This window comes from Chenopodium quinoa, unplaced genomic scaffold (genome assembly GCF_001683475.1).
Source record: "Chenopodium quinoa cultivar QQ74 unplaced genomic scaffold, ASM168347v1, whole genome shotgun sequence".
Taxonomy (NCBI): Eukaryota; Viridiplantae; Streptophyta; class Magnoliopsida; order Caryophyllales; family Amaranthaceae; genus Chenopodium; species Chenopodium quinoa.
This window is the reverse complement of record NW_018745533.1, coordinates 1,111,908-1,173,166: the sequence shown is the minus strand read 5'-3', so window position 1 is coordinate 1,173,166 and position 61,259 is coordinate 1,111,908. Positions and strand designations below refer to the sequence as shown.

Sequence of the window (61,259 nt, the reverse complement as noted above, 5' to 3'; positions counted from 1 at the left end):
TCACATTCATATAATTTATGGCCCATCAGATTCATATTTTTCAAAATAAAAAAAAAAGTATAATATTGATAAAGGACCCATATTCTTTGTCAATTGAGACTCTAAGTTGAATATCTAAACTTAGCAACTTTCTTTTGGAGTTTCTAAGTTTAAATACCAACTTACGTATTATTATTGGTATTTTTTTGCAAAAAATACACTCTCTCCTAAATAACCCCTTCAAATCTGACCACTGGAGATGGTCTTATGCTTAGGAAAACCTCCCTTCATTTTTTTTTTTTAAAAAAAAATAAAAAAAAAATTGCATATCACTTTCCCTTTAATTTGCATCACTTTTATATATGGTGATTTATACTATATTTTATTATTTTTCTCTCTTACTTAAATTCCACACAAATTAATTTATCACTTCTTTCTCTCATGGTCCCCTCTACTCTATTTTACATACTTTTACTTTTATGGTTTTCATATTACTCTTACCATAATAAATATTCATCCACTCAAATTATTATATTATACCAAATTAATTCTTTTAAAACTCCGTGCATTTACAAGTGATGCAAATAACAAAAACGAAGGGAGTATTACTTAATAACTTTGTGGAAGTATTTTATTTGTAGATTTTATTAAACCTTTTTGTAATAAAAAGAATTGAAGAAGGAGGAAAAATTGCTAGCAAAGTAGCAATTGTCATTTAGCAGACCACATCAACCACTCTAATTTGGTTGGAGCTACTTCATTTATATTTATAAGAGGTTTGAGAAAACAAAAATTATATAAGAGGAAGCCATTTTTTTTATGAAGAAGAGGTAGCCATTTTTTTTATGAAGAAGAGGTAGCCATTTTTTGGCTAATAGCTAACTCTTAGCAGCTTCACTATTCTTATACAAGTAACAAAGATAAATGTGATTAGGTATTAGTTCCCTAAGTTTAGCTTGGTAAAGGTAAATTGGCATTGGGCTATGTTGTCGATCCCAATTGATTGGTGAGATGAATGTGCTCCAATCATGTACACTATTATTATTAAAACTAAAAAAAAAAAAAAAAAATTACACTCTACAATATACTTTTTTTGTTCCAAAGAATAATTAAATTGCTTAAGCATTTTTTGATTCGTATATTTATAAACTATTATGCTTGACTATTGAGTTACATATCAAAAGAAACTTTTATATTTCAAATAAAATTAATTTTAAAAACTGAGCATGGCTTAGGAAGTATAAAGTGCAATTCTAATTGTTAGTTATTTACCATAGTATAATTATATATCGAAATATTGTGCAATAAAAATAATTCATAATCTAATTATATATATAAAGGGGAGTTTTTTCCCGAGTTTTTAGAGAGCCACGTAGGATCTAATTTTTTCAGCGCGCCATGTAGGATTATAAATCTTAGTAGTAGCCAATTAAATAAGAGATTATTAATTTCTTGTAGAATTAAATAATTTAAATGCCATGTAAGAAAAATTGTCGAATGAGATTTTTAAGTTTAAATTAATTAAATATTATATATTATCTTTTAATATTAGGAATTTTATCTAAATATATAACAAATTTTAGGCTCATAAATACAAAAAAAAAACATTATTTAAAAAAAAAAAAACTAACCGTGCATCGCACGGGATTCATCTAGTTATAATATAATAAGATCTCCTAAAACTATTATTGTTAACTTGCTAGCTAGTTTATTATTTTTTTTTAATACAGGATAGTTTAATTATTTAACTACAAAGTATTTAGATAAAACACCTACGTATCGATACGGAATCCTATATATTTTGTAGAATTTGATATATATATATATACTCCGGTGTACCGTATACCCGAAGTCATTTGCTTATTTAATCAACAAATGTGCAAATAATATTTTTACACATTTGTTGATTAAAAGGGCAAATAATAATCCCGAGGATACGATACACATAGGTATACATAATAGACTCTCTACATTTTGTTTCATAGCCGGCCACCCTTTCTAACTCTCTATAACCCAAAATAAGTCATCATGCAATTTGGTAGTCTGGTCAACCTTGACTTGATCTTATATACAAGTAATTATTAAGAAATAAAATGCGAAATGCAGGCAAGATTTCCGGAGCCCTAGAAGCTTCAATAATGTGGTACTTGAAGATAATATCTAAATTCCTAATAACACCATGAAAAAATTAATTGAATTGGAAATAATATTATATTATTAAACTCATACATACCATTTGGAGAAAGTTGAATTGAAGAAGTATTCAAGTCAATAAAACAACAATGCTGACAAAAATTAACTAAAAAAAATAAAAACAGATTTTCAGCCGCATCGAGTCACTTCTTAATTAAATGCAAAACTGGTAGTATTTCTTTGACTTTCATATCAAATAAAGAATATCACACCCTTAACGAATTGAACAAAACAAGGCAAAGTGCCATACTAACCAAATGTGTTTTCTATATAAAGGGTTCCAATTGCCTCTCAGAATATACAACAAACCAATCTACAACATTATTATATCTAGACTTCAATACTTACATTGGTATTAAGTTTACGATCAAACACCACCTTACAAGTTACAACACCTTCTAGCTATTCAAACCTTACGCGATGAACAATCTTTCATTTTTCTTCGTCTTTTGTCTCCTAGCCACTCTGTCTCATGCCATAGAGCTCGACTTTTGTGTTGGGGATCCTAGTCTTCCTAGAGGACCTCAAGGGTATGCTTGTAAAGATCCTGCTAAAGTCACAACTGATGATTTTGTTTACACAGGTTTCCGTGGTGAAAAAAACTCCTAACAATGTTTTTGGGAACAATGTGACATTAGCATTTTCAGATGTCTTCCCAGCGTTTAACGGTTTAGGCATATCTATGGCTAGGTTAGACTTCGCCGTAGGAGGAGTAATTCCAGTACACTCCCATCGTACATCAGAAGTTCTTATTTTGGTGAAAGGTTCAATTATTGCTGGATTTATTGATACTACCAACACTGCATACTATAAAAGATTAGAGGTTGGTGATGTCATGGTATTTCCACAAGCCATGCTTCACTTCCAAATCAACGTTGGCAAAACTCCGGCTACCGCGTTTGTTAGTTTGAACGGAGCAAACCCTGCACTACAGCTCACTCCTACTGCCTTATTTGCTGGGAACTTACCTGCTGACATTGCCCAGAAAATTACACTTTTGAGTAAAAATGAAGTTATGCGGATGAAGCGAATATTCGGCACAGCTTAACAAAATTCCTTTCCTGAATTATTCTTTTTTTCGACATAATAAATTATGATAATTTGTAATAAAAAAAAATGTATAATTGTTTTATTTCATTTGTATTCTTTCATCTTTTTGTATTCTCCATACTTGTATTTTTGTTATTTATTTTAAGTTGAATAATGATACATACTTTTCGTCAATAAATTCCCCCTTTCTCTCAATGTTCATCATTTCCTTGGATAATAACACTAATGCTCTCTAATTACACACTACGTATTTGGCATAATGTTATTCAATCACTAATTTCCAATACCACATTTTCATATTATTAAGTCATTATGTATCATAACATGGCGTACTATAAGAGGGAGCAGCCTGAGAGACGGCTCACGGCCCCTTTTTTGGTCGGCCCTGCGTTGATAATAGAAGTTGAAGATGACCAAACTCCATTGATGAAGCTAAACGTTGAGCTTGTTCGAAGGGAAAGAACATAGAAAGAGAAAGAGAAGGAAAAGACTAGGGGAACTTTAATGCAAAGCCCATAATTCCACCAAATTAGTGAATTCTTATCTATAATATTATTAAAATATTAAATCACTAATCACACACTAATGGTTGTTGATATTTTGGATGCTAATAATCTAGATTCAATATCAATTAAGCAATTATACAAATTACTCCATAAATTTTATTTTATTTTATTTTTTGACAAAAAGGTACTATTATAAAGTAAAGTGAAAAAAACTAATACCCATTAATCTTAAATTTATTATTATTTTTTAATTCTTTTATAAATATTGTTGAACATTAACCTTTTAATTTTTTTTTTATCAAACTCACAAATTTATAGTAATTGGGGCGTCGTCTGAGCCAATAACTAGTTATGCATGCTCCAATAAATTCTTTTTTTGAAAATTTAAAAGTTGTGGAAAATTTTTATTATTCATCATTTGCAATAATATTACCTGTAGCTATATATTTATACAAATAAATTTATAAAAACTATATACTAAAGGCGAATCTAAAATGACACGTGCCACCTCATGATTAAATATTTCCCGTTTTTTTTTCTTTCTTTTTTGACTTTTCTTTTGATCAAACCTCAATAACTATAATATTTCCTTTTCATATGAAGGTACTATATTATCAGAATAGTATTTTTATCCAATAACTATATATGTATAATCATTCTTTTTTTTCCCTCCATTTTTATTTATTGTAAGCGGATGAAAAGAATGTTTGACACATCAGCTTAATAGTCCATACGTCATACACTTAGGGTTTGTTTGGTTGAATATTAGTGAAAGAAAAGAAGAGAAAGGAATGAAATGGAAGGGAAAAGAAGCGAAACGAAGGTGTTTTTATTTTCCAATATTTTGTTAATGAAAGGAAATGAATAGAGCTAAAAATTCAGGAGGAAAATTTTAGTCAACGCCGGGATTTGGTCAACGGACTCTCCACACAATCCAAATGAGATATAAGGATCTTTTGTGCCACTTTCTTTTTATCAAATGACCTTTCTCACAAGGTTGACCACTTAAAAGGACCTTCCTCAAAAAATTTCCTATTTTTTATTACTCTAACAAGATCCCCAGTGTAATATGTTTACTGTAATCCTATAACATAAAAGCCTCATATTTATCCTCAAGGTCAACTAGGGCTCCCTCTTTCTTCTCCTTTTGTTGACCTTATGTTTTGATGATGACTCAAGGAACCTAAACAAGCTCATATTGGTTTAACTTTCGTTTTTAGCTATGATTGATGCCAGGTTTATGCTACGAAATTCTGGAGTAAGAATGGAGAATGGGACAAGGTCTAGGTCTGCTATGGAAGGATATAGAAGACAATCAGAAGTCATGTTCCTTTAGTGAGGAACTGAAGTTCCAGAGTTGAAGCTTCAAAGGCAAGTTCCTTAAGTGAGGAACTGAAGCTCCAGAGTCAAAGCTTCTCAAAGTTTCAAGGAGTCTATTTTTATTTTATATTTAATTTTAAGCTTCTTGTATTTATGCTAAGTACAATGATAATTGATAGGATTTAAGTGGATTTAATTTTATGTGATAAAGATTTTATTTTCCATATTTTTACTTATTTATTTTCGAAAATATTCTTTAGTTAAAATATCTTTTTGATGAAAATATTTTCTGTTTTATTCATGCCTATCTTTTTGGTAAATCAGTTTTGGAAAGTCTTTATTTCAACGTGCGTTTACTTTGTCAAAAGTATTTTGAGAAAATTAAGGAAGCAATAAAACCACTTCCTTCAGTTACGGTTTTACTTGCTGCCCAAGATCCCACTCCTTACACTTCCTAATTCTAAGGGAGTTGTGATTAAGGCAACGACAATTTTAACTTCCTAATTCTTCTATAATTAGACTCGGTTTTCTGTTGAGAAAAACACACTTGAGCATTAGAATCTTTTAGCTTTTAAAAAGAGTCATAATCCACTTAAGTCCTTGAGTGTCTTACTACTTAGCATTTAGAGTTTAATCTTGAATTGTTTTGGGATAGAGTTTGGGGAAACTCTAAAAGTGTTTATTGTTTTGAGTGAAGCAAGGAGAAAGAGAGAGTTAGAGCGTTCAACCGGTTGAGGGATCAGTTGAAGGGGAACTTGAGTTCGTTGAGTAACTTAAGTTAGAGTCTTAATTTGTAATAGGTTGTTTGCCCTATTATTATTAAGAGTTGAGTTTAAAATCCCTTGTGGTCGTGGTTTTTCTTCTTGATTAGGGCCAAGAAGTTTCCACGTAAAATCTCTCTTTGCACTTTCAGTTTTTGTTTGAGTCTCTTTATTAATTCCGCAAAATTACCCTGTTTCCTCTACAATACAATTCACCCCCCTTTTGTATTGTTCATTCGAGTCAACAACTGGTATCAGAGCTAGTTACTCGAAGAAATCAGAAAACTCTGACGAGTTAAGTTCCTGGAAGCAAGATGAACAATCACGAGAAACTGGAAGAAGGTTACTCTACGCAGCGTCCTCCTATGTTCAATGGGAAGTTCTACACCTATTGGAAGAACAGGATGAAGATTTTTATCAAAGCTGACAACTACCAAGTTTGGAGAGTTATTGAAGTTGGTGATTTCAAAATCACCAAAACTACTAGTGAAAATGAGGTAGTACCTAAACCCATGTCAGAATTTGATAAGGAAGATTATTAAAAACTAATAAACCTAAAAACGAGCCTAGTTATCCCCTAAAAGTGATGTAAAAGTCACTTTTCAGTATCATCTAACCAATGGATCGGATGATATAATTGAAACAGTGAATGGTATCATCCATACAATTAATTATATATCATCCAAACAATAAATGATCACACCTAACCAACTAATCATATCATCGATATTAAAACAATGTGTTGTATCATCAAGCCCTATATATATATAGACATACTATCATCCATGATTATTAATAATATCTAATAAACAATTAATCATATTATCAAAACAATTAATATATCATTCAATAAACGAAATAATCAAAATTTTCAAAACCTTTTTACTTCAACTTTTTTCCGCTAAAGTGAGTGAAAGTAGAAATTTTTTAAATTGTTCAACAATCTAACAATAATTTTAAATTTTTGGAAAAAATAACAGCAATAAGTTGAAATTTGGGAACTCTTTCAATATTAAGTTTAACTTTAATCAATTCAAAAATAACACAACTTTATGGTCACTCTTCCAATAAAGTCATAACCTGTTGCATGGGTTATATATAATCGGTTGATGTGTCACGTGTTAAAACGTTATTGTTGATACTTGTTTTAAATATTTTTTTTAAAAAAAGTTTAACTAAATCCCTGTTAACAGCTTATAAACTCAATTAACTAATCTAACCACTTTATAATAAAAAAAATAATACGGAGTAATAAAAACTCTTAAAAATAATTAAGAAAAATAAAATAACATTCCTAAAAAAGAAATAAAAATAAAGAGAAAACACAGCCAACTCCAATTGTCGGACAAACCCCACCAACCCCCCTTTCCCTGTGAACCTCTCCTAGTCTTAACCCTACCGGCAACAAACCCCACCTCCTCCCTTACTCATGAGTCATGAAACCCCTTACCTGATGCGGCCTCTCCCACGAAACCCCACCTAATCCACCAACCCAGCCCCTACCCTATTCGCCAACCCAGACCCAAACATTAACAACAACCTCTCCTAGTCCCACCTCAGACCCTCGCAAACGCCCACCCTCTTGCGAACCCTATCAACCCTGCTCGCGAACCCCAACCAGCCCTACCTTGCCCCTCGCCGGTGAACCACCACCCTGCCCCTACCTTAGCCGATCGAACCTACAACCTCCCTAGCTGGTGCTTACCGCTACCCATCCCTCCACCCAACTAGTAACTCAATTTTTTAAAAATAATTTTTGTATTCAAAGTTATTATTAAATAATTTTTTCAACTTTTTTTTTTTTTGTTTTCTGTTTTTTATATTTAAATTTTTTTAAGTCAATTAGAATTTATTAGATGGATGGACAAGATTGGTGCATAAAGTAAAAGGTTGAGATTGAAATTAATTAGAATAGCAACAATTTTTTGAGAGTCATTGAATTGTCTTTTACATCTTAAAGATTGCTTAAATAAATATAGAAATTGCTTCAAAAAAAAAAATATAGAAATTATAATATAAAATGGAGGGAGTTATTTATTTATTTTTTTTTGATAGAGCACCGTATGACTGACATATTTTTTCCTCTTTTTTTTTATTACAATAATTGATTACTACCGAATAATTGTCGAGGGAGCCTTGTTTCTGTTTTTGATGAACAAACTTCGTTTATAAAAGGGTGAAACTTATAATATCACAAGCTAAGGGTCTGTTCTCTTACGTTGAAATTCAGCTTAGTTCAGTTCAGTTCAGTTCAGCTACTAATTTCCTTCTCTTATAAAATATTCAGTTCAGTTCAGTTTAGCTACTAATTTCCTTCTCTTATAAAATATTCAATCCAGTTCAGTTCAGTTAAGTTCAGTTCAGCTCAGTTCAGTTCAGTCAATGAGAATAGGCCCTAAATCACTTGAAATAGCAATTATATTTATAAACTATGGAAAAAAAGATGCATTAATTAACAAATTTTTCTATTGAGAAACATATTTAGTTTATGAATCCATAATCAACCCGATCCGAGCAATTAAATGTTATAGACTAGACAAACTATTTTTGACTGGATATTAATCATATTATTTCTAATATACTCCCTTTGTTTTACTTTGTTAGTCCCATATAGAATTAATCACAAAAAAAAATTAAGAGAATGAATAATATTTGGAATAGATAAAATGGAATATAAAAATCTAACCTTTTCGAGGTCTGACAAAAAAAATCCAACCTTTAATTAATCTCACAAAAATCCAACCTTTGCACCCCACCTTCTCCTACAGATCCATTTGACCTTTAACCTATTAAACAGGTAAAAAAGTTTTTTTTTTTTAATTCTCTTTAATTTCCCTTCTCACTCCTCTTTCTCTCTCCTCTCTCCAACAACCCACCAAGACACCACCACCAATTCGCCACCCTAACACCAACCACCCTAAACGGCCGAACACCCCAGAACGCAACCCTAACACTAACCACCCTAAACGGCTAAACCCCGACCACCCCAGAACCCCAGCCACCCACGAAACTCGACCCACAAAACCGGGGGTTGTTGGATTTGGGTGGAAGCTAAGGGGGCTAATTTGGGTCGGGTTTAGGGTGGGGAGGGGTGGAAATGGGTCGGGGAGGGTCAGGGCGGTGGTGGGGAGGTTCGGGGAGGGGTTGGGCTGGTTAGGGGGGTCGAATAGGGTGTTTGGTGTGGTGGTTAGGGTTTAGATCGTAGGGGGTTTTGGTGGTTGGGAGGTTGCGACAAGGGGTGGGGGGTGGGGGAGATCGTCGGAATCCGACGACCCCAATGGTGGGGCTGGTTGGGGGTGGGGGGAAGTTTCCGGGGAGTGGGGGAGGTGGCTGGGGTGGTGCGAGGGATGGGGGAGGTGGCTGGTGTTGGTTGGGGGGAAGTTTCGGTGGGGTGAGGGAGGTGGGTGGGTGGCTGGTGTTGGGTTTTTTTTTTTTTATCTGTTTTTTTTTCTTTAATTTTTTTTTTGTTTTTTAATAATTAAAAAAATAATTGACCAATTAATGACTGACATATAACACACAACTTACAAAAATCGGTCATCAACAGGTAATGGATCTGTGAAAGAAGGTGGGATGCAAAGGTTGGATTTTTGTGAGATTAATTAAAGGTTGGATTTTTTTTGTCAGACCTTGCAAAGGTTGGATTTTTAGATTCCATTTTTCCTTTGGAATATTACATTTTAGTACAAAAATTGGTTAATTAAATCTATCTTATTAAATGTTGTGATTTTTTTATTTGGAAAGCATCAATTACAATGCTTGTTTAATGGGATTGATGACCAATCATAATATTTAATTACTGTCATGTCATCAATCCACTAATGGGATTAGAAATTATAAGACGAAATTAGGAAAATAAAATAAAATTTAAAAAGGAATAGATTCAATAAGGGTAGATTATTTTGAAACGCCCAAAATAGTATATGGGACTAACATTATGAAACGGAGGGAGTATAAAGTATAAGTCAATTTCTAAGGAGTTTTTCGTCCATATACAACACAACAAATGTGTTATCCTTGATATCAATACGTTTATATTGAACTTTATAAGTTTATATGACAAGTTGACGACTACGTGAATACTACACAAAAATAGTCTAGTCTCATGCATTTAGTCAAGGTTGTGAGGAGATATTAAATTTCCATAATACAAAAAATAAACTATCTTTGTTTTGAAGATCGAGGAAAGCCAAGCTTTAAGCAATAACTGTACTACAAATATATAATTTAAGCACATACGAACAATACAAGAAATAACATAGTGCCAAAGAAAATTTTTGGCCATTAAAATTGTCAACGAAAATTGAAAGAGTATATATATATGTTATTAAACCACAGTTTGCAACTTAATATTTTAAGTAATTAAATAAATTTTATTCAAAATTCAACGAAATACATTCAATATCCTCTCTAGAATACATAAATACTCGTATACATAAATTCAATATTGTATAATGTTAAAAATTCAATCATCGAGTCAATAAAATCACACCCAAAAATTATTGAATATTTGAATCGGTAATACCGACGGCGGATCTAAAAAATTTCTCATTTGTCAATTTGTAAACAAGTCTTAATCATTTAGAAAGAGAATTATATTATCTTCTTGCTAGCTGTGCAAAATTCTATATAAAGGGTGTCAATTGCCGCAAAGATAATACAATTATTCTACAATACAAACCCTACTTCAATTATCCATTGCACCTTCTCTCCTACGTGCCTATTTCTATCTTACACCATGAACAATCTTTCAATTTTCACCATCTTTTGTCTCTTAGCCTCCATGTCACAGGCCATAGAGCTCGACTTATGTGTCGGAGATCCTAGTCTTCCTAGAGGGTCTCAAGGATATGCCTGCAAAGACCCTGCTAAAGTCACTACTGATGATTTTGTTTACACAGGTTTTCGTGGTAAAAAAACTCCCAATAATGTTTTTGGGAACAATGTGACATTAGCATTTTCAGATGTATTCCCAGCCTTTAATGGTTTGGGCATGTCTGTAAGAGTGTGTAATTCTCCTTGAGAGGAGATGATCCATTAACCAAAATATATAGGTGATTACAACCTAGGGTTACAATAATTACACAAAATAAATATGAGAACCTTTACACATTCTCTAGGAAGAGAACCCTTACATATTCTCTAACACTCCCCCGCAGTCGTAGCGGGAGGTGGACGAACGCTTAGACTGTGTCTAAACTCAAAAAACAATTGTCGTGGAAGGCCCTTAGTGAAAATATCCGCATATTGGTAAGATGAGGGAACGTGGTGGACACGAACATGACCCAAAGCAACCTTTTCCCGAACAAAATGTATATCCATCTCTATATGTTTTGTTCGTTGGTGTTGAACCGGATTGCTAGAGAGGTAGACCGCGGATACATTATCACAATAAACCAAGGTAGCCTTGCGAATAGGACAATGTAGATCAAGAAGAAGATTTCGGAGCCAACATGATTCGGCAACCACATTTGCAACTCCCCTATACTCAGCTTCGGCACTTGAACGGGACAATGTGGCTTGTCGTTTGGCCGACCAAGAAATGAGGTTATCATCCAAGTACACGCAATACCCCGAGGTGGAGCATCGCGTATCAGGACAGCCGCCCCAATCGGCGTCCGTGTACGCAACCAGTTGCGTTGGAGCGGAGCGATAAAGGTGCAAGCCGAGGGTGAGAGTACCCTTTACATATCTGATTATTCGCTTGAGTGCATTAAAATGTGGCTCCCTCGGATCATGCATAAAGAGGCATATTTGTTGAACGGCGTAAGAAATATCTGGCCTCGTGAATGTTAGGTATTGCAAAGAACCAGCCAAGCTCCTATACAAGGACGGATCAGCGACAGGGGAACCATCTTCAGCCCCTAATTTCGACTTGGAGTCGACTGGAGTAGCCACGGCTTTGCAATTGGACATTTGGGCATGTTGTACAATTTCAGCAGCATATTTGCGTTGGCAAAGGAACATACTCTTTGGAGTGCGAGTGACAGAGACCCCGAGAAAATAGCTCAAACTACCCAAATCGGACATTGCAAATTCGGACTTGAGGGCAGCAATGATGGCAGATTTTAATTGATCAAAAGAAGCGGTGAGGACTATGTCATCTACATAGAGAAGGAGATATGCCGTGTCCTTCCCATGATGAAAAATAAATAAAGAGTTGTCGCTTTTACTACAAACAAACCCAAACCGCAATGTGAAATTGGCAAACCTGTGGTACCATGCCCTTGGGGCTTGTTTCAAACCATACAACGATTTCCGGAGGCGACATACATGAGTAGGGGCATCTTTGTTCACAAACCCGGGAGGTTGATGCATATATACCGTTTACTCGAGATCACCGATCAAAAAAGAATTTTTAACATCCAATTGATGAATAAGCCAATCCTTCCCCATAGCAATACTCAAAACAGTACGAATAGTAGCCGGTTTTACGACGGGACTAAACGTCTCATCACAATCCACCCCAATCTGTTGGGATTTCCCGTTCACAACAAGGCGAGCTTTGTGTCTCTCCAAGTCACCATTCTCCCTATATTTTTGTTTATATAACCACATGCATCGGATTATATTCACTCCCTCTGGCCGAGGCACAAGATCCCAAGTGTGTTGGCTAGTGAGAGCATTAAACTCCTCATTCATGGCGGCATTCCAATTCGGGTCAAGCATGACAGATTTGGGATTTTTGGGTAGAGGGGAGATAGATTGGATCGAGAGAACAAAGTCATCAAACTTCGGGTTCGGTTTTAAAATCCCATTTTTTGCACGGGTTTGCATGACATGTGAAGGAGTGCGATTAGGCCGAAGGGGAAGAGTGATGGGTGTGGGGTTAGGTATTGATCCGAATTGGATCGAGAAATAGATTGGGCTGCTGTAAGGGGGTGGCAGAGGTGTCCGCGGGTGGCCTGTGGTGGGCTGCTGGTAGCCGCGGCCTGCCTGCGGACTGATCTGGGAAGCAGCGTGAGAGGGAGAGTTAAGGGTGGAATTGGTAGGAGAATGGGGTGGGCTGGTTTGTGGGGTCGTGGGCATGACCAAGGGAGTTGGGCCAGCAGGTAAATGGGCTTGCACAAGGAGGGGTGTAAGGGAGGCAGAAGAGTCATAGTCCATAAAATCGTAATCCTCAAGTTTGAATTGTTGGAGATTGGAAAATGGGAATATATCTTCAACAAAGGTAACATGCCTAGAGGTGGTGATTTTATTAGAGGAAAGATCATAACATAAGTACCCCCTATGATTTGATGGAAACCCCAAAAAAACACAAGGTTTGGAGCGAGGTGCAAGCTTATGAGGTGCAGTGGCACTTAGATTTGGGTAGCATAGACAACCAAAAACGCAAAGATGATCATAAGTAGGCACTCTACGATAAAGAATCTCAGTTGGCGTTTTGTTGTGTATGGTTTTGGAATGGGTTCGGGTGGTGGGTGGTGGTGGGTTAAGTCGTGGCAGAAATTTTTTTATTTCTGGGTTTGGGTGGTGGGTGGTGGTGGGTTAAGTCGTGGTAAGGGTAATGGGTTGTGGTGGTTAGAGGCGGTGATATATACGCCGTGCCGGTGGTGGCGCGCCGTTTTTTTTTTTTTAATTTCTTAAAATAATTTTCCGACGGAAATTCCGTCATAACTTTCCAAGGAAAGTGAACCCGTCGGAATTTGCGACGGATTTTTCCGGCACCTGAAAACCTCTTTTCGAGGGAAAAATCCGTCGGAAAAGTGTTTCCGACGGAATTTCCGACGAAAATAGTGGTTTTTCCTACAACCCCGTTTCCGACAACCATTTCCGACGGATTTTAGGGTGTTTCCGACGAAAAAGTTCCGTCGGAAATGGCCTGTTTTCTAGTAGTGCGTTATCAATGATGTGAATGGCCTTCTTTGTAGCAATGGCAACATTCTGATTAGGCATGTTCCTAGAGAAAACAATGTGTTGGCTCATAATTTGGCTGCATACGGAATGGAGATGAGTATTAGGCACAAGGATCATTTTTTTGTTCCTCCATTTGCTAAACCCATCTAAGATGTTGATCTTGGTGCTTCTTGTTCTTCAGGATGAAGTGTTTTTCCTATGTTCTCGCTGGTTTGGATGTTTTATCAACACCTTGGATCTTCACTGCTTTCTTAGTTTCAGCTCTATCTCTAGGTTGTATTATATCCTCTGTTTTAGCTCTTGTATTTTCGGATGTATTAGTACTTCCTCTGTTCTTTTTTATTTGACCTGTTTCTTTTATCACGTTTTCCAACGCAAAATTTTAACGATAAATAACTTTAATTCTCGATAAGTAAAAATTATAAAAGTTATATATTATGATATTACTTGTTGAGACGAATTTAAAAATATCTTTCATGAATATGTTTTTCTTTAAATGTTATTCACAAAACACGGTCAAATGAGGAGTGGTGAATAATGTAAAACTCAAAGCGGGTCAAGTAAAAAAGAACGGAGGAAATATGTTTTAGCAGGTTTCTATTATTACCAATATTTTCATTAGTTTTGGTAATTTTAGATTCCCTTGCTCTTTTGTTGTAATGAACCTTTATAGCCTTATAGGCTAATATAATATATCTTCGTTTTGGGGAACAAAAAAAAAACCTACAGAAGCAATCAAATTACAAGAAATTAATTGGGAGCCGGGATACAATTTGGGCCCCTACCCCTCTACCTATAGCAAAACCGATCCTTTTGAAGATGTGAGCAGCTGCACGAGCACCAATATCTTGAGTCTTTGGCAACACACCTCTTCAGCATGGAATTTAAGAAAAAGATGATTAGAAGAGGTAAATGGATAAATTCAATAGAGGTAGTAGACAATTCGTTTTCTAAGTAAACTCTATTAACAAACAACGGAATATAAATTCAATAGAATTCGTGATTTGATATTTTGATGAAACTAATTTCTCTTAACGCCGCGTACTACAACAATTTAGTTGGTAAACGATGTCATCTCATGTAATTGAACAAGTCTCAAGTATATTTAATTAAGAGGGCTACAACGTAAGGATGCAAGCTCGCAAAAATTCTACATAAAGGGTGTCCTTTATTTGCCACAAAGAAAATACAACCCAGTGAACCAACCCATCTACTACAAAATCCTATCTCTTAGTAATTACATCTTTTATCGACCATTTGTACCACCTAAATAAAGCTTAAACAATGAACAATCTTTCAGCCTTCTCCATCTTTTTATCTCTTAGCCTTTGTCTCACAAGCCATAGAACTCAACTTTTGTGTCGGGGGTTCTAGCCTTCCTAGAGGACATGAACCTTTCCAGTTTCCAATGATAGGTTGTGCTACTATACTATGTGCAACTGCTTTAGATTGTGCTGTTCTATACATCCCGGGCCCATCTATTGTTCATGTTGTTGAGGTCAATTTTACATGAAAAAAAAAAATAAAGTCAAATATAACGGGCTTGTTAATTGCCATTTGTCGCATTGATTATCAATCAGCTTCTTAGCCTCGTCAATCTCTTCTACAGTTCTAATTTAATCTTTGCCTGAAAAGACTTCCCACCTAAAAATAAAGAAGACAAAAACTGGATCAATTTACGTTTCAAAAAAAAAAAATTAAAAGGATCAATTTACTTTATAAAATAAGGACATTTTGTGAGAAACTATCTTATAAAAAAAATGTTGTAAAAAACTACCTTATAAAAGCTAAATGTTGTAAGATACTACCCTTGGTCGGAAAGTGAGAGTTGACTTAATTTTTTCGGCGTTGACCTAGTCAGGTGCCAGTCACGTGACGTTTAATTCATCTTTCCCCATTTTTCCCCTAATTTTCCCCGAGCCTATCCATATAATACCCAAGATGAATTAAATGTCATGTGAACAACACATGACTTGGTCAACGCCGGAAAAATTTAGTCAACTCTCACTTTCTGACCAAGGGTAGTATCTTACAACATTAAGCTTTTATAAAGTAGTTTATTACCACATTTTTTTATAAGGTAGTTTCTTACAAAATGTCCATAAAATAATGATTACTAAAATGATGTCTAATTTGTGTATGTATACGATGGACCTTTATGGTTTCTTAGCAAACATAAGTAGTGGCTCACAATGAAAAACGTGTAACATCTTTGATCTAATTTATCATCAATCATTTTGACCGATATATAGCATCACAGTAGATTAAATTGCATATAATTACTCTAGTTATATTGTGTCAATCTTTGCCAAAGAATCTAAGAGCTATATTATTGGTAAATGGTTTCCAAATATGATCTCTAAACTGTATCTATAACATATAAGGCTCTATATTTTTTTCATTTTTTTTTCTCTTAAACTAGATTGAAATGAACTAACAAATTACAAGTATATTATAATGAAGAATGTAATTGACAAGACTTCATTTAAATAAATCAGACTGAACTAAACTGGAATTAAATCCAAGAACAAAAGGTAAGTGACCAAAGCTTGCTATCGAATGCGTGCAACTAAGAAAAAAAAATGACTTCATTAATTAAAACACGCTATATATATATTGATAAAATGATAAGCACTATAATATACTTCGTATAATATCAATAAGCTCTATAATTAATATCAATGAAGTCTTAGCGTATTGGTTATGATTGAGATCGGCTCACATGCAACAACAACAACAATAACAAAAAAAAAAGACACAAAAAAACAAAAACAAATAAAAAAATTATTATATTGAAAAATACACTTTAATATCTCAACTTTATCCAATTTATTTTAAATAATCCCAAATATCAATTAAGCTGCAAAAATTCCAACTTTCACATTCATTTTCTTTTATCAATCCCAATTATCGGTAACTTGAAGGGGAGGTAAATTTTTTTTTCATAGAAAATCAAAATTGCCACGTGTCACTTAGCTAGTTAGCTTGTTTATTGCTTCAAAAATTTAATAACCTTTTTCTTAAAATGAAGATAAAAAAATCAAAACACCAAGCCTAGATCACCATCATTGGCCACGGCCTCCTAGCCAGTTTGATTTGCAACCATAATTTCTGGCAGTGGCCACCAATTTCTTCTCCCTTCCCCTTCTCATAAACCTACACCCACCGCCACCTATCTAGCCCCCTAATCGTAGTCGTTGACTCATTAGCTAGCACCGATTTGAAGTTGGGGGAAGGGAAGGGGTCGATTTCTGGGTTGGGGCAAGTAGACCTGGTTATTGGGCGGGTCGGGTTAAAGTGGGTCACATTTTATATGGTCAATATAGGGTCGGGTCAATGCGGGTCGATAATGGGCGGGCCTACAAAATATCAATTAAAATAAATATTGGACAAAGCCATTATTATATACATATGAATACAAATTTATCTATATAATTATTTTTACATTATATATTTTCTTTATTAATTAAATTGGAAAAACATGTTGGCCCTGCCCAATAAGGACCCTGTCCATTAAAAGCCCTATAAGCTTGACCCTGACCCTATTATCATTGGGTTACCCTACCCAAATAACCACCTCTAGGGGCAAGGGAGGGAGGGCCGGTATTGGTGGTGTGGGAAAGGAGGAGATGGTTTCTGAGGTGATGTTGGGGTGGAGGACCGGTTTACAGTGTTAGGGGCAAAGTGATGGTGGTGCAATGTGAGAATTGGTAAGGTTGCTGCAATGTGAGGTTCAGTGGTGTTGTTTGGTGTGATTGGGTGTTGTGGTGGCGAGCAATTGCGAGGCTGCTCTATTTGTGTGACAGGTGGAGATGGAGGTTAATGTGGCTAGAGGTATAAATGTATAATGATTGCGAGTTGGGCAGCGATATGAAGGTTTAAGATGGAGGTTGGTGGTGACTGCGATTGGATAGCAATATAGAGGTTGAAGGTGGTTGTTGGAGATGGGTAGGGCTGGTTGTGACAGCTGATTGGTGCGTTTAAGAAGTTGCCAAGTTAGTGGTTGTTCGGTGGCGAAATCCAATGGTAGGGGTTTGCTGGGAGGGGGTGGTTCGGGGGTTAGCTAGGAGAAGGGCCAATGTGTTGATACGTGTAAGGTAACCTAGAGTAAAGAGTGGTTGATCTTTGTTTGGGATTGATAAAAGAAAATGCATGTGAAAGTTGGGATTATAGCAGAATAATCGATAATTGAGATTATTGAAAGTAAATTGGGCAAATTTGGGATTATTAAACTGTATTTTTCCTATTATATAATTATTGCACAAATAGTCAAATACATACCAAGTAGTGGTCGCAAACGTGGTACACGACTATTTATGAAGCAACTTATTCCATGCAACAATTATAGCTGCAATAAAAAGCAAACACGCGTGTAATATGGAAGAACAAATATTATAATACACTGTAGTAATAATAATAATAGTGTATTATGCTGATATTATATAGGAAAATTAGAAATAATAATCCCAACTTTCATCAATTTTACTAGAATAATCCTAACTTTGAATTATTCTAGTAAAATTGATGAAAGTTGGGATTATTATTTCTAATAATAATCCTAACTTTGAGGCTTCCTCTTTTTCTCCAATCCCAAAAACCGGTAACTGGTAGAACGGGTTAATTTTTTTTTTTTTTAAAAAGTGACATATGTCACAAGTTAATTTGTTTAAAAAAGTTAAAAACAAAATATAAAAATAAAAAAAAAATCAGAAAAGCTTGACGCCAGCCACCAGCCAAGAAACCGGCCAACCAACCCATGACGCCCGTCCGGCAGCCCAAATGCACCGGTTTTCCTCAAGAAAATTTATCTCCTCCATCGCCAACCATTTCCCCAACTCCAGCCGGCTAATTCGCCACAAAACCCCTTTTCATTTTCTCTCTCCTCTCAATTGACGCCAGCCATGAAAACCGACCACTTGTATGCTAGCCGATCGTGAACCTCCGTTGAAACCCTTCCCTATTCTCCAAAAACAAGTACACCTTACCCTCCTCTGAAACCTCCGTTTTCGTGGTTGGTGGCTGCAATTTTGGAGATTCGTGGCTGTGATTGTGGTCGTACAGTGGTTGCGATTTTGGGGTTTCGATAGTTGCGTGGAAGGAATATAAGGGGGTTTCGGGGAGGGGGGAAAACGGCGACGCAAGGTTGGGGGCGGAGATGCGGCGTTTTGGCGAGGGAAAGGGCAGCGGGCTTGGCTGTGTTGGTGGACGTTAAGGTGGGAATGTGGGATGGTGGAGGTTGGTTTGGTTTTTCAGATTTTTTGGTTTTTTTTACCAATCAGGGCTTGACACATGTCAAGTGACCTGATATAGTAGGTCATTAAATTTTGTTGACCGATTAGGGATTGAGGAAAAAAAAACAGACTCCCTAAAGTTCAGATTATTCCAGTATAATCCAAAGTTGGGATTATTCTACCAAAATTGATAAAGATTGAGACTATTATTTTTACTTTTTCCTATTATATATTATAGGTCTTATTGTGAGTAACTAGCTAGTAAAACCTAAATTTTATAAGAAACTACCTAATAAAAAAAAGTTGTATGAAACCTATTAATGTGGTAACATAATTATATGTTCCTCGTTTTGGTTATCATGATAGGTGGGAGTGAAAATTTTAAGGTGCAGGCGGCTATACCTTGCTTGGTATAGCCAAAAAACCCAAAAAGAACATGTAACTATTTTGTAACGAACATACAGTTAATTTGTAAAGAACATATAGTTGTTTTGTAATGAACGTCCAATTTTATATATTTTTTTCATATTTAAAGAGCATCAGTAATATTAATAAATGATATGATAATATTATGTAATAAACATTATCTAACCACCATAATTTGAAGACAAAATTCAATAAATATTTCACAATAAGCAATGAAAATTATGTCGCAAATAAAAGTACATTACACTGACAATCAATGAACAAAAACATGTGTTCTATTCATTTTTTTTTATTTTGGTGCAAATATGTTCTTTTCACTCTATGTATATGTTCATTACATTTCAATGGTATGTTATTTTCACTCAAGGTATATGTTCGTTATATTTTAATAGTATGTTCTTTTCACTATAACTATATGTTCATTACTTTTATATATCATGTTCAATTCTTTCCTACAAAACGACTGTACGTTGCACCGTACAGGCGCCTGTAGGAACCAGCTATTGAGGTGGGAGGCCTCTTGTAGCAAAAATTTTAGTTGAAGAAATTGGCAAGGAGAAGAAATTAGTGAAGCATAAATGTATTGAAGATGAAATGGTGCATGATTACAAGACCATTTCCGGAACAGGCCAGGTGATACCTAAGGGTGGCTGCGAAACGAGTATAGTGAGATGGACACTCGAGTACGAAAAATCTCAATCTTGTTGCCCCGGAACCAACTGCTTTTTTATCACATACTCTCCTCCTTTCCCTAATACGGAGATGGGGGATAGTTTATTCCTCCATTACAGATGAGATATGAGGAAATGGGGGGATAGTTAGTTCCTCCATCTCCCCCCGTATGATTGGAGGTTTGATTCCTCATTCAACCCCTCATTCTTGTGATAGGGTGGGGGGCCCTCCCCATAGCTTACCATATAAAATAAATGTTTACATACATTTTTATCCAACCATCTTATCGTTAATGGCCAAGTCAAAATACTAGTTAAAATTTATATGAGTAACATTTTTACTAACTCCAATTTTTATTATATGCAATTTTTGGGTACTATTTGTGAGATATAAAATATTTCAAAGTTATAAATAATAAAGATCGGAGGTTGTAAGCAAAATTTGTGACTAACAAGGTTCGACTAGCGTTAATAAAGTTTGGTGAAATGCGAGTGACATGATTGGCCTTATACTCGCAGCCCTAAAAATGTGAACGTTGAGATTCCTCTTACATTTGGTAAGCGTCACCAGGTGACGATGATACAATTATTGGATTAGATTCAAAACATTCGAGATGTTAACAGCTTGATCATGCATTTTGGTCCTCCTTCGAATTAAATGTAACTTTCATGGAATCTTAAAGGCTAAACAATATATTTCATTATTCCCTCAATCCCACAATGACTGAGACATTGAACTTTTTTTTCACCATTCATACATTAACTTTGAATATAAATTTTTTATAAACATGCATAATAAAACATACTTCGATAGATATTAACATAAAATTTCATAATATAATTTTTTAAAGCATTTTTTTATTACTCATAATATTTAATTATATAAAAATAAGGTCAAACTATTACACTGTCATATGTATAAACTTTGACTATGTCAGTTATTCTAAGACAGATCGAGAGGGTATTTTAAAGAAGTCTAGCCAACAATACACCATATTTTGTTTAGGGGTAATGATTTTGACACACCATAAGTTGATTTTGGCACACTCTATATGAGAGCACAATTTTTTAATTATGCTCTTCTCACATGAAGGTGTGCCAATATCAATTAATGGTGTGCTAAAATCAATTCCCTTTGCTAAGATAAAGAGAGTTGGCAAAACCTAACAGGATATGAGTCAAAGATGTAAAAAATGGGTAATTGTTAAGGGTTTTTTACGCTCTTAATTAAACGGGTCAATATGACACAACATATTTAATTAAATAGGTGGAGTTAGTGTTGAGATCAATTCTCAATCACACGAAATTATAATGCAACTTAAACTACCTAAGGAAAAAAAAAAAACCAATAATTTATAGAATTATTGATAAACATGTTGAACAAATCAAATATTTTTCACATAATTCACATATTGTATTGCTTCATATGAAGATTTTTAATTAAGGTGATTGTTAATTGAATCTATGATATAGTTAGTTATAAGGTGTTATTTACTTGTGTTGGAATTTTAGATTTCATTGGAATTGTTTGTAAGTGTTGTTTGACTATTTTTTTTTTGTAAAATAATTTTTTCTTTAGGTCAAAGAAAAAAAAGTAGCGATTATAACTAAGAACAGTGGAAAAATATGTATTTAATAACAAGTTTATCATTTGAGAAACATATTTCATTTATAAATCAATAATCCAACAGAGCAATTAATTGTTATAGACTGGACAAAACTGTTTATGACATGATATTAACTCTAATATATAGATCGACCAGATGATGTGGTTAGCTGCATACAAAATGCATTGTTATTTAATTTATTTTAAAAAAATATTAGAGAATAATTCAAATAAATTTTAATTAGTAAAAAGAATTTTAGTTTGGTAAAAAGACTTAGGTCCTGGGTTTGATTCCAACCGCCCTCATTTTTTGTTTTTTTTTTCAAGTTCTTCCGTTTTTCGTGAGTTTGTGAGTCCTTTTATTCCTCTACTCCTCTTAATTCTTAAATCTTTATTTGTTTGTTTAATTTTGTTTAAATTAGTGATAATTAGATTAATTATTGATTTGTTTAATTGGTTTTGATATATTGTTGAATACTTGAATTGTTGACAAATTGAATTGTAGAAACTTAGAATTTTAAATATTTACTTGGTCTATTTGATAATTAGAAGAAGTTTACATTGTCAAATTTGTGTTTATTGGGAACTTGGGATTTTTGTTTTATGTGTAATATTTGTAATTTATTACATACCACCACGCTTTCAAAGTATGAAAACTCGAAAAATGCTTTTTTTTAAAAAAAAAAATGTGTAATCCATCTATTTGTAATTAAAAAAATTTGAACTTATGTATTGAATATTTAATTAATATATGATCATCTTTTTTTTAAGATTCCGAATCCACAATTCGAAATTCCTGACTACGCCACTGTCGTACAGCCTTTCATCTAGTACATTTATTTTGTTAGACGAATTGACAACTACATGAATATTACGAAAAATAATCTTGTCTCATGCATTTAGTCAAGGTTGAATCGGTTATGCCGGCGGCCAATGTAAAATATTTCTTCTTTCTCAATTGGTAAGCAAGTCTAAAATCATTTAGAAAGAGAGTTATATTATCTTCTTGCTAGCCCAACAAAATCCTATATAATGGGTGTCAATTGCCGCACGAATATACAATTATTCTACAATACAAAACTTATCTCATTTATCAACCATCTCCTTAAAAACAATAAATAAATAAAAAAATATATCAACCATCTCAAGTTCTCAACTACGTACCTATTTTGTACGCAATGAACAACCTTTCAATTTTCATCATCTTTTGTGTCTTAGCCTCCCTGTCACATGCCATAGAGCTCGACTTTTGTGTTGGTGACCCTAGCCTTCCTAGAGGGCCTCAAGGATATGCTTGTAAGGATCCTGATAAAGTCACAACTGATGATTTTGTTTTCACAGGTTTTCGTGGTGAAAAAACTCCCAATAATGTTTTCGGAAACAATGTGACGTCAGTATTTTCAGATAAGTTCCCAGCCTTTAATGGTTTAGGCATATCTATGGCTAGGTTAGACTTTGGCGTAGGAGGAGTGATCCCAATACATTCCCATCGTACCTCTGAAGTTCTTATTTTGGTAAAAGGTTCAATTATTGCAGGATTTATTGATACAAACAATACTGCTTACTACAAAATATTAGAGGTTGGTGATGTAATGGTGTTTCCACAAGCCATGCTTCACTTCCAAATCAACGTTGGCAAAACTCCGGCTACTGCCTTTGTTAGTTTGAATGGTGCTAACCCAGCAATACAACTCACTCCTACCACTTTATTTGCTGGGAATTTACCTGCTGATATTGCCCAAAAAATCACACTCTTAAGTCATAAGGAAGTTATACGGATGAAGCGAATTTTTGGCACAGCTTAATTTCCATCTATCTTAAGCTAATCCTATATTCTAAGCTCCGAATTGATTTCAATGTCCAATATAATTATTTTTAAGTTTAATGTGATAATAAAAAAAGGGTATATATGGCCCTTGATGTATTGCTTGTAGCATATATCTCTCTATTACATGTTTTGCAGCAAATTGTTGAATTCAATGATTGTATGCATCTTAATTTTTATTTTCGCATGATCATTAGCACATACTTTGTACAATTGTTTTGGTATTGATAAAAAAGGAAAGATAAATATAAATACAAAAGTGTCTATATGATTATTGGGAACATAATCTAAACCTTAAATATCCCTAGAGTAATTTGGTATTTGTAGTGTGAACATAATTAAATACTCTATTACGCCATTTTTATTTTCCTCAAACAAACATGGTGTAAATACTCTAGCCGGAACCGGTGTTGGTGGTCCCTATCCGCCGGCAAGGCCAACCCCCCCCCCACCCTCGACACCCCCCCACCCTACCACCAACCCCTTCTCCCTCCGTTTCCCCTCCCCTTAAACCCCTCCCCATCCCTCGAAAAATCACCCTCCTTCGCGGCCGGCGTCTAAACCCCCCCTGGCGCCAGCAAACCTTTTTCACCCCACCCCCCGCCATCCCCACCCCCTTTCAATTCCTCCCTAAACCACCACCCAAAAAAAACCAAAAAACCCCTTAATCGAAAGAACCCTAGATCTTTTTTTCGATTAAGAAGGTTTTCGGTTTTTTTGGGTGGGGGTTTAGGGAGGAAAGGGGGTGGGGGTGGGGGTGGGGATGGCGGGGGGTGGGGCGAAAAAGGTTCGCTGGCGCCGGGGAGGGGGGTTTGGACGCCGGCCGCAAAGGAGGGGGGATTTTTCGAGGGATGGGGAGGGGTTTAAGGGGAGGGGAAACGGAGGGAGAAGGGGCTGGGGGTAGGGGAGGGGTGTTGAGGGTGGGGGGCTGGCCTCGCCGGCGAATAGAGACCACTAGCGCAGGGGGAGGGGTGGGATCTGGCGGCCGTCGCTGTCTGGCAGGGGCTGGTGGTGGGGCGTTGGGGTGGGTCTTGGGTATTTTTTTTTTATTTTTGAATGTTTTTTTAATAATTAATTAACTAATATTACAACAACCAATTAGAGGTTGCCACATGGCATATTAGTTATTAATGACTAATGGTGTTAACCGTTATTAGTCATTAAAGACATTTGGTGACATTTTTCTTAAACTCAGGAGTATTTGGTTAATTTAGAATTTTTGATGGGTATTTGGTGAATAAAAAAATAACTCAGGGGTATTTGGTGAAATTTCCGTTAAATAAATTGGACTGAACTAAACTAGAATTAAGTCCAAGAATGAAAGTTGACAAATTTGGGAAACGATCAAATGGAATGGTTTTTTCATTATTCTTCAATAGGTAGTGTATTTATACAAAACATATGCTCATAAGATAGGAAATAATCTTCCTAAATGATGTACTAACATAACCATAAACCTAAAGATATATTTAAAACATAAATATTAGGAAATTTTGTGTGGTTACACCTTTTCAAGCTACTTTTTTGTTGGGAAAATACCTTTAAAAAAATCTTGGCAACTAGAAACCAAATTGTAAATTTTTTTTATTCAAGACAACCAAGGCTCACATTCCGGCATTGACTTGGTTATTTCCAGTATTGACCCCCATGTGTAGGTCACATGACCTTTTTGTTTTTTTACTAACCCCGCCCCTTTTCTTCTAATTCCCCCCTAATTTCACTCTAACCTCAATTGTTTTTAATATTTCCCCTTTTCTCTAATTGTCCCCCATCTTCTCTCTATTCTATTCAAAACCGAGATAATAAATCATCTTCAACCCATTCTCTTCCATGGCTTCACCCTAAACATGCAAATTAATCAATGAAGATATGAAGTGAAGTTAATTTACACCTACCCTAAATAGTAAGCAAGTGTAATTAATTTATTGTATTTAAATGATGTTTTTTTTTCTTTTTTGGGTGTTGTTTTCTGAAATTTTGCTACAATTGCTCTGCCATGGGTAAGAACAAAAAGAAGGAAGCTAAGAAGGAAAGGAGTTGCATCATGTTCTATGAAGCTAAGGGCAACCTACAAAGTTATACATAAACCCAGATATTTGAATGGAGCCATGAATGCTACACAATTGAGTTAAATAGATGTTGTTAGTGCAAATTAAAAAGGGTCAAAAAATCCCTAAATATTCAAATAGCTCCAAAATTGATGAAGTGGGTAACAATTACAGAATAATTTAAGTGTATCCTTGGTTCAAATTAATTTCCAAAAACAATTACTACAATTTATTTAAATTACCATGCTTAAGAAAACAACCTAGCTAGTAAGACAGGAGAGAAAAGATGGGGGGAAATTAGAAGAAAAAGGGGAAGATTAAAAAAATAGAGGTTAGAGGGAAATTGGGGGAAAATTAAAAAAAGGATGGGATTAGTAAAAAATAGGTTATGTGACCTGCACATAGGGGGTCAACACCGGAAATGATCAAGTCAATGTCAGAATGTGAATCTTCGTTATTTTGAACTAAAAAAAAAATTTAGTTTCTAGTTGCCAAAAAAATTTAAAAGGTTTTTCCCAACAAAAATGTTGTTTTAAAAGGTTTTTTCTAACAAAATTTCCTAAATATTATTCTCTAAATGATATCCACGGAAAATATATTACACATATCTCATATCTTTAACAAAAGGTAAGTGACCAAAGTTGGCTTGCTTGGACCAATGTGCACAACTAAGAAAAAAATTTGACGTCATTATAACACACATACATATAATGTCTATCTTGGCCTAACGGTTAAAATTGAGGTCATGTAAATGATAGGTCACTGGATGGAATCCCTCATCCCAATTGTAATGTATTTAGTACTTTCCATTGGGGCCTTGTGGCTCACTTACAAAAAATAAAATATATATATATATATATATAAAAAAGGGTATTATTATATAATTATTGCACAAATAAAAACTCTCATATGTGGTTAGTCACATCGTGTAGCCAACCACAATTTTTTTTAAAGAATAGTCAAGATTACTTGGTCATGGGTTGGTCAGTCAGGCAGGGGTTATTCACTTGGCGAGGGGTTACTCACTCGGTCAGAGGTTACTCACTCAGTCAAAGGTTACTCGGTCAGTCAGAAAATATTTGATCATGAGGTAGCTAATCAGGGGTTACTCATGTGTTACTTGGCCGCATGGTCTGACTTAGACACACACAAAACACATTGTTGTATAAATACACACCAAGTAGTGGCCGCGGTACATGATTTATGAAGCAAATTATTCCAAGCAACAATAATTATAGCATACATCTTGGTACCACAAGGCAAACACGTTTACATAACGGATGACTTATGACGTAAAAGCCTTATTATGCACAAAATATACTTTACTTTAAGACATGTATGTATTACAAATCAACTGTATAGTTTACTTCTTAATTCCATGGTGATGATCATCGATGTCTTTGGCAGCATTAAGCATGTGATCAAGCAAAGCAGTTGGTTCAGGGGCACCGGGATGGAGTTTTTCGTATTCGAGTGTCCACCTCACGATGCTCGTTACGCTGTCCTTAGGTATCACCTGGCCTGTTCCGGAAATGGTCTTGTAATCATCTAGCATATCACCTTCAATACATTTATGCTTCACTAATTTCTTCTCCTTGTCAATTTCTTCAACTAAAATTTTTGCTACAAGAGGTTTTCCACCTATCATGATAACCAAAACGAGAAACATAAGCGTGTTAGCGGGCTAATAAGTTTAATGCCTCTCTATATCTAAAAATTCTATAGTAGTCGTTTGAAATATGACTATCATAATAAATTATTGTTTTTTTTATTGTTTATACAGAGTATAAGGAGTTAAAATATATTTTGGTAATATTAGTATTATTTACTCCCTAAGAGGTAAAATATTCAATTGTTGCAAGTATTGTGATATACAAGTATATCTTTTGGCATAACTTTACTAGTGATAACTTCATAATAACAGAGGTTTTTCAGTGCGGCAAGCCACATGGTACGGCGCAGTTACTTGTATTTTAGGGTTACTTGTATTCTGGGGTTACTTGTAGGGTGTTACTTGTATTATGAAGTTACTTGTATGGGTTACTTGTATCGTGGGTTACTTCTATGTATTACTTGTATTATAAGTAACTCCAAACCAAAATCCCATACCAAACAAGTAACATTCTACAAGTAACCCCCGATCAAAACTAATAACAGACATACAAGTAACCCTAAAATACAAGTAACACCTGGCAAAACCAGTAACACCCTAGAAGTAACCCCGACCAAAACCAGTAACACCCATACAAGTAACTCCAGAATACAAGTAACACCTACAAGTAACCCCTAACAAAACTAGTAACACCGTACCCTATAAGTAACTCCGACCAAAACCAGTAACACCCATACAAGTAACCCCAATATACAAGTAACGCCTACAAGTAACCCCTGACAAAACCAGTAACACCCTACAAGTAACCCTTGCCGCACCATGTGGCTAGCCACATACAAAAAATTGTAATAACCAAATATAAATATGAAAAATTTGTGAGGAAGGTGATTTTAAGTAGACCTTTTTGTGACAAAGATCCTTTTATAAAAAATGTGGCACAAAAGGTCCTTATATCATGTTTAGGTTGTGAGAAGGGTCCTTTGACCATTTTCCGGCGTTGATTTTTTTATTTTCTGGCAAAAAAAGTCAGATCTAAATTCCCTTTTTTCTCCCTCCTTTTTTCCCTCGTTTTCCCTTTTTTCCCCCTATTAAACCCTGATTTCTGAAAACAATAATTAACATTAAAACTTCAATTGTAATCCAATAAATTAAAATTGAAGGCTATTCAAAGTAATTCAAGGCTAATCCTCCCCACAATGAGAGAAAATAGGGGGAAAAAAAAAGAAACTTAATAAGTCACGTGCTTTACACGTGGCTTTTTTTGGCCGGAAAATAAAAAAGTCAATGTCGGAAAAATGATCAAAGGACCCTCCTCACGACCCAAACATGATATAAGGACCTTTTATGCCACTTTTTTTTTATAAGAGACCTTTGTCACAAAAAGATCTACTTAAAAGACGTTCTTCACAATTTTTCCTATAAATAATTAAGAGTATAACGAAAAGTAGTCAATTTAGTAGTTATACCTGTTTTGTACTTCCAAAGGATGATAGAGCCAGGCTTACCAAATTCACCCTCAACCACATCACAACTTTCAACGAAATGAGGAGCAGCATGAGATACATGGTGAGGTCTACTCTCATATATTTCATGGTACACATCTCCTGCGCCTGCTCTTATCTCTACTTCGCCCTCTAGCTTACGCTTAAGACTCATCTTTTTAGTTGAATAATTCTTACTTGATTATGATTTGCAATTTATACTAACAAATTTATATATTCGTTCACATATTAATTAGTATACCGTTCTAGATCTTTTTATAGTAAAGTTGAGGATGAAATTAGGATTATTATGTGATGGTTAATCAATTTACATAAAGTAGCCACTATATAATAACTTTAAATATGGACCATTTAATAATAATGATTGATCTTGTTCTATGTATTTAACAATTAAGCCCCCAATAAAGAAAAGAAAGAAAAGAAAAAAAGATGATGTTTTTTTGGATATTCTTGATTTTGTTTTTTTAAAATATATATATATATATATATATATATATATATATATTTCTTGATTTTTTTTTTTTAAAAAAAAATAAAAATTATTTTCATGACCCCTTGAATTGGAATTGAAAACAAATTAATTACTGGCCAGAAATTATCAAAGCACACCTGTTTTTGAAATTTTTTTGTTAAGTCTCACCACTCCCTATAACTGGTTGAAGCAGAGGAGTTACGAAGAGGGGAATGAATAGAGGGAAAAGGGGGGAAAATAAAACAAAAGTGGAGTTAAGTAGGTCACGTGAGGTACACATGCTAGCCAACGCCGAAAATGTAAATCATTAGTCGGAAATTCGAAGAGTGGTGGGACTTAACCAAAAAAATATTCAACGAGGATTGGAATTGCATGCAACGCTAGCATTTCAATATGTCATTATTAGGTGTTACAGTAGATGTTTAATGCATAACACATGGAAAAGTAAAGCCATTATTTTTTTTATTATTTTTTTTTTTTACTTTTTGAAAAATTTAGAAACCCCTCCTCACGAGGAGAATAATGTATCATGACCAAAATAATAATTTATGAGGATAACCATGTAACAATTCAGATGTGCCTACACAAATATTACATAAATAATAAGATGTGCCCATACAAATATTACATAAATACTTCGTACTAAGATGTGCTCATACATCTTACTACGAAGTTTTCTAAGATGTGCTCATGCATCTTAGAATACATACATACATATATATACATATATATATATATACATACATACATATATATATATATATACATATATATATATACATATATATATATATATATATATAAACATATATATATATATATTATATTTACGATAATATTTGTCGTAGATTAGGATAATTTTGTATATATTTTGTTATACCTCGTATCCTTATCATAATAGGATTACGACTCTTGTAAACCTCTATATATTATAATCAATGGTGCACACTCCAATCTGAGGAGTTTTCCCGAAATCTAACATGGTATCAGAGCTTAGGTTTTCGATCTCAAATTAATTTTTTTTATATATATCATCTTAGAATACATACACATCATGTATTCTAAGATGTGCTCATACATCTTTTACATAGATACATACTCATTCATGCAGATAATACAAGCCTTATTTAGTTTAGCTACTCAATGAAACAACATATATTAGAAGCAATAAATAGCACACGAAAGCTAGGGGTGAATTATAACATAACAACACCCTAAATCATATACATTTTTTTACTTCTTTATGCCGTGATGATGATCATCGATGTCTTTGGCAGCGGCAAGCAAGTTATCGAGCAAAGCTGTTGGTTCAGGGACACCAGGATGGAGTTTCTCGTACTCGAAAATCCACTTCACTATGCAGGTTTCACTGTCTTTAGGTATCACTTGACATGTTCCAGTGATGGTCTTATACTCGTTCATCAAATCACCTTCGAAACATCTTTGCCTCACCAACTTCTTCTCCTTGTCTATCTCTTCAATTATATTCTTTGCTCTAAGGGGTTTTCCATCTACATATGAACATAACAAAATGGAAAGATATAGGTAAATGTATAATCATCAATACAGAGTTACTATATGACCATACTTTTTTTATTACAAAATGTAAGGAAGGTCTTTTTTATGAAAAAAGAAAGTTTCAAAGTTATACTTTCTCCGTTCTGTTAATATTGCAATAATGGACTTTTTGCACTATTCATCACTCTAGTTTGACCATATAATATGATTTATACGTTAAGCAAAATATAGTCATGTGGATCTTGTTGGATTCGTGTCATAAAATACTTTCACAATATCAATTTTTTATAATTTTTACTCTTACACAATTATAGATATTTAGCATATAAAATGTGCATAGGGATGCGTAATTTCCTCCTTGTTGCAATATTAATAGAACGGAGGAAGTACAATTTTACAAAATTTAATAAGTTATACTTCCTTCGTTATTATTTTTTTTTTAAGTTGTAACAGTTTGACTTTTACATAATTGTTCATGTACTTCACTTTATTAACTAGATTTAGTGAAATATGGTTAAATAAAATGCACTCACGTGCGATCTTGCTTGTTAGATTCATCTCGATTTATACTATTTTAATATTTAATGTTTATATGATATTTACATATTCACGATAAAGATAATAACGATTGAAATAATATATCGACGAGAATGAAAAGCAAAGTGTTGCTAGTAAAAAAATAACAAAGTAAGTATATACAAAGTCCAACAAATATCAGTTTACTATCAACGAACCATCTCAACTAAATGCTTAAACTTTTAATTAGTTGAGACTCAAATTAACATTAATGCTCTATCAATAATTATATCGGATATCTCATGATGCAAACTTAGGGTGTTCTTTATTCGGATTAAAATCAAAATCTAATCCAATTCAAACCAAATTATAAATTCGGATTGGATTCGAACTTTAAATCAGATTGGGTCGAATTGATTTTTTGAAAATTCGGATTTTTGGATCGGATCAGACTAACCTTGTTCGGATCCAAAAAATAGAAATATCCGAAACATAAATCGTTATATTATAAATGAGTATTGTTAATATTAATCACGTAAAACTATGTTTATAATTATGTTAATATTAATCATCAAAAGTTATATTTTCAATACTTGTATCAATCACGTACAACTATACTTTTCGAGGAATGAGTTTTTATCATTGCATTTTTAATTTTATAACCGTACTAGGCCCCAAAAAAATTTGCAACGTATTTTTATTCGGACTTTCATATTGGATTTGGTTAGGAATTCGGATCGGATTAGATTTGATCAATGAAAACCGGAATTTATTTTTGATCGGATTAGATTTGGGCTAAATGACACCCCTATTGTAAACTTATTACAATCCTCGTTGGTGTATAGATGTTCTTTGATCGAAATAGATCAAGAATGTGTTCTCTTTATTTATGTTCAGAATTGGTCTGAATTGTTCAAATCTTATTAGATCTTATAAGTTTTGATTTTATGCTTACAAGTGATAAAACCAAATCAAATCCCAAAAAAATAAGATCCAAGTCAAAATGAGTTGAAGAGAACCCACCCCAAAAATTTTCACGTGATAAAAGCAAAATAAAACTTTAGTATTAGTGCATTAGAAACAAAGTCTAGAAAATACTGACCTATTTTGTGGTTCCAAACAATGATGGAGCCAGGCTTACCAAGCTCACCCTCATGCAAATCACAGCTTTCTACGAAATGAGGAGAAGCATGGGAAACATGATGAGGTTTACTCTCATATATTTCATGGTACACATCTCCTGCACTAGCTCTTATCTCGATCTCACCCTCTAACTTACGCTTAAGACTCATATTCTTATTTCAATTATTCTTGCTTTACTAACATATATATGCAATCTATGCTAATAGTTGTATACAATATGAGTGGTTCATCCCCTTTTATAGGGATGTTATGAACGAAAGTCATGAATTATTATAATGACGAACTACGACGTACCCCATCTTATTAAAGCTCGGAGTTAATTATGATGACCCCAATATGGATGCTGAGATTAAATATGCTTCTTTAATACTCCGTACAAATTTACTCTTTATAATTTATCTACCATTAATTTAAAGTTGAAAAATACAATACTCATTCATAATTGTATCTATACATTAACTGCTTTGTAGTCAAGTACTCTTCCGTTTCTAAATTATATTCCTACTTCTAGTATTTATTTCTCACATAATAAGGAGAATTGAGAATGTAATTTAGAAATAAAGGGAGTATATGGTATTTAATGAAACTAAAGTACGTGGAGGGAAAACTGAAATTACAATTGTAATCTTAATTACTCTGTACAATTATTTATAGTAGAACTAAGCTTGAACTAAATTTTGACAAAACCGATTTCAGGCCGTTCCCAAAACCGATTTCAGGCCCTGTTCTTTTGAACTTCTGAGCATAGTAGGGCAGAGCAGAGCAGAGCAGGACATAACAGAGCAGAGTAGGGCTAGGCTTCCACACACAGTGGAGCAGAGCACAACAGGGCAGAGCAGAGCAAAGCGGATTTCCGCCAATTACGATCAGAAAGTTATACTTGATTCATCTATCCTTGAACTATAATTTCAAACATATTTCATTAGGGGTGTTCAAATCCGGGTACCCGGAGTTTCGGGTAATGGTTAATTCGTCCCATGTCCCGACCCGAATTTTTCGGATACCCAGAATCCGGGTACCCGAATTATTCGGGTCGGGACATAGGGTACCCGAATTTCTTTTTTTTTTTATAAAAAAAAATAGCAATAAAAAAAACTTCTGTAATTTAATTTTTAAAACTGCTGCATTTTAAAAAAAATTCCAGATTTCCATATTGTAGTGCGTGAAGGAACTCGAAGCACTGAGTCGCGTGAACAACTGAACATGTTCTGCTACATACTCAATTAGATAAACAAAGACAAAAGTCATAAAACACCACTACACCATTAACAACAAATTATCAAGCTTGTATTGTCTCATTCTTAATCGGATTCCTAGTTTTCTTCACCCAAACTTCAAAATGGCAGCATTTGTATAAATTGTAACAACCAAACAGTAATTAAGCTTTCGAATTCAAAACTAAAAGCGAAATCAAAGCTCGTACTATACTCGCTGTCTCACGTGGTTGTGCAATTGTGCCGCTGCGATGAGAGTTCTATCTCGCGGTTGTGCTTGTGCCGCTGTCCGTGAAGGAACTCAAGGCAGGAAGAGAGAGAGAAAGGCAGGAAGCAGACCCATGAAGGAACTCAAGGCAGGAAGGAGAGAGAGAGGAAGAGCAAGAGAGGAAGAGAGATAGAGAGGCGCTTGATGAGAGAGAAAGGCAGGAGAGGCGTTTGATGAGGAACCCTAATTGCAAACTGAATGGGATGGGCTTAGTTTGAGGGAGGGTGTTTTTTTTTTAAAAAAAAAATTTAATTTATTGTCGGGTAACCGGGTACCCGAGAATTAAATAGTGCGGCCCATGTCCCGACCCGATTAACTGACAATTTTCCCGGGTCGGGTACCCGACCCGAAAAAACCTTTTATTTTCCCAAATTTCCCGTCGGGTATTTACCGGGTCATCGGGAAATCGGGACGGGACAATCGGATCGGGTTTTTTTTAACACCCCTATATTTCATATCGAATAGTCGAGATCACTTTATATTCGGGACAATCGGGTATTTACCGGGTCATCGGGAAATCGGGACGGGACAATCGGGTCGGGTTTTTTTGAACACCCTTATATTTCATATCGAATAGTCGACATACTTTATATATATATAGGGATGTCAGTGGGGCGGGTCAAGTAGGAGACCCGCCCCATCCCCGCCCCAGTGGGGCGGGGATGGGTCTCGGTTTGGCGGGTGGTGGGGCGGGGATGGGGATGAAAACGATATCCGCCATGGGTGATGGGGCGGGGGTGGATTTTAAGTTGTACCCGCCCCATCCCCGCCCCGCCCCACTTCGTACCCGCCCCATCTCCACCCCATACCCACATCTATATACTTTTATATTATTTTATAAAATAATTACGTGAAGTAAATATTAATTATAATATTTGTACTACACTTATATTATAAACAAAAAATGTGTGTAATATTAAGAATTTTTTTTTTAATATTATAATCCGTATTAATTATGTAGGATTGTGTATTTGAGACACGAAAATTTGGTGGGTCTTGGGTGGGGATTAGGCGGGTATTCGGTGGGGATTAGGCGGGGATGGATATCCAAGTGGGGGGGTGGGGCGGGGATGGTTTTGGAATTGTACCCGCCGGGGCGGGGATGGGGATGAATATTAGACCCGCCGCGGGGATGGGGATGGGGATGAAAATGTTAGGTGGGGATGGGGATGGGAAGGTCAACATCCGCCCCGCCCCGCCCCATTGACATCCCTATATATATATATATTAGTTATTAATTTAATGTAGTACAGTCACATGTGAGATATTATGAGCTCAGCAATTTTCAGTAGTCCATATTGAAGGTTGTGAAAATAAGAGTATAGCTATAAGAAATGATAAGAGTTAACGGCCCTTGCATCAAAAAAAAAAAAGTGGATAAGAGTAACCTTAACGATTGGTAACTCAGCTTTTCCATAGTTGAATGTGATTGGTCACAAATACATTATTACTTTTTTAATTTTACACATTCTCTCTCTTCATATATTTATATTTATATACTTGAAATGTGGAGAGGCATCTAGAATTTTGATAAAAGGCAGAATGAATACAGTTGTTTTGTAAAGAACACATATAGTTGTTTTACAAATATCATTTAGCTTTATTTTCTTTTCGGTATATCTAAAAACATCCATAATATTAATAAAGAACATGATAATATTATTTATATTCACCCACTATAATCTATAGTGACTATATACAAAATTTAAAGAACATTTCACAGTAAACAATGAATATTATGTCTTTAATAAAAATTTATCACATTAACAATCAAATAACACGGAGATAAAGAAAATTATTTTGCAGTGTGGTCTTTATAAAATAGTGTCAAGTTCATTGTTATTAATAGCTTTATGTTCTATTTTTTTATACCTCTTATGTTTTTTTTTATCACGTTCATTATATTGTAACATTATGTTCTTTTTCACTTTAAATATATGTTCCTTACAATTCTATACCATGTTCTTTTCACTTTAACTAAATATCTTTTACATTTCTATACTATATTCTTTCTTTCTTTTTTTTTTTAACAGATGTAACATGTGCATGTTACATCCACCTTCATAAACCACTGATTATTCTATATATAATCCCTACGTCCCTTTCATTTCCACCCTAAGCTAATTCCACTTTATGTGAGAACTTTAAAAAAATTGTGTATTGCATGCTTTAACAAAATGATGAGGAGGAAATTCAACAGTTGATTAGCTAGGATATGATGGGTATCCGCGAGTCCATCGTCCACGACAAAACCCCAAACTCCCAAACTGCCAACAACATTAAAGGACTGGACTACTAGATTAACTACGGAGTATGTGGTTATTTTGAGACCATATATATTATTATAGATATTATTTTCGTTTCAAATTATTTATAATGGTTAAACATAAACTTTGTATCACGTTTCAAATAATTTAAAATGGAGGTAGTGTATGTTGTCCCCTATTTTTGTCATCTCATGATGTGATATAATGCTGCCAACGCTTAATATGATTAATGGGGAAATCTTGAAAAAGAAATATAATTAAAGGTCTTACACCAATATTAATTATGATCGAGTACCTTTCACCCACTAACTAAATGTGATTATGTGAATATTATTAGGGTTGTTCGTCGGTTCAAGACCGAATCGACCTGGACCAGATCGAAAATTTAAATTTTAAAAATAGAAAATCGGACCGAACCCGGATCAGATTGGAAAAATCGGTTCAAACCCGAACCAGACCACTTTGGACCGATTTTAGAATTTTATTGCTAAGTTTTAAATAATATTATGGAAAACTCGAAAAAATTATGGGAAAACTCTACTTTAGCGTCTTTTTTTTTTGTATTGTAAGTATAAAAAAGCTCATAAATTAAAGTTTTCAAAGGTTATTAAGAATAATCTTAACAATTATCTAAGATTTTATGCATAAATTTAAGAAAAAAACGGTCCGATCCCGATTTTTATGGGGTTTTGGACCTGATCGGGCCGAAGACCGAAAAAATAAATGTTTAGACCCAAGATTGGACTGACTATTAGGTTCGGTCTGAGATTGATCCGGTCTTGTTTGAGACATTTTTTCGGTCCGGACCGATTTTTGAACACCCCTAAATATTATTGTTGAAAATAACAAGCTAAGAAAATCATTACACCTAAAATAATATCCTAAATCTCAACTCCAATCCATCAAATTAAAAGCTTTTACATATAAATAATTAGACGAAACCCGTGCAATGCACAGTTTGTTTGTATTGAATATTTATTGTATTGATGTAATATTTGTTATTTAATTCGTTGTACGTAGTATATTATTTAATATTTTTATTTTAATATAAATTGTGAATTTCCTCTCATACGTTATATATATTCGGATAAAATTTTTAATTCAAAATATAATACTTTATATTTAATTAATTTAAACTTTAAAATCTCATTTGCCAATTTTTACCAAATTAAAATTATTTTTATTGAGTAAAACTTTTTCTTTTTACTGACTCTCTATTTTTAATTAAATAAAATTAATAGCAATATATTTTGTATGCGGCTAGCCACATCATCTGACCGAACAAAGTAATAACCCCTATAAAACTAACCCAATAACCCCTGTAATACTAATTGAGCAACCTCTAACACCGACTAAGTCATCATCCCTTTCTATAACATTGATTGAGTAACCACTATAACACTGACCAAGTAACCCCAATATTACTAACGAGGTAACTCTTATAATAATTGATGACATGCTTTGACCAGATACATATAAAAGTTTGTGATAAATATTATAAATGGATCTTATTTTAAAGAACGTTTTAAAACAAATTTAATGATGGAAATAGAATTGAGTTATGATTATTTTTGAATAATTGAAATATTAGAATTCTATTGATAATAAAACTCTATACTATAACTTTATCTTGAAAAATCTATATAAAAAAAATTGCTTACTTAGTATTATACGTGACAAAATAATACCTATTTATTGTCTACATGGTGTGATACTTGACGAAAAAACTGGAATGCCAAGCATCGTTGTCTAGTGGCCTAGCTACGAAACCGGCTTTATTTATTAATGATATGATATTATATTTACATTAATTATTAGTTATTGATCAATATAAAAGTCAAAAAAAAAAAATAATTGCATGAGATTATCTTTCAAGCATGTTGTATGTAACTTTTGTGTGTGGTTGACTACATCGTGTGGCCAGCTAACACTAGAGTAATCCCTGACCAAACGAGTAACCCTCTAACCAAACAAGTAACCCCTGACCAAACGAGTAACCCTCTAACCTAACAAGTAACCCCTGACCAAGTTCCTTTGACCGAGTAACCCCTGACCAAAGGAGTACCTTGGTCCGAGTAACCTCTGACCAAGTAATCTCTAACCGACCGAGTAACCCTTGAGCAACAGAGAAACCCCTGACCAAGTAACCGCTGAGCGATCGAGAAAGTAACTCCTTATCGAGTGAGTAACCCCTGACCGAGTGAGTAACCCCTAATACGATTCATCACCAATTCTTTCATTCCGATTTCTAAGAGGAAAGTTACATATTCAAATAAAAAAATCTATTAACTATTATTAAAACAGAAATTTGCTGACATCATACATCATCCTCCCTATCCTAAGTGTCTCTTCCACATTAAAAAATTTCCCGTCATTTTGTTGTATGACATCATCAATTTTTTTTTTAAATATTTTTTTTAAAAAAACTACAAGTATTGAATTAGATAATAATGCATACTACGATTGTTGCATTGGTTGCCTGTAAATACAGAACTATCAAATTATATATGTACATACATATTATATATATATATATATATATATATATATATATATATATATATATATATATATATATATATATATAAGCTTTGTTACTAAAAAATAAATAAATAAATAAAAATTGTGAAAGTGAGAAATTACCTATTAAAAAAATGTTTTAATTGACTACCAACTTTTGAAAAATATTGTAATTTACTACCTTATGCCGGATTATGAAGTTTGACCAAAATTTTCTGGCATTGACTTGGTCACGTGACACTTGGTGACCATCACGTCGGAAAATTGTGAGAAAATTTGGGAAAGAAAAGGGTCATTAAGTGTCACATGATGGTCAGGTGACCAAGTCAACGCTGGAGAAATTTGATCAAACTCCTTCAATTCATAATCCTACGTAAGGTAGTAAATTACAATATTTTTTAAAAATTAGGTAGTCAATTACAACATTTTTTTTTATAGGTAGTTTCTTGCAAATTCTGGACTATAATAGGTAGTTTTTCACAAAATTTCAAAAAAAAAAATTAGAGCTATGTATAAGGAAACTACCAATGATGAAAAGTGACTAACTTTTGCCACAATGCCAAAGTGAATTATAAGTGTAAATAAAAAAGCACTAATTATCCTAAATTCCCTCCTATTTAATTGTGATGATAAGTGTAAATAAAAACATAAAGCAATAATTATCCAAAGTAATAATTGACATTTTGTTTTAATATATAATAATATGTTGCAATTTTTTTTCCACATTACTTTTATTCGGTGTGTGTTCTTATGTCTTTGAAGGTATGAAAATATTTTTCTTTCATATTCCAATTTGCAATTTAATTTTACTCAAATTGATGTCAATTATTATGATTATTCGGTAATAACATTTTTTTATCATGCAGGATATATGAAAATGTCTACACAACATTACAATATGAGTTCATTGAAGACATAATTCCAATGAAGGAAAATATGATAATTAATTAAGATACGTATACGCTTATGGAATCCACCAAGCTTTGATAATCCAAACGACTACAACATTGAGATGGTATTTCTTGATAAAAAGGTATTAATAATACATTCAAAATAAATTCTTAAGTCACATAAGTCACATACAAAGTATAGGGTACGGTGATAGGTGCACCCAAGCCATATTTCAGAGTGTTGAGGCCTATTTTGCCTATTTATTACTCCCTCCGTTTCATAATGTTAGTCCCATATACTATTTTGGGCGTTTCAAAAAGATCTACCCATATTGAATATATTTCATTTATAACTTGATTTTTTTTTTGAATTAATTGATTATGTATTGATGACATAACTCTAAGTTAGGAATTTTTTAAATTAAATTATGCAATTATGACTTATGCTTTCCTAATGAAAAATCAAAAAAGTTAAATAAGTTAAACTAATTATGAAATTTGTTGTCCTTTAATGTTAGATTTCAAATATATTTGTTTTCTTATTTTATGTGATTGATTCTATGTAGGATTAATATTATGAAACGGAGGGAGTATTAGTTAGTAAATTGGGGACTGACTGATTTATTATTATCTGAAATCTTAGGTACTCTCTTTTCCAAGTACCCGATTATTAGCACCCTAACTTGGAACCTAGTCACCTCTAGCCACCCAACCATTCAACCCCTGAAGCCTAGCCACCCAACTAACCAACCAATTAAAATCCCAAGGACCCCGAAAACACCAAAACCCATGAAACCTAGCAACCCAACACATGAAACACAGCCACTCGAAACCCAACCACCCAACCCATGAAATTGTAGGTTGTAAAGGGGGCAACACCATCACTGCCCAAAAAAGGTGGTGGCTGGATAGTGGGTGTAGGCAGAACAAAGGGAGACCCATGAGTTAAGAAAAATGGGGTTATTTAGGTCGAGAAATTGAGATTAGTGGTGGTGTTGATGGTAATTTTAGGTGCAGTGGTAGGGTGAGTGATGCGTAATAAGTTGGGTTATTCGTAGTTATAAATTTTAGAAGTTTGTCTACAAGTTTTTACTTCTCACTTTAGAAGGTTTTTCTTGTTTTAGGCTTATGATATATTTTTGTTAGTTGTCATGAGTTTCATTTTTTAGGTTGTTACCTTAAGATAGAGTTCTTTTTAAGAGTTTTTACTAGGATAGAATTATAATTAAGCTAGGATATCTTTTTAGATTTTATTAGCTTATTTATAGTCGATGTTAGTATTCATCAGTTTATTCATAGGAGATTAATAAAATTTTGGTTTATTGAGAATTATTGTTAGTCGAGAAGATGAGCAATTAAACTGAGAAAGCAAATCCTAGTTGAGTATTAATCCAACAAAGATTAATAATCTTCAATTCATATCTTCCATTACTTACAAATCAAACACATAGCCACCAAAATTACAAATTTAAGGCCAAATATTCAATACTCACGCAAGAAACATACATCACTATGTTTGTTAACTAAAATATTCGCCTTTTTGTTTAAAGAAACGCACCAGTGGGTGTGAGAGAAAGGAAGGGAAAGTGGTGGTAAAAAAGGTGAGGGGAAGGGGGAAGGGGGAGGGGAGAAGCAGTCGGAATAGTGAGTGGGAGAAGGAAGGGGAGGGGCTGTTGAGAAAGGGAGGGAGAAGGGGGTGATCGAAGGGTAAAGGGTTGCTAGATCATATTTAATAGAAGTAGCTAGAGGAGGGGAAGGGGGGCAGATCTAAGGAAGGGGAGGACAAGGGGAAAGAGAAAAGAATTTTTTTTAAAAAAATATTCTTTTTATTTTTTTATTTTTTACATTTAAACGAATCAAAATATGACACGTAGATAGATGACTTGATTTTGTAGGTTGGTAACCGGTTGGGCCTAATAAAATTGCAGCCCCTCCCCCGTCTCGTCCCGCCCCCCTAAAAAAGCTTGGATTATTCAAGAATAATCAAAAGTTTAGATTAATAGATTTGAATGGGCTAAAAGTCGGATTATTCTAATCAATTTTTCATTAATTTGTAGTCTTACAAATCAGACCAACACTAGAATTTTATTTTTATTAACAATTAACATATATTTTTGGGTCATGGTTTTTCCGTCAAAGTCATTGAAGAATGAATTATCCCCCATAAAAACAAAACAAGAATTTAAGGGCTAGTTTGACATTGTGTGTGTGTGTTTTTTTTTCTCATTTAATAAATTATGTTTTTTTTATTATTATTATTTAAGAAATAGAAAGAGAAGGTGGATAAAGTACATTAATAAAAGTGAAAAGTACAATTCTAGACAAAAGTTAAAGAGATAAAGTGGAGAAAAGTACAAGGATGTGCAATATATAATTCAAGAATAATGTAAGAAGTAAAATGAATAAAGTCAAAATAGTGAGGGTACAATGGTCATTACATATTACCCAAAAGTAGAAACCGGATCAATATTTTAGCTCTTCAAAATAGAAAAGTAAGAACTATATTATGGGACTGAGGAAATATATCTTAAGTATTTTTTTTATAAGGATTGTTTAAATTTACTTTAATGATAACTATTTTTGTTATTGGTCAAAAGTTAAATAACGAATGGATAAGATGAATTTATTAATTGAAGGGTTAAAATTCACTCAAATAATGACCATAATTTTAATTTTGCTATTAATCCCTCCATTTTAAAATACTTGCTCCATTTCTTTTGGGCACATATACCGATGCTAATATTTGATTAATAATATATTTAATTATCAATAAGTGTAAATTCTAACAATTGAAAATTAATAATCTACTCATTGAAGTACCCACAAGTAGGGATGTACACAGTTTGGTCTGGACCGTAACCAAACCAGACCAAACCGCTTTTTAGTAGTTTGGTTTGGTTTACGGCTTGGAAAAATATGGTTTGGTTTCAATTTTTGGGGAAATATGGTTTGCGGTTAGGTTTGGTTTTTCGAAAAATTATAAACCAAACCAAATCGTAAACCAGTAAACCGCATTTTAATATTTATATAATTTTTAATTAAATTAAAATAGTTATTATATATTATAAAAAAATTAAAAAAAAAAAACATGAAAAATCATTAGAAGACTATACGGTCAGTATACTACTATACTCTATACTCTATACTCATTCTCAAATATCAATACTTAAAAATTCAATAGGTCATATAACTCATATTGCTCTTATTGTGTTAGCACTTAGCACTTGATTAGTTGGTTGTTATTTTTATTAAAACTTGAATTGTAGTAAAATTTAATCCCTTTGGGCTAATTATTTAAACTTTATTATAAATTTATTAATATTTGACAATTTTTTCGGAAAAAAATGTCGTCTCATCATAAACCGCAAACCAAACCGCATTATTACGGTTTGGTTTGGTTTGGTTTGGTTTCAATACTAATATGGTTTGTGATAGAGATTATGTTACTAATCTCTTCATATTCATATTCTGTTGATACTCTTTGTGTGTAATTAGCATTGATTATACTTCTCTTATTAGGTTTGTAATACACCTATATATTTGGATGAATGAGAATGACTCCATCAAGGAGATTCACACAATCTGACATGGTATCAGATGCCTAAGGGTGTCTCCCTATCTTCTATCTTCATCCTTCTCGACCCTTGGCCTACCGTAGCTTTCTAGCAGCCGCCATCTCTCCTTCCATCCTCCATGGTCGGCGATGATGAAACTCCTCCCCCTCCCTCTAAAACCTTTCAACTCGCCTATGCCGTAAACAACATCAAAAATCTGATTAGCATCACCCTTGATCAAGAGGAAGGGCAATATGCCACATGGGTTGAGCTCTTCCATATTCAAGCTTGTGCGTACAATGTTCTTGACCACATTGATGCCTCCGTTTCTCGACCCACAGATATTGATGATGCGACATGGACTCGGTTAGATGCTATTGTCAAAGGTTGGATTTACAGTACTATCTCCAAAGACCTTGTTCACACTATCATGAAACAAGGCGCAACCGCACTTGAATTATGGACTCGGCTTAAAGACGTTTTCCATGACAACAAGCACACTAGGGCTGTGTATTTGGAGGAGAAATTCAACACCACTCGACTTGAGAATTTTGCTAATATGGCAGAATATTGCAAGGAAATCAAACTTCTGACTGATTAACTAAGCAATGTTGATAACCCGGTCTCCGAAAGGAAGATGGTTCTTCAGTTGATTTCTGGTCTTACTAAAGGGGAATATGACACGGTTGCTGCATTGATCTCCCAAACCGACCTAACCCCGAGTTTCAGCAAGGCCCGCTCTATGTTTTTGCTCGAGGAAACCCGAAAATCCAAGCAAGATGAACACGGGCAGCAAGCTCTAGTTGCACAGCAGCAGTCTCTGGCCACCGTCAATTCTGCGGCATCCACACAGCAGCCCCAACATCAGTCCGACGGCCACCGTAGTGGTGCTGGCCGTGGTGGCCGTGGTCGCGGCCGTGGGCAAAATAGAAATGGAAAAGGTCGTGGGAGGGGGCGAAATTCTAACTCCCCACAACATCATCAGTCCAACAATGGTCCGCAATTCTCAGCCCAACAGCAACAAGGCCCACAATGGGGGGCTCAATCCTCTTGGCAGCAACATCAACCCCAAAATTGGGCATCCCCACCATGCCCATATCCCACGGGCCCGTTTCAGCAACTTAGGGCCCAGCAGCAACATCCATCATTGTTGGGCCCACGACCTGCCCAACAAAAAGCTTATTATGCTACCCCGGCCCAATCTGGTTACGGTCCCCTAATGACCCCTACGGAATTCGGTCAAGCTTATAGTTCCATGAGCTTCCAAACTCCCGACAACGGTTGGTACATGGACACGGGGGCGACTTCTCATGTGACTCGTGATTCGGGTAACTTTTCTAAACTGTTTAATTTGAGCATTCCTCAATACATTTTGGTCGGTGATGACAAACGCATTCCAATTTATGGCTACGGATCCACCTATACCCCCCACCTAACTCTTCTTTCCATCTCAAGAATGTCCTATATGTTCCTAGCATTATTAAAAACCTAATTTCTGTTAGAAAATTCACTTGTGATAATTCTGTTTCTGTTGAATTTGACCCTCTCGGTTTTTCTGTGAAGGACCTTCTTTCGGGGACAATTCTAGCGAGATGCAATAGTGTGGGGGACCTCTATCCTCTATCCCCAACTTCCGCTTCAAACACTCCACGTTCTCTAGCTGCAACTTCTCCTTCTACTTGGCATAATAGACTTGGACATCCCGGCGCACCAGTTTTTGATTTTCTTAGGAAAAACAATCTTATCAATTGTAATAAGCGTACTAGTACTCCTTTCTGCTACTCTTGTCCTTTAGGAAAACATGTACGACTCCCTTTTAAGTCGTCTACTACTGTAACGTTTTCCCCTTTTGATATAATTAATGCGGACTTATGGACTTCTCCTATTACTAGCAAATTGGGTCATAAATATTATTTGGTGTTGCTTGATGATTTCTCTCATTTTATTTGGATTTTTCCTCTCAAATTCAAATCCCAAGTCTATGACATTTTATTGAATTTTCGTGCTTTTGTAAAAACACAATTTGAAAGGGACATCAAAACTTTCAAAGTGACAATGGCCGGGAATTCGACAATTCTCATTTTCTTACTTTTTGTGCGAAAAATGGCATAGTCTTTCATTTCTCTTACCCAAACTCTTTTTCCCAAAATGGCAAAGCCAAAAGAATAATCCGTACTATCAACAATATGTCTCGCACAATTCTTTTTCATGCCTCTCTCCCACCTTCTTTTTGGGTGTATGCAATTCATATGGTAGCTTATATTCTCAACATTCTACCCTCCAAGACCATCCAAAACAAAACACCAACCGAAGTTTTATATCGTAGGTTACCCACTTACGATCATCTTCGTACTTTTGGATGCCTTTGCTACCCAAATTTGAGTGCCACCGCTCCTCATAAGCTAGCCCCACGCTCTAAACCATGTGTTTTTTTTGGGATTCCCTTCCAACCATCGGGGTTACCTATGCTATGATTTATCAATGAATAAGATCACGATTTCCCGACATGTCACATTTGTAGAGGACAATTTCCCCTTCTCGGACCTCTCCAAATTTCGTGACTCAGATTATGAGTTTTTGGACTCCCTTATTTCTCCCATCATGGCCCCTATTCTCATCCAAGCTCACGGTAGCCCAGCTCCTCAGCCCACTAGACACGGCCCACTCTCCCTCACAAACTCCTCTCCAGCCCACTCCGCAGATGGGCCGCGGATCAGCCCATCAGGCCACTTCTCACCTGCGGACTCGCTTGCCCATTTCGCCATCTTCCCCTTCTTCTCCCTTGATCCAATTTGGATCAATTCCACCTAATGCTGTCACTACTCCTCAATCTCGACGTATAATTCCAGTTCCTTCACATTCTATGACTACTCGTGCTCAAAGTGTGATTTTTAAACCAAATCCGAAGTACAATTTCTCGGCTCAAGCAATTTCTGATCTTCCTAAAAATCCCAAATTAGCCAAACTTGATTCGAATTGGAATGCTGCCATGAATGAGGAATATAATGCTCTTATGAAACAGCATACTTGGGAACTTGTTCCAAGACCGGAAGGGGTGAACATTATTCGATGCATGTGGCTTTTTAAGCACAAATACAGGGAAAATGGTGACTTGGAGAGACACAAGGCAAGACTTGTTGTGAATGGCAAGTCTCAACAGATTGGGGTTGATTGTGATGAGACATATAGTCCGGTGGTGAAACCGGCTACTGTCCGTACGGTTTTGAGCATTGCTATGGGGAGGGATTGACCTATTCATCAACTAGATGTTAAAAATGCGTTTCTTCATGAGGATCTTAAAGAACCTGTCTTTATGCATCAGCCTCCGGGTTTTGTGGACCCTCAGTTTCCTCATTATGTGTGTCGGCTCCGAAAATCTTTGTATGGTCTTAAACATGCTCCTTGGGCATGGTACCAATGATTTGCTAATTATCTCCTTCGGATTGGTTTTGTATGTAGCAAAAGTGATAACTCACTTTTCATTTTCCGACATGGCCGGAATATTGCTTACTTACTCTTATATGTTGATGTCATTTTCCTCACCGCCTCTTCTGAGAAACTAAAATCCGACATCATTGCTCTCCTTCAATCCGAATTTTCTATGACAAATTTGGGTAACCTGAGTTTCTTTTTGGGTATTTCGGTGCATCGTACCAAGGATAGCATGTTTTTGAGTCAGAGTAAGTATGCCGGGGAGATTCTTCAACGAGCTAATATGGCAAATTGCAAAGCCGTAGCCACTCCGGTCGACACCAAATCTAAGCTCGGGGCTCTTGATGGCCCACCTGTTCAAGACCCTTCTCTTTATCGGAGTCTTGCCGGTGCCCTACAGTACCTCACTTTCACACGGCCGGACATTGCTTACGCAGTTCAACAGATTTGCTTGTTCATGCATGACCCGAGGGAACCACATTTTAACGCTTTGAAGCGTATTGTCCGATATCTCCGAGGCACTCTAGATCATGGCATACACTTGTATCGGTCTGCCCCCACGAGACTTGTGTCATACATGGATGCCGATTGGGGGGTTGCCCCGATACTCGCCGCTCTACTTCTGGGTATTGTGTTTATTTGGGTGACAATTTGGTCTCTTGGTCTGCGAAACGTCAGCCCACTTTGTCTCGTTCTAGTGCTGAAGCAGAATATAGAGGTGTCGCGAATGTTGTTGCCGAAGTCTGTTTGCTCCGGAACCTCCTTCTTGAGCTACATTGTCCTTTGCGTAAGGCATCCTTGGTGTATTGTGATAACATCTCTGCGGTGTACTTGTCTTGCAATCCGATACAACACCAACGTACCAAGCACATAGAGATGGACATTCACTTTGTTTGTGATAAGGTCGCTCTTGGCCATGTTAAGGTGCTCCATGTCCCTTCTCCTTATCAGTACGCTGATATCTTCACCAAGGGTTTGCCGCGACAATTATTTCAAGACTTTCGGTCTAGTCTCAGCGTTCGACCTCCTCCTGCTTAGACTACGGGGGTGTGATAGAGATTATGTTACTAATCTCTTCATATTCATATTCTGTTGATATTCTTTGTGTGTAATTAGCATTGATTATACTTCTCTTATTAGGTTTATAATACACCTATATATTTGGATGAATGAGAATGACTCCATCAAGGAGATTCACACAATCTGACAGTTTGATTTGGTTTGGAAAATTGACCAAATTGTATTTTGCGGTTTGGTTTGGTTTAGACTCAAACCGCCCCAAACCAAACCATGTTCACCCCTACCCACAAGACTATATTTCTTCTTATGGAAAAATAACAAACATTAGTCAAAGTGTGACAAATAATGTATAAAAATTAAAAATATAGTAAGTATTTAAAATGGAGGAAGTACAAAACTATTTCGTATAAATAACACGGGTAAGACTTAATGTCATTAAGTTGTAAGAGGCATTCAATTCATAAAGGTCACAAATTATAATTTACATTGGTTTTTTTTTTTCTTTTCTTTTTAATCTAGAAGAGGAATAAAGCCAAATAAAGGAAAAATACAAACAACAAAATAAAAAAAACTACCACGGAGGGATAAAGCTTGGTAAAACCACACCCCTAAAGTCCTCTAAAATTCTACTAAGCTTTCACTGAACTTGATTAAAATCTAGCTGAGTGTTGAAGGACACTATACTTGGTCAATCAATCTGTCGCACGGTTGTCTGGACGATAAACATTGCGTATAATTAGGATAACATTGCTTGTTAAAGATTAAAAACATCTTGAATATACTATTTTTGCGTTATATTATATCTAATATGTATGTAGATCGAGTATAAGCCAATTTCTAAGGAGTACACACTTAATGACTTGATCTAGTATATTTATATTGTACTTGTATGAAACTATGACAAGTTGACAATTGACAATTTTGCGAATTGAGATAATAAAAAAAAAAACAGTCAACTTTGTGGGGCTAAATTCAATATACAACTATACAAGTATTGAATTAATAGTTGAAAAGGAAAGACAAGTTAGAAGCAATATATATATATATATATATATATATATGAATGGGAGGGATCCAGTGAGAATAGGTCCATATGTGTGAATTCTTACTTATATAAGAACTGATTTAAAATTTAGAACATAAGAGTTAAAATTTAGAACATGTGACTCAAATTAAAATTTTGAACATATGAGTAATAATTTAGAACATTTGTGTGAGTAATATGTTTAGAACATCTGATTTAAGAATCAGAACAACTTATTTAAAATTTATAAAATATGCTTTGTGAAATTTTAAACATATGAGTAAAATTTAGAGCATCTGATTTAAGATTATGAACATGTGAATAAAAATTTAGAACAAACTGATGTAGAATATAGAAAGTGTGAGTAAAAAATTTAGACCATACGAGTAAAAAAAATAGAACATACGCTTTAAAATCTGGAACATATAATTAAATAAATTTAGAACAAACGTTTTAAAAATTTAGAACATATAAGTAAAAATTTAGAACATATAAGTAAAAATTTAGAACATATAAGTAAAAATTTTGGAATAAGTTATTTTGAATTTATGACATCAAACTTAATTAGTTTATGGTTTAGAACATGTGAGTACTAAATTTGAACATTTGATATATATATATATATATATAATGCCAAAGAAGAGAGTGAGAGATATTTCAAGTGGTTAGAGCTTCATTCCACTCGATTTCAAGAGATTCTGGTTTTGATTCTCACCCTATCCTTATGGCTCATTAAATACAAAGGCCATGTTTGGCAATTGACTTTTTAATGGTTTTTTGGTTAGCTTTTGACTTTTGGCTTTTGGTTTTTTTAGGTGGTCAAACAGCCAAAAAATATGTTTGGTAATTGGTTTTAGTCAGTGAAAAAGCTGCTTTGAGTAGCTTATTTGTTGGCTTTTGGCTTGTTGGCCCACAAATCATCTAATAAACAGCCAACAACCAACAATTAATTTACCAAACACTTTTATAAACAGCCAGATTAAACAGCCAATTTCAAAAGTCATTATAAACAGCCAAACATTCCAGCTAGTCAAATAAGCCAAGTGAACCAGCCAACCGCCAACAGCCATTTGCCAAACAAGGCCAAAGAAAAAAAATGCTAAAGAAAAAATTAACTTTTTTTTTGACACACCTATAAAATATTTTTAAAAAAACCCCAAATTTGAAACTTTTTTCTTAGTAAACTCTAATATAAAATCAATCGAATATGTTTTCTCGAAACTTGTTATACAAATAAATTCAAGACAATATAATAATTCAAACTTAAAAAGTCAATAAAATCATACTCGCGCGAGAATTATTGATTTGATAGTTTGATTAAACTAATTTCACTTAACGCCGCGTACTACAACGGTATAGTTGGTAAACGGTGTAATCTCATGTGGCTGAACAAGTCTTATTAAGACATTTAGCAAGAGACTAGAGAGCTACCACGTTAACATGCAAACTGACAAACTCGCAAAATTCTATATAAAGGGTGTCATTTGCCACAAAGAAAACACAATCAACCCATCTACATTACGAAAACCCATCTCTTACTTACATCCTTAATTCACCATTTGTACCATCTATTTCAAGCTTACACAATGAACACTCTTTCAGTTTTCATTATTTTTTGTCTCTTAGCCTCCATCTCACAAGCTATAGAACTCGACTTTTGTGTTGGGGATCTTAGTCTTCCAAGAGGACCTGAAGGATATGCTTGCAAAGATCCTACTAAAGTCACAACTGATGATTTTGTATACACGGGTTTCCGTGGTGAAAAAACTCCCAACAACGTGTTTGGGAACAATGTGACATTAGCATTTTCAGATGTGTTCCCAGCCTTCAATGGTTTAGGCATATCTATGGCCAGGTTAGATTTTGCCGTAGGAGGAGTGATACCAGTGCACTCTCATCGTACGTCAGAAGTTCTTGTTTTAGTAAAAGGTTCAATCATTGCAGGATTTATTGATACCAACAACACCGCATACTATAAACGATTAGAAGTTGGTGATGTCATGGTGTTTCCACAAGCCATGCTTCACTTCCAAATCAACGTTGGTAAAACTCCTGCTACCGCTTTTGTTAGTTTGAATGGTGCAAACCCAGCACTACAACTCACTCCTACGTCCTTATTTGCTGGAAATTTACCTGCTGATATTGCCCAGAAAATCACACTTCTGAGTCGTAAGGAAGTAAGACGGATGAAGCGAATGTTTGGCACAGCTTAATATCCATCTATCTAAAGCTAATTCTAAATTATAAGCCCCCAATTTATTTCAATGTCCAACACAATAATTTTATTCTAAATTTAGTGATGATAAATAAAGGGTATTTATATGCCCCTTGTATTCTCATGATTAATATATTTGAGATGTAAATCTTTTTTTTAATACTCCCTCAGCTTTGCCGATCTTTAGTAAGTAGCTTTTACTTTTGAAAATTTTAATTAAATAAGTGTTTGTCCTTTGATTCATCGCATCAATATGTACTAGGGTTCAATTATACCCTGCATGTATAAGTAAGAAAACTGATATTTCTTATATAAAGAATAAAAGAAACAAAACATAAAATAATCAAAGGCTTCAAATGAAAAAATACCATTACAGAAATAAAGTGTGAGAATATTTGGAAGAACAATGAAGAGAAATATAGTTTTGAAATTTGAATTATCTATATATGTCGTAACAGAAATGAATGTAATTTAGCGTAATGGAAGTAATGGAGAGGGGTAAAAATAATTTGAAGTGTATTAATAATGAGTTTTATGTCATCATTTTGCTAAGCAGCTTATTAGCTTTCACTTGGAATCAATATTGGCAGTTATTTCTGAAATTTTTTTAATTTCACCATTTAAATATTTAAACTAGTCACACAATCTCCTTTGACCGTGCAATGATTTATGACTAAGCTATTAAACTTAGTCACACAATATGTTACGTGGAATGTAGTTAGATTCCCATTATAAACTTTCAAATTTTTTTTTTATAATTTTAATTAAGGGAAATTTTCAATGGTACTCTCCAATTTTATAAAATTCTCAATGGTAAACAAAGTTTTATGAAATTATCTTTGGTACTCACTAATTACCATTTCTGATTCAATGATAACATTAATGATATAAATATGCAATTATAAGCTAACCCTAGTTAACTAAAGGCATAATGACTACTATAACCTTATTAAAAAAAAACCCAGCCACCCTAACCTAAACCCACTGCCAGCCCCCTCCCCTGCCAGCGGCAGCCGACGATCGTCACCCACCTTCCCCTTGTGCTGGTGACCCTCTCCTTCCCTTCCCCTGACGCCGGTGACTTCTCCTTCCTCAATTCCCTCATATCTCCTTCCCCGATTCCCTCATATCTCCTTCCTGATTCTCTCTTCCCTCAATTTCCATCCCAACCCAGCCATCCCTTGGCACAGGCGTCGCAGCCGCACTGAACCAAACTTCATTACCGCCCAGGAACCGAAATCCGCATCAATTCAAGGCAGCGGCAAAATTGACCCGATTCGTTGAAGCCGGTTTGATCTTCATCGAAACCATCGGAGGAAGTAGCAAGATAATCTGGTTTGGAGCAATCTTTGTCGGGTATGAAGATGGCTTTGGTGGTTGGGTAAGATTAATCAAAGGAGAGAGAAGGGTCAGCTGTGATTTCGCCGGTGGAATTGTCGAGTTGACTGATTTCGACGCGGTTTGGGCCTTTGGGGTTGTTAGTTAGGGGTATGGTGTTTCATGGTGAGGGGGTTGCTCGGAAAATGGAGTGGAAAGGGGGGAAGGTGGCCAAATGGTGGCCGAATTTTATGGAGGAAGAGGTTGGCGGGCAGGGATGGCAGAGGGAAGAAGGGGTGGTGGGTTTTTGTTCAATAGGGGTATTTTAGACATTTTTCTTTTATCTCCCTTTTAAAACTTTAACCATGGTTAAGATATTCTTAAAATACTTAACTAATGTTACCATTGAATTAGTTTTACAACTTATAGGTTACCAATGATAATTTGATATTTTAATGTTTACCATTGAGAATTTTATAAAATTGGAGAGTACCATTGAGAATTTCCCTTTAATTAAAGCTATTAAAGATATTAATGACTAAGCTAATGTAATGCATGGCAAACATAAAATACAAAATGGTGCAATTTAAAATATAACAAAGGAAGTATAAGATACCTAGCAGGTCTTACATTTACATTAAACATTTTTAAAATTATTTTTTAAAATATTCTATAAAAAATACTCCCTCCATCCCCTTTTGATAGTCCCAAAATATTTACCCAATTTGCTTTTTGCAACAACCATTAATATTAAATGGAACAAGTATTTACTTTTTAATAGGACGAATGAATAATGCAAAAAATAGAAATGGAACAAGTATTTAAAAACGGAGAGAGTACTTTTTTACTTTCTCTCTCTAATTTTTTGCATACCCAATGTCAATTTACTTTTTCAATGCACTTTAACTATTCTTCTTTGTGTTTATTAATTCCCGTGAAAAATGCCCATAAGGGACTATCAAAAGGGGACGGAGGGAGTATAAGATACCTAGCTGGTCTTACATTTACATTAAATATTCTTCTTCAAAAAAAAAATATTTTTAAAATTATTATTTATAAGAAAATTATTAATCCCCCCATTTCCAAAAGAACGATCCTTTTGGATTGATTTAGCAGGTATTAAGAAAGTGAAAAAGATAGTAGTTTTTTTTTTACAAGAAAAAAAAATAGTAGTAAAAGTACATTGGAAAGTTAAATTCATATGGAGTTTGCAAAATAGTAGAGAGAGAAAGTAATAAAATTACATGAAAAGCAAACTTTACATGGGGAAGCTAACTTTGCACAGATATTAGGTCAAATAAGAGAGCATTTTAACACAATTGAAATGATTGTTTTGGGGCTAGATTTAGGTCATAAGGATCATTCTTTCGGGACGAAGGGAGTATATAGATTTTCTTTGTTCACATATAAAGAAGGAAATGTGATAGATTAGTACTCCATCCGTTTTTAAATACTTGTTCCATTTCTCTGTGTGCGGAGTTTTAAGAGAAATTGGAAAAAGCAATAAAATATGGAGTTAGTGGGGTAATTGAGAAAATAAAAAATTGTAAAATACAAAAGTAGTGTAAGAATAGGAGGAGAGAGAGTATTATGTTGGGTCCACTAAGTGTGAGAAATGAATTAAATATTGTAAAAGCTTTCCAAAAAATTAAAGGAAATAGAGCAAGTATTTAAAAACGGTCAGAAAAAAAAAGTGGAGCAAATATTTAAAAACCGATGGAGTAACTCTCTTCAACAAAAGCCACTTATTAATCAGTCTAGGGTTGCGCCCGTGTTGGTCTCTTTTTCCGCTAAAATAGTTTTATGTCCAGTATTATTGATCTATATGTACTGTTCTTTTTATGTTAGTTCTACATACTTATTGAAAAACAAACATTAATCATCTTAGGTTCACGTAATCGCCGGTCTCAACTTACTTTTGGTTAAAAAAAAGTTTTATCTTCGTTAATATTATTAGGACAAGGGTGGAATCGGGTTAAGGTCTGCTCGCCAATCAAATTCAGCTTTTCTCACAAAGCTAGGGTGGAGAGTAATTTCAGAACCAAATGCACTTTGGTCTAGAGTACTGAGACAAAAATACTGTAAGGGGCGCTGTGATCTTGAGATAACGACAAATATGTCAAATGTGTGGAGGGGGATCACTGATAATGCAGGATGGATTAAGAAAGGATCGACTGTTGCTTTGGGTAATGGTCTCTCTGCTTTGTTCTGGGATCACTTGTGGGCAACTGATTCTCCCTTAAGAGACTTGTGTTGACTCGAATGAACAATACAAGAGGGGGGTGAATTGTATTGTGGAGGAACTAGGGTAATTTTTGCGGAATTCTTAAAGAAATTTAAACAAAAGCTTTAAAGTGCAAGAGAGATTTTACGTGGAAAACTTCTTGGCCCTAATCAAGAAGAAAAACCACGACTACAAGGGATTTTAAACTAAACTCTTAATAATAACAGGGCAAACAACCTATTACAAATTAAGACTTTAAACTCAAGTTCCTCAACGAACTTTAGTTCCCCCTCAACTGATCCCTCAATCAGTTGAGCTCTCGAATCTCTCTCTTTCTCCTTGCTTCACTCAAAGAAATTACACACTCTAGAGTTTACCCAAACTCTACCCCAATACAACTCAAGATAAAACTTCTAAGATTCTAAGTACAAAGACACTCAAGGATTTAAGTGGATTTTTGACTCTTTTAGAAAAGCTAAGAATTGTAATGCTCAAGTGTACTTTTCAAAACATAAAACTAATCCTATTTATACAGGAGGAAGGCAGTTGAAACTTTTACGTTTGCCTTAACTCCCACTACACCACAACTTCCATTAATTTAGGAAGTGTAGTTCATGGATGCTTGGGCAGCAAGCTGAAGCATATACAAGGAAGTGGTTTACTGCTCCCTTAATTTTCTCAACCTCCTTGACCAAGTAAAAGATCCGTTTTCAAAAGAGTTTTTACCAAGTCAGATTTTCCAAGATAATAGGTTAAAATCAAAACAGAATATCCTTTTATAAATAAGATATTTTTGACTAAAAAAGATAATTTTCCGAAATAATATTAAAACCAGTTAAAGTATGGAAAATAAAATCTTTTATAAAATTAAATCCACTTAAATCCTATCAATTAACAATGTACTTAGCAAAAATACAATAAGCCTAAAATAAACAATAAAGATATACAATAGAATCCTTGAAATACTGTGAAGCTTCGACTCTGGAGCTTCAGTTCCTCACTCAAGGAACTTGGCTTCTGATTGTCTTCTATACTTATCCACAGCTCTTCCTTAGACCTTGTTCCATGCTCCATTCTGACTCTAGAACTTCGTTGCATATAAAACCTGTCCATACATCAAAGCTAATAGACAAAAGCTAAAGCTCCTAATGGGTTTGCTTAGATTCCTTGAGTCATCATCAAAACTTAAGATCAACAACTTGATCACTGCCCCAATTCCAAGTGAATTAGATGGGGTTATGGTGGCAGAGATGTGGGATGTGGGAATGGGGTGGAAATGGGATAAATTCACCAACCTACTACCCCAATTCACCCTGCAACAGATTGCAGCACACTCCTTGGTTGAAGACCCTAATGCAACTGACATCAGGTACTAGAAGGGTTCGAAAAATGGCGGTTTCTCCATCAAGTATGCTCTGAAAATTATGCGCAACAATGAGCAAGTAGCTACGGACTCTAAGTGGGAATTGGCTTGGTCAATTCCCATACAGCAGAGGAATCGTGTCTTTTTGTGGTTGCTGCTTCATGATCGTGTCCTGTGCAATGCTAATCGAATGAAAAGAAGCTTGACTGATGATCCCCGCTGTAAAAGATGCACGCATAATACTGATGAGACCTTATTGCACATGCTCCGTGACTGCCCTGCTTCACGAGCAATCTGGAAAAGTGTTGGTAGTGCTGCTAACTACCCCTCCTTCCTCACTGGTGATCTTCAGGTATGGCTTAAAAAAAATAGTGAAGCTAATGGTCTTATTTACTCTAAAAAATGGCCAATCTGTTTTGCCATTACTCTTTGGTGGATATGGAAATGGAGAAATTGTGAAAGCTTTGGAAGAGAGGCAGAAATCCCATTTGATAAAGGTGTTTTTATTCATCAAAGGGTGGATGAAACTGTATATGCCTTCTCTGATCAAGAGAGCTCTAATGTTGGGGCTATCAAAAGACCTAAGCAGGAGGTGTTAGTGAAATAGATTGCTCCACCTACTGGTTGGGTTACCTTGAACACAGATGGTGCTTCTAAAGGCACACTAGGACAGGCAGGGGGAGGAGGTATCTTGCGCGATTCAGATGAATGCTTCTTGAAGGCCTTTACAGCAAGTATAGGGGTGTGCAATGCTTACAAAGCAGAACTACAAGCAGCACTTTATGGACTTTAGATGGCAGTTGATATGCGTGTACGGAAGCTAACACTAGTAGAAAATATCAAAAAGGCACCCCCTAATTGGCACCGGTTCAGTCCAAACCGGTGCCAAAAATGGCCTACAAAATTGGTGGGAAGGTAAACCAGAGTAATAGGCACCGGTTCACTTCAAACCGGTGCCAAAATGACAAAGGCCACTGGTTTGAACCGGTGCCTTTGTGAACCGGACCTTTTATTATTAAAAAAAAAAACCGGCCTTATCTCTCCTTAAAACCCTAAAACTTAGCTTGCTCCTTCTCTCTCCTCAGTCCGCCTCTTTCATCACTCTCTCCTCTCCCTTCTCTCTCCTCTTCTCTCCCTTCTTGCTCTATCTCCTCTGCCTTCTTGCTCATCTCTTCTCTTTCTCTTCGAACCTCTTCTCTTCTCTTCGAACACCACCGCAACAACACCTACTCGATCTCTCCTCTACTCTCCCTTAAACCACAACAACAACAACATGCAATAATAAAATGCAACAACAACAACATGCAACAACAACAACATGCAACAACAACACCGCAAAGCCGCCGCCACCATCGTAACATCAAGTTGATTTGGGTTTGTTCGAAGTTAATTTTGGGTTTAATTGATTTGATGAGTGTCTTCGAAATTTTTTATGGGTTTCTTTAAAAAAAAATTGTTTAATCCACCACGAATTAAATTTTGTTTTATTGATTTATTTTTTATTTTAATCGATTTAAATTTGTTTTTTTTAAAATGATTTTTGATTTTCTAGTTTGGTTAATCAATTTTTGAACTTATTTTAATTCGATTTTTTTTTAATTTCTGGGTTTTTTTGTCGAATTTTCTTTTTTATTTTCTGGGTTTTAATTGATGTTCTGGGTTTTAATTGATTTTCTGGGTTTTATTTTCTAGGTTGTAATTGATGTTATGCGTTTTTGAACTGATTTTGTTTATTTTTCTTTTTTTTTTCCGATTTTCTGGGTTTTTTTTTTGGATTTTTGAACTGTTTTTTTTTTTCGATTTTCTGGTTTTTTTTTTTTTTTTTCCGATTCATTTTCTTTTTTGAATTGATTTTCATTTTCATTTTCTGGGTTACTCTTTTCTTTTTTTCGATTTTCTTTTTTTTTTCGATTTTCTGGGTTTTTGAATTGATTCATGTCAATCGATTCATTTTGGTTGTTTTAATTGGTGCAAGTATATGGATTTAATTCTTAAATTGAAGAATCAACATGCAAGTATATTGATCTTAAATCGAAGAATCAACTAATTTTTTTTTTATTTATATTGTAATTTTTTTTAATTTATATGTTTAATTTTTTTATTTTGATTTAGCTGTTGTAATTTATTTTGCCCTATACTGTAATTTTTTTTTTTATTATATAATTGAACAGATTTGATTATATTAATATTTTGGCACTTTTGGTTATTATTAAGATTTGATTATACTGTAATTTTTTTTGATTATATATATTAATATTATAATGAACAGGTTTGATTATATTAATATTAATACAGATCTAATTTTTAAGAAAAAAAAATTTATTATGTTGGCACTTTTGGCACCGGTTAACCGGGGCCAAAAAAAGGAATCATAAATTTTTTTGGTACTTTTTGGCATCGGTTAACCGGTGCCAATTTCAACTTTTGGCACCGGTGCCTTTTTAAACCCCTTTTGGCACCCCCCACATTGGCACCGGTTCAAACCGGTGCCTTAGGCCGGGTTTGAACCGGTGCCAAATTCGTTTTTTCACGTAGTGTAATCCTTCAAATGGATAATGCGGCTTGTGTTGAAGCGTTCAAAAGCAAAGAGTAGCAAGGAGGCGAGTGTGCGCATATTCTCAAGAAGTGTCATAGTTTGTCTAAAGTCTTTGGTAGTAACTTTCATGTCTTTCATTGTTATAGGGAGGGGAATAGAGTGGCTGATGTGCTAGCTAACTTAGGTGTTGCTCAGCAGGATCGTGTGACTTATTTTGATGCGCCTCCTATCGAAATAAGGCACGTTCTTAGGGAGGATGTGTTAGGAGTGGCACTGCCACATTTTATTGCTTAGCTTGTTTTTTATTTCTTTCGGGCTTTGCCCTCATTTGCACCCAAAAAAAAATTTATTAGGATATTTTGTGAAAAACTACCTTATAAAACACTTTTTATTTTTATTTTTTTATTTTTTTTTTTGCGAAAAACTACCTAATAAAAAAATGTTGTAAGAAACTACCTTATAAAAGGGTAAGTATTGTAAGAGATTACCCTTGGTCGAAAAGTTCTTTCTGCTCTTTACAATTTTATAATATTTCTTTTCACTTTAACTAAATGTTTTTTTACATTTTTATATAATATTCTTTTCGCTTTTTTTTTTTTTTTTTTTTTTGGGATACACTTATACACCATACGCATCGTGTATCCGCTTGCATGAACCACGCATTGGCATTTGAGATAAAAGATTTAATACCTCTAGTCTCTTGCTTTTAGTCAACTTTATGGGGCAGAAAGCCGAATACCGAATATACAAAAAAAGTACGGAGTAAATAATTTATTAGTCATTCATATCTTTGAGGAGGAAAGTCAAGCCAAAAGCCGATGTACTGTGCGGATATCATTGTAACAATAAAAAAAAATATTCCAGAAAGAAAAATAATTTCAAGCCTCTACTATAAATTGAAATGATTTTTAAAAATTAATCAAAAGAAAATAGAATACTACCCTAAGAACAATGTGTGATCATAGGAAAAGGAACTAATTAACATTGAATACAGTAATTTATGCATGGATTTGACATTTAATTTCAAATTAATTAATACAAAGTAATAATTTAGGAAATATATGAAATATTCCGTATTTGATTGAAGACAGTTTTTTTTTTTAAAAGGAAATTTTAATGGAAGACCTTAGATGACTTATCTTGTTCTGTACTTTTAACATCAACGAAAAAGGAACATCAAACTAAAAGAACAAGAAGAAAAAGAAGAAGTCTATGGATAAATATAAAATCAACGGATTAATAAATGCAAACTATGAGTCAATAAAATGCTACTAAAAAATAATTGAATTGGTTCTCTTAAATAATCAAATTCCTCTTTAAATTATTGCATACGTCATTTTTATTATTTTTAAAGCCGCGTACAACGGTTAACTGTCTCATACATTTGCATGCTTGGCCAATCCTATATAAAGGGTGTCAATTGCCGCAAAGAAAGTACAATCAAACCATCTACATTACAAAAACCTACCTCTTACTTGTCTCATTTTATCCACCATTTGCACCACCTATTATTTCTAGCTTCTAACAAAATGAGAAATCTTTCATTTTTCTTCGCCTTTTGTCTGTTATCCTCTCTCTCACATGCTATAGAACTCGACTTTTGTGTCGGAGATCTTAGTCTTCCTAGAGGACCAGAAGGATATGCTTGCAAAGATCCTGCTAAAGTCACAACCGAAGATTTTGTTTACACAGGTTTTCGTGGTGAAAAAACTCCCAATAACGTTTTTGGGAATAATGTGACATTAGCATTTTCAGATGTGTTCCCAGCCTTCAATGGTTTAGGCATATCTATGGCCAGGTTAGACTTTGCGGTGGGAGGAGTTATCCCAGTACACTCCCATCGTACGTCAGAAGTTCTTCTTTTGGTAAAAGGTTCAATCATTGCAGGATTTATTGATACCAATAATACTGCATACTATAAAAAATTAGAGGTTGGGGATGTGATGGTATTTCCACAAGCAATGCTTCACTTTCAAATCAACGTTGGCAAAACTCCGGCTACTGCCTTTGTTAGTTTGAATAGTGCAAACCCAGCATTACAACTCACTCCTACATCCTTATTTGCCGGAAATTTACCTGCTGACATTGCTCAGAAAATTACACTCTTGAGTCGTAAAGAAGTAATGCGAATGAAGCAAATTTTCGGCACAGCTTAAGTAATATCATTTTTAAGCTAATCTTATATTCTAAGCTACCGATTTATCTCAGTGTCCAACTTATTTATTTCTTAATAGTATGAAAATAAAGGGTATATGAATGCCCATTGTATTACTCATAGCTTATCCCTCTCTTACATTTCATGTTACGTAATTAATTATTAATTTTAATGATTGTATACTTCTTATAACCTCATGATCAATAAAAATGTATTTATCTATTTGTTATACTTCTTCGACCTTTATTCTTCATATGTACCTTCTTTTACTTATTCTTTTCAGATATTGCATGACCAAATTTTAAAATTAATATAAGTAACTAGGATTCAAAATCTACGTCCTCCTTTCAAAACCCATACCCTACACCGCCACCGTTAACCACACAAACCCAAATAACCTATATGATCAAAACAATTATATTATTTCATGATAATTAATTTCAACGAAACAAAAAAGAATTATGCTAGTTCCTCATAATTTATACTACGTACATTGTTTGACTACGACTTAATCAAAGTCTTAACTTTCAATCTGTACACTAACAACGCTTAACATATAACCTTAGTTACAAGGGAAACTAACCCACACCAACACGGCAACACCCCACATCACCATAAAAAATAACCCACACCCACACGAAAATCAACCACAAACACGACAATTAATATTTGTTATAAAGTCAAAGATTCAAGTAGTGCACTACCATGTGTTGATGTGTGCAGTTAAATTATTGCAAACATTCATGAACAAAGGGAATAATTAATGTTCGTAAAATTGTCTTGAAAACCATAATAAAATTGAATTACTCCTCCATATTGCATATATAACATTCTATCAATGTTGTTTAGAGAGGTACAAGGGCGGGTGATGAGAATCGATGTTAGGATTGTAGGTAAAAATATTGTAAAATTAGAAAAAATGTAGAATAAAATGTGGGCCGAGTTTGTTTAATGTAGGTGAAAAGCTATGACTTGTTTAGAACACTGTCTTAGAAGTAAAATTTGCTCCGACTATGGTGCAATC

The 61,259-nt window shown here is 34.6% G+C and overlaps 6 protein-coding genes and 1 pseudogene across 6 annotated transcripts; 5 read left to right on the top strand and 2 right to left on the bottom strand.

The window, feature by feature from the left end:
• Positions 1-2,433: 2,433 nt before the first annotated feature.
• LOC110715958 lies at positions 2,434-3,428 on the top strand (annotated as a pseudogene).
• A 19,124-nt stretch (positions 3,429-22,552) lies between these two features.
• LOC110715836 (germin-like protein subfamily 3 member 3) lies at positions 22,553-23,538 on the top strand. Its single transcript, XM_021894451.1, has one exon. It carries the CDS (start codon positions 22,779-22,781, stop codon positions 23,403-23,405), a length of 627 nt encoding a protein of 208 aa, XP_021750143.1. The 5' UTR covers positions 22,553-22,778; the 3' UTR covers positions 23,406-23,538.
• A 3,081-nt stretch (positions 23,539-26,619) lies between these two features.
• On the bottom strand, positions 26,620-29,003 carry LOC110715816 (MLP-like protein 43). The gene is made up of 2 exons (XM_021894430.1): positions 28,552-29,003; positions 26,620-27,114 (listed from the first exon to the last, which is right to left on the bottom strand). The coding sequence occupies exons 1-2, from the start codon at positions 28,739-28,741 to the stop codon at positions 26,837-26,839; spliced, it is 468 nt and encodes a 155-aa protein (XP_021750122.1). The 5' UTR covers positions 28,742-29,003; the 3' UTR covers positions 26,620-26,836.
• A 1,054-nt stretch (positions 29,004-30,057) lies between these two features.
• LOC110715928 (MLP-like protein 34) lies at positions 30,058-32,462 on the bottom strand. Its single transcript, XM_021894546.1, has 2 exons — positions 32,196-32,462; positions 30,058-30,570 (listed from the first exon to the last, which is right to left on the bottom strand). Exons 1-2 carry the CDS (start codon positions 32,383-32,385, stop codon positions 30,293-30,295), a joined length of 468 nt encoding a protein of 155 aa, XP_021750238.1. The 5' UTR covers positions 32,386-32,462; the 3' UTR covers positions 30,058-30,292.
• A 10,626-nt stretch (positions 32,463-43,088) lies between these two features.
• Positions 43,089-43,550, top strand: LOC110715879. The gene has a single exon (XM_021894499.1). The coding sequence runs from the start codon at positions 43,089-43,091 to the stop codon at positions 43,548-43,550; it is 462 nt and encodes a 153-aa protein (XP_021750191.1).
• Positions 43,551-49,911: 6,361 nt separating this feature from the next.
• Positions 49,912-50,941, top strand: LOC110715776 (germin-like protein subfamily 3 member 3). Its single transcript, XM_021894388.1, has one exon. It carries the CDS (start codon positions 50,012-50,014, stop codon positions 50,636-50,638), a length of 627 nt encoding a protein of 208 aa, XP_021750080.1. The 5' UTR covers positions 49,912-50,011; the 3' UTR covers positions 50,639-50,941.
• Positions 50,942-59,506: 8,565 nt separating this feature from the next.
• On the top strand, positions 59,507-60,591 carry LOC110715782 (auxin-binding protein ABP19a-like). The gene has a single exon (XM_021894396.1). It carries the CDS (start codon positions 59,610-59,612, stop codon positions 60,234-60,236), a length of 627 nt encoding a protein of 208 aa, XP_021750088.1. The 5' UTR covers positions 59,507-59,609; the 3' UTR covers positions 60,237-60,591.
• Positions 60,592-61,259: the final 668 nt, after the last annotated feature.

Coding starts and splice junctions, on each gene's coding strand:
- LOC110715836 (XM_021894451.1), top strand. CDS start 22,779: ATGAACAACCTTTCAATTTTCATCATCTTTTGTGTCTTAGCCTCCCTG.
- LOC110715816 (XM_021894430.1), bottom strand. CDS start 28,741: ATGAGTCTTAAGCGTAAGCTAGAGGGCGAAGTAGAGATAAGAGCAGGC. Junction 27,115..28,551: donor CCTTTGGAAGTACAAAACAG/GTATAACTACTA, acceptor TTATCATGATAG/GTGGAAAACCTCTTGTAGCA.
- LOC110715928 (XM_021894546.1), bottom strand. CDS start 32,385: ATGAGTCTTAAGCGTAAGTTAGAGGGTGAGATCGAGATAAGAGCTAGT. Junction 30,571..32,195: donor TGTTTGGAACCACAAAATAG/GTCAGTATTTTC, acceptor GTTCATATGTAG/ATGGAAAACCCCTTAGAGCA.
- LOC110715879 (XM_021894499.1), top strand. CDS start 43,089: ATGGTCGGCGATGATGAAACTCCTCCCCCTCCCTCTAAAACCTTTCAA.
- LOC110715776 (XM_021894388.1), top strand. CDS start 50,012: ATGAACACTCTTTCAGTTTTCATTATTTTTTGTCTCTTAGCCTCCATC.
- LOC110715782 (XM_021894396.1), top strand. CDS start 59,610: ATGAGAAATCTTTCATTTTTCTTCGCCTTTTGTCTGTTATCCTCTCTC.